The sequence below is a fragment of the Alnus glutinosa genome, chromosome 14 (assembly GCF_958979055.1).
Source record: "Alnus glutinosa chromosome 14, dhAlnGlut1.1, whole genome shotgun sequence".
Taxonomy (NCBI): domain Eukaryota; kingdom Viridiplantae; phylum Streptophyta; class Magnoliopsida; order Fagales; family Betulaceae; genus Alnus; species Alnus glutinosa.
The window spans coordinates 22,203,536-22,275,023 of NC_084899.1; the positions used below are offsets into that span (position 1 = coordinate 22,203,536).

General features: G+C 37.2%; 7 protein-coding genes across 7 annotated transcripts; 3 read left to right on the top strand and 4 right to left on the bottom strand.

The window, feature by feature from the left end:
* The first annotated feature begins 5,419 nt into the window (after positions 1-5,419).
* LOC133856524 (probable pectate lyase 8) lies at positions 5,420-10,498 on the top strand. The gene is made up of 7 exons (XM_062291575.1): positions 5,420-5,602; positions 5,729-5,782; positions 6,603-6,668; positions 8,726-9,368; positions 9,479-9,582; positions 9,676-9,814; positions 9,917-10,498. Exons 1-7 carry the CDS (start codon positions 5,496-5,498, stop codon positions 10,136-10,138), a joined length of 1,335 nt encoding a protein of 444 aa, XP_062147559.1. The 5' UTR covers positions 5,420-5,495; the 3' UTR covers positions 10,139-10,498.
* A 3,615-nt stretch (positions 10,499-14,113) lies between these two features.
* On the bottom strand, positions 14,114-17,578 carry LOC133858095 (putative kinase-like protein TMKL1). The gene is made up of 2 exons (XM_062293539.1): positions 16,021-17,578; positions 14,114-14,923 (listed from the first exon to the last, which is right to left on the bottom strand). Exons 1-2 carry the CDS (start codon positions 17,444-17,446, stop codon positions 14,283-14,285), a joined length of 2,067 nt encoding a protein of 688 aa, XP_062149523.1. The 5' UTR covers positions 17,447-17,578; the 3' UTR covers positions 14,114-14,282.
* A 4,569-nt stretch (positions 17,579-22,147) lies between these two features.
* LOC133857589 (pentatricopeptide repeat-containing protein At5g48910-like) lies at positions 22,148-24,259 on the bottom strand. The gene has a single exon (XM_062292856.1). It carries the CDS (start codon positions 24,191-24,193, stop codon positions 22,265-22,267), a length of 1,929 nt encoding a protein of 642 aa, XP_062148840.1. The 5' UTR covers positions 24,194-24,259; the 3' UTR covers positions 22,148-22,264.
* Positions 24,260-24,998: 739 nt separating this feature from the next.
* LOC133857975 (protein pleiotropic regulatory locus 1-like) lies at positions 24,999-26,220 on the top strand. Its single transcript, XM_062293373.1, is given in 2 exon segments — positions 24,999-26,091; positions 26,093-26,220. Coding segments are annotated over 2 exon segments (969 nt in total). The 5' UTR covers positions 24,999-25,144; the 3' UTR covers positions 26,115-26,220.
* A 213-nt stretch (positions 26,221-26,433) lies between these two features.
* Positions 26,434-30,423, bottom strand: LOC133857775 (uncharacterized). The gene is made up of 4 exons (XM_062293120.1): positions 29,857-30,423; positions 27,537-27,598; positions 27,301-27,405; positions 26,434-26,990 (listed from the first exon to the last, which is right to left on the bottom strand). Exons 1-4 carry the CDS (start codon positions 30,080-30,082, stop codon positions 26,853-26,855), a joined length of 531 nt encoding a protein of 176 aa, XP_062149104.1. The 5' UTR covers positions 30,083-30,423; the 3' UTR covers positions 26,434-26,852.
* Positions 30,424-33,321: 2,898 nt separating this feature from the next.
* On the top strand, positions 33,322-37,077 carry LOC133857723 (LRR receptor-like serine/threonine-protein kinase RGI2). Its single transcript, XM_062293051.1, has 2 exons — positions 33,322-36,241; positions 36,460-37,077. Exons 1-2 carry the CDS (start codon positions 33,358-33,360, stop codon positions 36,960-36,962), a joined length of 3,387 nt encoding a protein of 1,128 aa, XP_062149035.1. The 5' UTR covers positions 33,322-33,357; the 3' UTR covers positions 36,963-37,077.
* Positions 37,078-46,957: 9,880 nt separating this feature from the next.
* LOC133856820 (B3 domain-containing transcription factor ABI3) lies at positions 46,958-49,755 on the bottom strand. The gene is made up of 6 exons (XM_062291862.1): positions 48,058-49,755; positions 47,725-47,817; positions 47,548-47,648; positions 47,375-47,421; positions 47,203-47,279; positions 46,958-47,098 (listed from the first exon to the last, which is right to left on the bottom strand). The coding sequence occupies exons 1-6, from the start codon at positions 49,753-49,755 to the stop codon at positions 46,958-46,960; spliced, it is 2,157 nt and encodes a 718-aa protein (XP_062147846.1).
* Positions 49,756-71,488: the final 21,733 nt, after the last annotated feature.

The following is a 71,488-nucleotide window of genomic DNA, read 5'->3' on the forward strand; positions in this document are numbered from 1 at the left end:
TAACATTCCAAGAGTGAAAATGCTGCAGCTTCAAGTGAATATCAGAAATATGACTGGAGCAAAGGTCCAGTCGGTGAAAAGAGAGAGTTGGTTGGTAGCCAAAATATGAACCAAATAATATCACTTTCGATCAATCAGCAACTCTATACGGCCAAAAGAGAGCTGGTTGGCGTTGATGAAGCACTTTTCTAGAACTGTTGACTTTTAACTTTATTTATTTATTTTTTTAAGGTATTTGACAAACCTAAAGACACAAAGAATGTATAAAGTTTACCTCTGACTAGTGTCAGTTTCCAACTGCAGGAAGATAGTGGAGGTTGCTTACATACCAATTAGATGTTTTGAAGGGATGGCTAGTGTTGAACTTGGAACCATTTGGTTGGGGGAGATTTGACCAAATTAATTTGATCTCTTTGTCAAAGGTAAATTAACCAACAATTAGAAATAGAAAGGAAAGAGCCACCCACTTTACTCAAGTCCTTCTCAATGGGCTCCCCCATTCTTAACCAAGCAAACGGGTCTGTTTGTTGGCTTAATAAACAACTCTCACACCAAACACTTCCACTACTTTCAGACCATAATTTTGATTTGAATCTTCCCCTTGTTAAAATGGCTGCTTAAGACATTACTGCGTGCGTGGGTCTAGTTTGTCAAGAACATTAGATATGGCCCATATGGGACTTTCAATGTTTGTACTTCCTAAAGAATGTGAGAATTTCGAGATTTCCAATTATAAAATATTTTTTTTATTATAAAATAAACGTGTTGTATTATTATTAGTAACGAAGTGTTTCCGTCAAAATTTTAAACGCAAGTTCGGGGTAGGGGCTTATTTGCCATTTTCATGTATCTTGTTTAAATGCAAGTGTTATACGAGAAAGCAACGTACAATCAACCACGCTAATGTAATCATAACCTATACCTAATCCACAATGACATCGTTTTGGTATTAAACACCAAAACAATGTTTTTTTGGTGAATTTATTAAATATAAAATATATATCATATATAAAGAGTATGCGGATGCTGTTATGTTAACCGCATCTGCACACCTTAGCTAAAACCGTTATCCGCAAAGGCGGCTAGTGATTTTTGATAAGTACATTTGTATTCGCACGTGCGGATAGCGGAGATTAAGATTAAAAGCAAAATGAATTATTAGATAAAGAACACTGAAATTGAGATTAAGATTGGTAACCAAAAACTCAACAAGGTGATCATTAGAGTATATACGTACTGGATTAAGTAAAAGATTAAAGAGGAAGAAAAGGAAGGGAATCAACCAGCTCCCCTTGATTAGCGCTGGCAACCATGTGACGCTTTTTACGGTATGGAGATTGGAGAGAGAGAATTCATACCTAATTCCACACCGAATTTAATAAAGAAATTCAATCTGAAAATCTCAAGTACGTAAGAGAAGTTGGTCGGATCGAAGCCTAATCAAAGATAATTTGTAAAATAAGTTTACGGATAGAGATTGACCAAATTTAATAATAAATTAAACAAGAAAATAGTTTAATAATTTGACTATTATGGAGTTTTTTTTTTTTGGTGGAAAAATACCCATGCCCATGAACATTGATAATTATATTATAGCACGTAATTAATATTTCCTACAAAATTTTAGTCTATATTAAAAAATTCATGCATTTCTTAGCCAAATATTTCTACATAAAATGTAGTCTATATTATCTAATTTTTGGTAAATTGGCCTTTTTAGTTGATCTTATAATTTATAGGAAGAACTTCACTTAAGGGTATCGAACTTTCACCATTTTGAAAGAAGGTACCTGAACTTCAAAACGTTTCAATTTAGAGTATTCATTTTTCAAAAAGTCTCAATTAGGGGGAGGGGTCCTCCATTAAGATTTTCTATTAAATCATATCAAAATTTTCAAAAATTCAGGCATGAGTATTTTTACAGATTCCGTTAAATTCTAGCTAACACCTACTAGTAATTTTTTTTTCTTAAAAAAAAAAAGAATGGGTATTTTGAAAATTTTGATAGGATTTAACGGAAAATTCTAACAGATGACTCTTAATTGAGACTTTTTGAAAAATAAATACTCTAAATTGAGATGTATTGAAGTTCAGGTACATTTTTTAAAAAATGGTAAAAGTTCGTTTTGAAATTTAGGTACCTAAGTGAAGTTCTCCTTATATATATATATTAATCTAGCTATTCCAATGTTTTGCAAACTTCTTTTCTAAGTAACTGTAAGATAAATATAATTGCAGGAAAATAAAAATACATTAATTATTTATGAATTTTTGGAAGAAATAAAAAAATACACGCCAATTTGCTTGAATCGATTTTTTTATTTTTATTTTTGGTAACCTGAATCATTAGGTCAAGAACGGCCCAAAGGTTGAAAAGTGCCAACTGCCAAGGGACGGCTCAACAAAAATTGAGACTGTTAAATATTAATGGGGCCTTTTATTTTAAAAATATTAATATAATCAATTTTATATTAAATATTAAACAAATAATTTAAAATCATTATTCTAGCTTTGTGATATGTAAAATTACTAATCAAATTTTCATGTTCGAGTGTTGTTAATATATTATTCTCAATAGATAATATAATTAATTCATTTTTATCTTTATTGTAAGATAGTCAATTGTAATAAGCTAGCGTCACAAAATTCATGTATTACTTACTACGTACATCAGCAACTAAACAAGTAATTAAATTTATTTATCAAATTTTGTCACGTAATTTTTTCACATATATTCTGCATGGCATCAAGTGGCACTCACGTAGATTGCTACGTGAGTTTAGGGTAATACTTGGCTGAAGCATCCGGAAATTTTGCTTGAGCATGGCAATCTTGTAAATATTAGGGGGGCTAAATTGAAAAAAAGAAAATTGGGAGAGGGGGTGGGGAAACTAAAAAAAAATTAGGCGTAAAATTTTAATTTTTTTTTAAGGATTTATTTATATTTATTTTTGGAGAAACCCTGGCCCCGAAGCCCCTTGCAATCTCCGCTCCTGAACGTAGCGCTCATATGATTTTGTCATGTCAACAACTTAACAATTATTAGTTTTTTAAAATACCCATTAAATTTTTTAAATTGCTCATGTAGCAATTGCTAACTTGCCACGCAAGATGCCACAAGATCAGTTTGTTATAAAATTGGCAATATTTCTAGCAATTTTCTTTTGTAAAAACGGTAGTACTATACGTACCTTAAACAATATTCTCCAAGGTTTAATACGTACAACAATGCTTGCTTGCATGGCGAATACGTACGGATTAGATCTTGATCACATCAATAATTTGTTGAGAAGCATATTGACAGCACGCCAATGGCTTTATACAACGAAGCAGCATGCATGCATGTCAGACGTATATCCTGATCAAATTATTCGACAGCTCGGGAAAGAAGTTAAAATGATCAATGAATTATATATGCAGTTTTTCGTGTCAATGGCGACCGTATATAGTCCAAGACATGAACATGATCATGAAGAAAAAAAAGAAAAAGATATTCACGTAAAAGTTAGTAGAATATATGAGACGTCATATATAATCAATTGAAACCCTTAATGAAAGGAGGTAATGAAGGCAATTAAGAGTGCATAAAATGAGCAAAATCTGCCAGATTTCTGCTCACAAAACGTGGTCTGCGGGGTTACAATTGTGGTAGCTTGTTCAACACTTCATATCAAAACCTTTTTGGGAATGTCTCACCTAACTTGTTTTCCAAGAGATGGATTAACTATAAGGGATTAAAAAATTATTGAACATTAATTTCAGTCGATACTGTAAGATTTTATTTCCATATATGGCCTATATGCCATATAAAGAAGTATTTATTAATATTTTATAAATAAATAGTATATACGGTATTACGGTTAGGTAATTTAATTAATTAAATTACCGTAATGGAATATGGAATCGTTTTAATTGATTTAAAATCAATTAATAATATTGTTTCCTTGATGGGAGGAACAATACGGTATTTACCATATTTGAGGGTCCCTGACCTAGCCTATAAATTAATAGCCTGTGTACACCATCAGTACGGCAATACAGTCATAGGCATAGGTTAGAAGATCCCTCAAATAATCTTTTCCTGTTCTTCAGATGGATCGTGAAATGCTTGAGCAAATATGGCTAGAGGTAAGCCTAAATCCTGTTTTATTCGTTTTCCGCTGCGCATGTTAGTTTGATATAATATGTTGAATATTTCTAACAGATACTGCCTATGCATTTTAACGTACATATTAAACCGGATTGGGAAACCCCGGAATTTTTCTGTCCAAATATCGAGAAATTCGCATGGAATGAGATAGTGAGAGTGTAGGGGGCCAAGGTATTTGAATAGGTTTCTGAACAGTTTAAAGTGCGAGGTTCACTTGATTGGCACTTTGAGTCTGGCACCCCAATAATTCCAGGAAGAAAATTCTAGATAATCTGAATGCTTCTAATTCTAAACGATGTATGCTACTAAATAATTAAACTTGAATAATAATATATGTTTTGTAGATTGTTATACGATTATTATACAGTTGAGATAACATGACAGTGAAAATCAATGTTTGGATCAACAAAGACTTGCAAGAAAGAAAATAAAGGACTGACTTTTATTGCCACGTCATTTCAGTTGTATAACAGTTTATTAAATAATATTTCTCTTTTAACTTACTTGATAAATTTTGTTGTTTAATTTTTCACCTATGTTGTGTCACGTGAGTTTGGAAGGAGGTTGTAGTAGTTTAAACATTTTTCATAAATAAGAACACGCTCATTTATTTATTTTTTTGATTTCCAAATTATTTTTTTTTAAATTACACAAAATTCAAACCTAAGTAATTCTATTGACAGTTTTTCGAAATTTCAATTTGGGTCCTCAACGTGATCCAATTTTTTTTTAAATTAATTTATCCCTAAAATACTAGGCAAATCGGACACTCACCGAAAGAACCGGTGACATAAAATACGGACCTACCGACTACCGTACGTCTTAGAGAGACACCTGTCAATCATGATGAACAGAGTTAGTTAATTCTCACCCTGGTTGATTTCAAAATAAAAAATAAAAAATTCTCACCTTGGTCCATGTGAGCACGTGGCAACCAGATACAGCGAGTATTCTTTCGAGTGTATCAGCGAGTACCTAACTTCGGTACCCAAAAAAGAATCTGACGTGGACGAGGTGGTCCCAGGAGCACAACGAGAGGTGCGGAAGTTAAGCCGAGGTGTCAGTGGGTCTGGCACGTGATTGACCGACGTACGTGACGGGTGCGAGCGGAGAGAAAGAAAGAGAGAGAGAGAGAGGGGTGGGGGGGTGTTCGTTAGTGGCAGTTAGAGCGGTGGTGAGGTGGTTAATTAACTTAACCATGGTTAGTTCGAGGCTTAACCAAGTTGGAGCCTAAACATTTTTCCGCTATTAAATGAATGCTTCGTCTAAGCTCTTCCCTGAGTCCCTCCGTTTCTTTTTCTTCATTTTTCAGAGCGAGAGCGAGAGAGAGAGAGAGAGAGCAACAATGGCGGTATCTCTGAGATGGTTCAGCGTGGGCACATTGCTGGTAATAGCGCTGCTTTTTATAAGCGTGAAGGCCTCCAAGGAGAAGGACCAGCCTGTACAGTCAAGGTTTGCTTCAAAAGCTACCATTTTTTCTTTCTCTTCCCGCTTTGTCGAAAGCTTCAAAACGCAGTGTTTTGATACGAAGCGTTTCTTCCACTTTCTTTGTTTAATTCACTAATTTGGTGGTGACAGATTTGTCGAGGCAGAGGAGTTGAAGAGCTCCAAGAATTCGTCCATGGCGGACAGGTCAGTACTCAGTAATAGTAGTGATCAGAATTTCAGCTTCAGTTTTTAGATCCTCAGCTGCACTTTTTACGGTTTTACCACTAATCCCGACGAGTCCACGTGGCAAGCAGTTCAATGCTGGCCGTTAGATACATTCGGTCTAACATTTGGATAATCTGAGGCGTGTAGATTGGATCTGAAAAAATCTGCGTCGTTAATTCCGTTATTTTGGTTCCGCTTTACTGATCTATTTTACGTTCTCAAACCACGTGAAAAAAAGTTAGGGATATAATTTTCTGTCAACTTTTTATATAATTAAAAATATAATTATCTTAATAGAGAATTATAAGATAATTATTATTATTATTATTTTATTTTCAAAAAATTTATGATTCTCTGTCATATAAAACAGTTATGTTTTTAATTTTGTGAAAAGTTTACGGAAAATGATTTTATTAACTGCAAAATCACTGCTTTCTCTTTCTTTAACCCTCTGACCGTCGAGATTTTTTTTTTCGTACGAAAGCACCCTTGCACGTTGCTCTGTTCCCGCAGTCAATGCTAGAGAGTCGAGATTGACGCAACAAGAATATTTGAGGTCATTTAAGTTATTTCAAAAGATTTGTTTCAATACGTGTATAACGCAGATTTGCTGCACATGAGTGTTTCGGGCAATGTGTGCAGTAATTTTATTTTAACGAGAAAAGTGAATTTTAGATTGAGGCGTGCTTTATACATCGTCTCAATTAATTATCTACCAAATATGCGAGAGATATTTGATTTTATTTTATCATTGAAAATTAAAATGTTTGATTTTGTGGATATTGTGTTCAATTTTCAGGTCAGATGATGCTTGGAATGAGCACGCTGTCCATGACCCAGAGGAGGTAGCTTCAATGGTTGATATGTAAGTCCCTCCATCACTCTCTCTCTCTCTATTTCTCGCTTGTTATTTGATTGAGTCTTAGTGAAGAAAGTAACCAAAAAAAAAGAAAAAAAAACGTACCCACATGGCCCCCAAATATAATATTCAGTAGTTACCCTACTCGTCTGCTTTGAAATCACATGCAGTTTGTAAGGATGTCCTCTTTTGTGTGGGTTGACGTACGTCCCAGTCAAATGTGTCTGGTTAAGGGGTAAGAGAAAAGCTACTTGCTGGGTTATTTCTTTGTCGTCCATTTCCCACTATTTTTTTTGTCAAAAAAAGGGGGCTAGCTACTTAATTAGTCGCATTAAATCGTCTTAATTTGTTGATTGGAGCCACTCAAAATGTTCCATCAGTACTTCTTAGTGGTGTCCATTAAGACGTAATGGTAGTCAATGGGTCACTTTGGTGATCATGGATCTTGTGCAAGGTGGAAGTGGGGGAAAATGAACATTAACCATGAAATTGATCGAGGAATAAACCGCCATGTTCTCTGCTGCTGCAATCCCTTCAATCTAGCTCTTTTCTCTGATCTTCTCTCTTTTAATCTTGATGCCAGCTTTACCCACATGCCCATGTCCTGATCAGATCCGCCCGTCACTCGCTCATTATCTACTTCTTGTCTTTTTCTCTTCCTCTTATCTATATACTATTATATATTCCGGCAGGAGTTTTCTTCCTAACTGAGTTGGCATGTGAAAAGAATATGCTTTTTTTAATAACAATTTGAAAGAAAACCATGTCTCGTGGGAGATCCTGCATGGATTTTTGGTACTTTTGCTTTTACGTATCAGATCTTCTAAATGTACCAACAAACTGCGGCAGCATATTGTTTTGTTCTTGTTTTTACTTGGTAAAAACAGCCATAAATGATTTACTCGATCAATTCATACATTCATGTACGTGTACCAAATTGAATGGTTTTCAAGTGGGAATCCAATGCATTGAACTCTGTCACCCATCTTTCATGATTACTTTCTCCTTCCTAGAGTGAAACCAGTAAAGAAAATCACCCTATAATATCTGCCAAAATCCCCCCCTCCAATTTTACACATAATTGGTTGGGGTAGGAAACGTATAAATTTGCTCCCTCTCTCCAGCCTGTCAAGAGGCAAATACATATAAAAGCTCACCACAAATCACAGATCTGGTTTCATTTCTTGCTTTTGGCAAAGAGACAGATCGCAGCAGAATTCTGTTTTGTTGATCCAGCGTCTGACACAAGACCTCCATGACCTCATTAAATGACCCATTTTTATTTGTTTGAGTTCCCACCACCGACACATCGAATACTAGATAAGCGGATAGATCGTTCCGGCTTGCATTTATTTCTCATGCCAAAGTTTATCAGTAACATGTCCGTAGGACCGTACCCACCCCATTCCTAACATGTCCCACATTATTGTCACATGGCATATATATATATATATATATATATATATATATATATATATATATATATATATATATATATATATATATATATATATATATATATTGGGAAGTGATCCTTATACTCTTTGTGCACAACAATGGCACAATACCAAGGCACATTGGGTGGGATCCAATATGTGGACCCCACCCCAATGTGCCTTAGTGTTGTGTCATTGTTGTGCATTGAGAGTGTAACAATGACGCATTGAGAGTGTTTTGATCATTTCCCTATATATATATATATATAGAAAAATGATAGATTTACAACACCACCACAACAATTACACAACAACCCCTCACATGCACTCCATGTGAGGGGCTGTTGTACGATTGTTGTACTGGTGAAGTGTAGGAATCAAACCTCTATATATATATGGAAAATGACTCTTGCATAATAGTTATGCAACTGTTGTGCAAGGTCTTAGAGACATAAAGTGAGTCACATGTAATTGGTTCTACCTATATATATACCTCATAATAAGGATATTTGTTAATTCTTTGTTTGAATTGCACGTAATTTATGCAACCGATTATCTCATGAATCAAAGAGTCATCGCGCGTGATAGTAATGTAACAAATAATTATGATTTTCAAATTTTTCTCAGGAGCATTCGCAATAGCACTGAAAGGAGGAAGTTGGGATATTTTTCATGTGGAACTGGGAATCCAATTGATGACTGTTGGCGCTGTGACAGCCAGTGGTACCTCCACCGAAAGCGCCTAGCGGATTGTGCCATTGGGTTTGGACACACTGCAGTCGGTGGTCGTGATGGAAGATACTACGTTGTTAGCGACCCTAGCGACGATGACCCCGTCACTCCCAAACCCGGCACGCTCCGCCACGCCGTGATTCAGGATAGGCCACTGTGGATTGTGTTCAAGCGGGACATGGTGATCACGCTGAAGCAAGAGCTTATTATGAACAGCTTTAAGACCATTGACGGCCGTGGCGCTAATGTCCACATTGCTTATGGGGCATGTATCACGATCCAATACGTCACAAATGTCATTATCCATGGTCTAAACATCCATGATTGCAAGCCAACAGGCAATGCCATGGTTCGGAGCTCGCCAAGTCATTTTGGTTGGAGAACAATGGCTGATGGGGATGGCATCTCCCTATTCGGTGCAAGCCACGTTTGGCTCGACCACAATTCGCTCTCCAATTGTGCTGATGGCCTCATTGATGCTATAATGGGCTCGACTGCCATTACCATTTCTAACAACTACTTCACCCACCACAATGAGGTCATACATACATCACACCCCATTTCATCATTTTGATTTAAAATGATTTTAGTGAACCAAAAAAAATGAGAGATTAAATTTCTTTTTTCTTTTACGTAAATGAAAAACAGGTGATGTTATTAGGCCACAGTGACTCCTACACTAGAGATAAGCAGATGCAAGTGACCATTGCCTACAATCATTTTGGTGAGGGTCTTATCCAGAGGATGCCAAGGTAACATCATTTCCTACTCAATTCCCTTTAATTTGGACGGTTTTAGTTGATATTATTTTAGGTGCCTTAAATCTTACCAAAATAATCTTGCAGGTGTCGACATGGGTATTTCCATGTGGTGAACAATGACTACACACACTGGGAAATGTATGCCATTGGTGGAAGTGCTGAACCAACCATTAACAGCCAGGGCAATAGATATCTTGCCCCCACCAACCCTTTTGCCAAGGAGGTACTAACTACAGAGAAATACCAATGTTTATTACAGTAATAATGATGGTGAAGATCTGTTATATATTGACAATTAATATGATGGTTAAACTGATGTGGGCAGGTGACAAAGAGGGTTAATACAGGGGATGGTGTATGGAAGCAATGGAATTGGAGATCAGAAGGAGACCTTCTGCTGAATGGAGCCTACTTCACTTCCTCAGGAGCTGGTGCTGCAGCTAGCTATGCCAGAGCCTCTAGTTTAGGGGCCAAGTCCTCTTCCATGGTTGGCACCATGACTTCTGGTGCCGGTGTCCTTAATTGCCGCCGGGGCCTGCAGTGTTAACTACCCATTCCATCAACAGAGTAGAGAGTGGCAAAAGAAAAAACAAAACAAAAACAAAAACAAAAACAAACAAACAAACAAAAAAGAAAAGGAAAATTACCCATTTTCTTGCTTTATTATTGTTATCGCATGCTATTGAGTGAGTTTTATAGCGCTGTTTTTATCACATCGCTTCTTTGTATTTGTTCCAGTCAAAGATTTGAAAGGTGTACATTTTTTCACAAGTATCAAATTGTGGTCACTTGGGAAAGTGCCATGACAATGTCAGCCTGCTCAAGTGCCCAACCTATTCCTTCTTCGTTTTCGATATCTCAATTTCTCAGTCAATCTCTTTGCTCCTACATGCATCAAATATGCATTTTTTTCTTTCTTTCCCCCTTTGCTTTGCAAATAAATCAGAAATATATTTATGGCCATCGTAGTGTGATTCTAATCTATCAGAATAGGTAAATGGCTTATAATAGCCAAATTCTCCCTCTCACTCTCTCTATTTCTTTCACATTTTCTTCCAAATAAAATAATATTTAAAGAAAATAGAGAATAGGTAAATAAAAAATCTATTGGAGTGTATAGAAATATGAATAGATAAAGTAAAAATTTGTACTTTTTAAGTAGCTATTTTGGCTACACCTGCTAAATATGCTCAAAAAGCTAAATATACGGAAAAAAAAATAAAAAAAATAAAAAATTCCTAACTTAAGATAAAGTATAGCACAACAAAGCTTTAGTTGAATTGGATGAACAAAATGATAGGACGTAGAAATTTGTTGTTAAAATTATTTATGTGTGGCTTTGATTGCGGGTCAAGGTTTGGCAAAGAGCGAGCTTTGATTGCGGGTCAAGGTTTGAAAAAAGAGAGAAAAAAACAGAAGCAAGAAAAAGACGGGTCATAATCATATGCTGCTGGTGCACTAGTACCGTGGTCAACAAGGCCACTTTTTTTTTTTTTTTTTGGTGAAACAGTGTATTCTTCTTCATTTCTAAGAAATACTTCCCAAAGAGGTTATACAACTAGAGAAAACGATATAAGAACAAGAGCACGAAATACAATCACAACGCCTAAAGGCAAGAAACATAGCCCGAAGGCCATTGTAGTGAACTAAAGATAAAGAATCTCTACTTATAAAACCAGAAAAAACTTGGCTTAAAACAGCTATCAAACGGTAAATTGTGAACACAAGCAAGAATATACAAACAAAAAACAAATAGAAACCCAGCATACAGGCACCAGGAAAGAAATGACCACTGGAGTCGGCGCGTGCCTTCTCTGGGAACTCCCTTAGCGATGGACGACCTTCACGAGCTTAGATTGGCACCTTCTGAGACCGGAGAAAGTAGCTGTAGCCCACACACACATAAAACAGAAGATCTAAACCGCAGGCGCTTGCGGGTCACACACCGACCAGAAACGAACCGCACAGCCTCATTAAGTGACCATCCAGACCAGATAGGCCGGCTACCGCACCTGGACAGTTCTTGTTGGAGAAAAGCCAGCCGAGGATAAAAACATCTGACTTTGAACATATCTCCACCGGAAATCCACCAACATCTATCGTTTTTCACGGGCCAGCACTTGAAAATCACTGCTTACAACAAAAAAACTATAGAAAAATAAAAAAATAAAAAAAAAAACCCAACAACCTCCACCGGTCAAGTACCGAGAGGATAAAAAACTCTAACAATATAAAGGTTTGGAGATAAGACCACCAGTACCTCTGGAAAAACCAAGGGGGGAACAAAAACCACCATTGCCTTAAAGGGCAGGGGAAAACACCAGCACCATGAGGGGGAGACGTGAAGCCTCCCCCCTTGGCGAACGAAGTTCTCGGGTTTCTCTCTTTTAAACTTCAGACGTTATTTCTCTAAAAAAAAGAGAGACTGAGAGATCAACAAGGCCACGTTTTAGTGGAAGAAGAAGAAACAAAAAAAGTCGTCTGAAATTTTGTCCTTCAAAAAACCCATGAATTTAGGCTCTATCTTGGAATACAAACAAAGTGGTTTGGGTGCCTGGGGATGAGCCCCTCCTTTATTTATTTATTTATTTTTTAAAAAAGAAGATTTAGTTTATATATATATATATATATATATATATATATATATTTTCTTTTATTATTACGGCTGACATGTGTCATAATTTCATTGAATTTGATATAGCATACTAACAGAAATCGTCAAATTATTTGATGGAATTTGATAGTACGGACTAATTTGTTATTTTTGCATATTATAGGAAGCTCTCAGAACATTTTAAAACCACATTGAATTTATTGCAAATTAGTGAAACTACGAAGACTAATTTTACATTTTTGTATTTTCTTAAAACTGTTAATTTAGTTTATGGGGTTTGACTCTTTGACAAATAACTTCTTTTAAGGTTTAAAAAGAGACAAATCACTTTCTTTAATACCCCTATGTAACAAATAATTCTCTTTGCAAATTTCGCCATATATTATATTTTTTTTGTCGGAATTATTGTGAAATTACACATTTATCCCAAAAAATAAATTAAAAAGAAAAAAGAAAAAAAAGGTGGTTTAGCCATTCCCTTTGAACAATTTGAGCCACCCCCATCTCTCGTTTTGTTTTCTTGTTTTGATATTTGTCAGGGTAAATGTGCAATTTCATAGTTACCCCGACCAAAAATTGGCCAAAGATTTGTCCAAAGGAAGTTTTTTTGTTAAGCAGGGCTACCGCAAAGAGTGATTTTTTGTAAAAGCGCTTTTACATTAAGAAATAGCAAATGGGGATTTTGTTGTCCTCAGCTTGGAGGGTTGGATTCGGGCCCAATCACCACGATAATTGTTTTGGGTTATAGGCCCTGAAACTCACCCACACAGAGGGTCCCCCGGGCCATTGGTAGTTTACTAGTCTAATTTATCAAAGCAAACTCATTTGACATTTAGAGGTATGTGAAGATGACTAGCTAGCTTCTTGTTGGAGTGTTAAGGGTTACTCCTTTGAGTAGGAGGTCTGTTGATGTTTGGAGTATTACTTCCAGCACTTTTCATTTTTAAAGCTGTGTTTGGCTTCTTTGTATATGGGTACTCTTTATAACTAGGAGCGGCAATTCGTGTTGTGTCAGAATATAAATATAAAATTATATAGGTTAACTTTAACTCAATCAATTTAATTAAAGCAAGTTAGAGCATTAGAAGCAGATACCCAACCATTTTCCATAAATTTAGGGAACAAAACTACCTTTTGTTTCTCTATCCAAATACACTCCACAATAAATTTCCTTAATCTTCTCTATATCATTAAAATAATATTTTTTTACTTATATATATATGACAGAAATTTCCTACAAACCGAGACATGTGAGAATCACATATTTTTTTTATTAATGCTATTAATAAATGTTTGTTCTCTCAATATCTCATTCTCTCTTCTGTCTTCCTTTCTCATTTGTCTTTTGCATCGTCTCTCTCTGCTTCGTCTTCTTTCTCTCGTCTCTCGTCTCTCTCTCTCTCTCTCTCATCTATCTCTCGTCTTTCTCTCTCTAAATCTCTCTCTCTCTTGCTTTCGTTGATTTCTTGGTTTTGTTGTTTTATATTTGTTGATTTTGATTGGTTTTTTTTTTTGTTGGGGCCGAGGGGGGGGGGGGTTTCTGCAAGAGGAATAACAAATTGCGAGACTTCCTTTACTTTTTTGGATTATAATAATGCATTGGGTAACACTGTAGCTAGTAGCTACCCAAGGGTTTAATGAACTTTTGAGGAATTTGTTTTGGGTGTCTTTTGGTAATTTTATTTTTGAGATTTTCCCTATATTTAGGGAAATAAACTACTTATAGGGTATCTGCTGTTAATGCTCTTAAACCCCTCAACTCTAACCTGCTACTTTCGTGTTGGGTTCAGGACAAATTCACGAATCATGTAAAAAATTGTTAACCCTATTTGAACGGGCTTGATTGCTCTACAGCTCTGTGCTTGCATGATTTGGGAATATCTTATACTTCTTACATTCCAAGACAGCTGTTTTAAGATGCATTGTCATAAATTACACATTTCCAATTCCTAGAAATATATAAACTCCTTATCAAAAACATTAGCACCATACACTACAATTACATTCTTAATGAGGATCAGATAGACAATACCATAACGGGAACTGGTAATTAGATGAACACAAGCAAAAAGAAAGCTCAAAATGGTGTACCAATTTCACTCCTTGTTTCTGTAGGGCTGTACAAAGCAGACCTGTTCCTTGGTCGATTCTCCTCCAATTGCTTCACGACCTCATCCATTGTGGGTCTAACTGTAGCCACTGGAGCACAGCAACCCATTGCAAGCTTCAATGCATGAACCAACCCCTCTTCCATGGGACTCCTTATCCCCTTCAAGACCTCCACATCAAAAACCTCCATCGTTGTCTCCTCCAAAACTGCCACTTTCACCATTGAAGGCAAATCGACATATTCCCCACTTCTCCCATTTTTTCCAGGTTTCTTTCCTATCAAAATTTCCAATAGCAATATCCCAAATGCATAGACATCTGTCCTGGAGCTGCATTTCTTCATCTTTTGAAGCTCTGGTGCTTTGTAACCATCAGTCTTTGCAAGTGCCACTATTTCATCAGCTACGGCTGGGATCATCAGCTTGTCAAGCCCAAACTCAGTGAGCCTGGCTAGGAAAAACTCGTCTATGTGCACATTTTTGGATCTCACATTTCCATGAGTAATGGGTAACTCAAGACCAGTATGAAGATATGCTAGTCCTCTGGCTATACCCAAAGCAATCTTGTGTCTTCGAGCCCAGTTCAGCACTGGTTTTCCAGCTCTAGTCTCTGAGTCAACCAGAACAGAGAAAACCAGAGTATAATGAATTTGCATGAGCACTCATCATTTGCAAAAGAGACAGATATAGAGGCACTCATATAATTTGTAGATCATCTAAAATGGCTTTTATAGTAACTAGCTCATTTGCTCCAAAAAAAAAAATAAAAAAATCTTCCATTATTCGTTTAAACGAAGTAACAGAAAACTTTTTAAGTTAAGGTGTTTTTGAGGACTAGAGCTCGCAACTCCTTGCTCTATTGCAACCAAATCTGTGGCTCAGTTAAGTCTTATAGGCACATCACGGGAAGGACATGAATTTGACAGTGACTCTGGCATGAATAATGGGAAAGACTCCTGTGGATCCAAAAGTCTTACTTGACCCCACAGGTCTAATGAATCTCATGGATAAGGCTGAGAGCAGCTCATGTCCCAAGAATTCAAACTTCAAGAATATTACAAGGATGGAAGTTATTTTCGATCATTCATTTAGGAGGTTTTCTGACTCTAAAAGGCATGGGTTGAGGACAATCTATTGATCCCTAGTTGAGACAAAGAAACCTGGTAGGAACGTACTTGGAGTTGCTTAAAGTGAGCGAGTTATTGTTACAACTATTCTTGGTCTTGCTCTAAAGAGTGTCTCAGCTATTGATGGGGCTCTTCTAAGATTGGCTTTCATTGACTTGGAAAGGACTCTAATGGAATATTTTTTGTCAAGGGAGTCGAGGAGTTTTGGCAACCAAGTTTTTACTCTTTCGTTGTCATGTGATGTTGAGGGAAAATTCAACGTCACTGGAACTTGTCAAACTATCCTTTATGAAGCCACATTGCCAAGGACTCTAAAACATGTAACTTCTTGCGTTCTCATGTTACCTTTTTTAATTGTCAATCACTGATTTGAACTTACAACCTAATCCGGGGTAAGATTAGAATAGCATGAGAATTAAAGTGTTCTCAATACTATGAGGGCAACTATTTACTGATTTAATATTGTGATGCTAAATTTACTTCCTTATAATGATGAAAATTGAAGAGCTCCTACAATTCCATCTCTATATGAAATGCCAGATAAAATAAATGCAGAGGGAAGCACGTAAAATGAACATACCATGTAAAAGATCATAGAGGGTTCTGTGAGGAAGATATTCATAAATGAGAAGCTTTTCCCCTCTCTTCCCCTGATAAAAAGCTCTCAATGGAATCAAATTCTCATGGCGAATCTTTCCCAATTGCTTTATCACGGGTAAACATGAACTCCCATCCTTGCAACTACCTTCCCTCAACAACCTTAAAGCAATGGCCCCTCCATCAGCAAGCTTCGCCTTATAAACAGTCCCATAGTTTGTCTTCTCCATAACTTGTCCGGTCGCGTTCAACACATCCTCTAACGTCAAATGCTCACCGCCTTGAAACAAAATAAGCTTTCCTTCACCACCTCCACCACCACCACCAACACCAACACCAACACCAACACCAATATTTTCATCATCTTCCCCTTCCTCAAATTCATCTTCACTCTCCCCCCTACTCTTCTTCTTCTTATTTTGCACATACCCAATTAACAGGGAAGCCAAAACCACTGCTCCAGCCATTAAACCAATCACAATGCCGGCAATTGCACCCGGGCTCAATCCAGAACTTCCACTACAACTTTTCAAAGGTAACCCACAAAGCCCCGGATTGTTTCCCTCAAAAACCTCCACACCATACTTCGATTCTCCAAAAACAGGCAAAACCCCACTGAAGTTATTGTGTGAAAGATTCAATTTCTCAAGGGTCAGTCCAGATAAACTCTCCGGAATTGAACCCGAAAGCACATTATCCCCAAGATAAAGCTCTTTAAGCCCATGAAACTGGGTAACGAATTCCGGAAAATTCCCAGAAAGCTTGTTGCTACCCAAATCTAAAACCTGTAAATTCTTGCAAGTAGAGTTAGGCAGTGCAGGTTCTGGGACTGACCCAGACAGTGAATTACCATGAAGCCTAAGAGAAACAAGTCTATCACACAAGTTCCAGATAGATGGTGCTAAAGCGCCACTCAACAAGTTGTTACCCAAATCAATGTCAGAGAGTGAAGAGCTATAGCCTAGCTCAAGAGGGATAGTTCCACTCAGTGAATTGACGTTAAGGTAGAGACTTTGAAGCATAGAGAACTCACCCAGCTCTCTGGGGAGTGAGCCGGTGAGATTGGCAGAGGGAAGCTGAAGAGAGAGAAGGTGCAAAGACGGGTCTTTGAAGAGAGAGAGGTTGGTCCATTGTGGGGAAGAGACGTCACTGCAAAGCAAAGGGGAGCCATTGGAGAAGACCCATTTGAGGCCCCTCCATTGGCACAAAGGCACAGAAGCATTCCATGAAGATAGCAAAAGGTTGTCAGTGTTACCTTGCAGTGAAGCTCTGATTTTTCCCCAGAGAAGCTCAACATCTGAAGAAGCAGAAGACAAAGAAGCAGGCTCACCGAGAGTGGTGCCTTCGGTGAAGAAGAAGAGGAGCAAGAAGAAGACAATGTAGAGAGAGAAAAGGTTCAGAAGCGCCATGAACGAAGCAGAGGAGAGAGAGAGAGCGAGAGAGAGAGAGAGAGAGAGAAAGAGGAAGGTGGTGCTGGTGGGGAGCTCTAAGAGACTCTAGGTTCTCTTTTCTGGGAAAGCTGACAGAGTGTTGACTGTAAGTAATCTCCTAGTCTAATAATTTAACGGTCATGATTTGGGTATACATTTCAATATTTTCATACAATGTCACACAGTGTTGCAAGTATAAATATCCTCCTCCTTGATTCTGCGCCGTTGGATTTCCCTAAATTTTTTCCACGAGGACTTTAAGGATAATTAACGGTGCAGCATTAGGGAAGAGGTAGTGAGGTACACCTTGGAAGACAACAAAAAGGTTGTAAATAAATAAAATATTGGGGTTCCATTTTATATTATTTTTCTCTGCACGCTCACCTTTGGAATTGAAGATTTTTCTTTGATTCTTTTATTCAGTTTGCACTCTTTGAGAAAGATTAAAGAAACCCTTTTCCCTACTTGCCTTGCACTCTTGCAAGAAGCCACAAGGCTTATTAATGGGGTTTAAATCCTCTTAATTAGGCCTATTCCAATTACACAGAAATTCAGATAATTATAAGAAAGAAAAAAAGAATTTAATTTGGGTTTAACAGGATTCATCTAATTAAATTAGAGTCAGAATAGTTAATCTTAATATATTAATTTTGTGTTGCGTTTATCGTCGTATAAAAAATTGTCTGCTTTTATGTTACATGTTAACTGCAATTTGAAAACGCAATTCTAAACAATTTATATTATTTATTTACGAAATCGCAATTATAAAGGCACTATTAAATGGCTCAAATCATTGTGTTCGGACTTAATAATAGGGATTTTTTTTTTTTTAAAAAAAAAAAAAAAAAAATCCTTAATCCAGGCTCTTGAACAAGCTAGTGAGAACAGGGTGATAACAAGATCTTGATCCAATCTCTTTGATAAGTCACAGGTGTATTTGACATTTGGTGCTCCAACGTTCACTGCCATACACGTGTTGATGATCTTTGACTGTTGACGTGTGATCTGACAATGCTGGCGAGAGATGGTGATTGTGCGGTTGTCATGTTGCGATTATTGTATATTATCTGTGGGGTTGCAGTGGGGCCACTGTGTTTGTGGGACAGAGCAGATCGAAAAAGCAAAGCTAAATAAAGAAGAAAAGGAGAGGTGAATCTATGTTCCACAGCTCTCAGCCCCAGACGAGAAAGAAGATGGCCATTGAGTGTACCACTTTAAACCTCATGCTCACGTTCAGTGAGATCCACCTTGCAAATATCTTATTCACTAATATTTATGCAATTATTTCACCTTAAATTATTTTTTCTTTCTTTTTAGGGTTCTAACTAATCTTCATTCAATTTGGGGTGGCAATTTGGGTTGTGTCGAAACATTAATATAAGATATATAAATCAATTTTAATCTAACCCATTTAATCAAACGAGTCATGTAAAAAAATTGACAGTCCTACTACTTTCAATGACTGGATACGTACGGTCTGTTTTATATTCTAAATGATGTATATTTTATCACGTCATTTAAAAGTTAGGGTATTTTGCTATCGTGTTTGGAGAATGTGTGTTTTGTTTTTGGTTTAAAAATGTGTTCTGATGCGACATAAATATGAAACACGTTTTTATGTTTTGGATTGTTTCTCGGTCTCCATTTAGAGGACCCTAAACCCAAGTGGCAAAATTTGGCCCCTGAAATTTGTTTGTATTGTCTTTAATTCCATATCAACTTAAGAGACTTGAAAAAAAGAAAGAAAAAAGAAAGAAAAAAAAAAAGAAAAAAGGAAAAGAAAAAAGTAAAAAAGAAAAAGAAAGAAGGAACTTTTAAGAAGGGAATGTCCCTAGTACAAGAAAACCCCACATAAAAAAGAATGATCTTTATGAGGACATGCCATGAAAATAAAGGGTTGGAGAAAGGTGTTTGATATTTCATGAAATGATATCCAATTATTCAAAAAGGATATAAACATGTTTCTTTGCAGTTCACTGTTCAAACTCACGCCACTATAACGAATCATTCCTTTCCTTAAACCGCCTAAAATTTTTCATCACTGATCATCCTTTTATCATCATGTTTGACCTTTCTCATTTCTCTTCCCTGGTTTTAACCTGGTTAGAACTTTTAAATTTCTCCCAACTTTGCCTAATGATGTTGCCGGTACGTGTATCTCAATAATTTTGCTATTCGAATGGCTAACAATTGAGACAGAAAATGTAAAAGAGCTCTCATGAGATTTTTTTATCCGAGCAAGTCTCAAACAGTCCGCCTACTTGTTTAAACAGATCGATGAATTCTCCTATAGAGGTTTCCTTACATTAATTGCTTGAATTATTTGTAATTTAGATATATCAGCCTAAGAGTTGCTTCATATATCAAATATACGGGGTATTGTGTATATATGTACGGTCTGAGCAAATAGACAAAGAGAACAGCAACAAAACCTACAAACAAAAAGAAAAGACAAAAAAAAAAAAAAAAAAAACAAAGAAGAAGAAGAAGAAGATGAGAAAGACTTTTTACCCAAGGTGATATCAGTAATAGGAGGCAATGCCAAAATGAGAATGCTTTTACTTTGTCAGTAAAAGCGACTTATATAGTAAGGTTGTGTGCATGCCAATTAACATTACGCTAAACTTTTTAGAATGAAGTGCGGGATATTATACGAGAAATGTTAGAGTTACTAAATTTTTTATTAAGATATGCGTATCAAAATGACGTGAAGTTCATTAATTAGGGATGATTAAAACAATTAATCAAAAGAAATGCTACGAGTGCCAATGAATAAGCTCCACATTATTTTGGTACCGATCTCTTGGTCAAAATTTTGGTACTCATAGCATTTCTCGTATATAATATATAGCAAAATGTTGCTATTTTGACTATACTTACACAACATTCAAATATAAGTAGTTTTTTTTTTCCTATCTAAGCATAAAAACGCTAGAGTTCCCAATTTTTTATTCCAAAATTTGGTCTTCAAATGATGTGTTACAATCCCAAGTCAATTATTATTTTGAAAAATATGTTACCATCTCGTTCGATTGTACCGCATTATTTGGAGATCAAGTTTTGAAAAAAAAAGTTGGAAAATGTAGCATTTTTAACCTATATATCCCTCCTTTCCCCCAAAAGTAAGTGAAAAAAATAAAAGGTACACCGTTTCTACTGATATCAGTAAAACCCCTTCCATTACTTTATGGATAAACCAAGTCCTTGGCCAAAGAAGATCCCTAAAGGCTCTTTCAATTTTCTTTCGATCTAGATGTTGTAGATGGTCGCTGCAAAGCCACTTTCTGTACAGAGCAGATCATGTCAATGTCTCCAGCATGCTCTAGAGCCTAGCCATCCACTCAAAAGTCCTGTTTTCAGTGCCGTTTGCGTAGCTGCAGCAGCTCACAAGGACACAGGAAAAAAGAGAGATGCCTTGTTGAGTTGAGCCTCGTCTGTGCGTAGAGTGACAGAGGCAGGACACTCGGATTTGCACCACTATTCCTTTCACCAGAGCATGATATGTGTCTTTTATTTTGCATTGAACTTTTAAACTTTGTTCAGCATGGTGGAAACATACTGATTGCTTTTTCTTGGTTTTGGACCAACAAAATTATTTTCAAATGATGCCTTGTAAACTATTATAAAACTCATTACTCCAGAAATGTGGACCAACCTCTTGCTCTTATTAATCATTTATAAGATCACTCTCAACTTTTGCAATTTCTTTCCTATAAACTATGTAGACTTTGTAATTTAAGTTTCAAATATTTCAGTAGTTACCTGCTTCATGCCTTGTGTGTGTGTGTGTGTAAGTCCCATTTTTTACCCATCTTTGGATCCGGCATTTTGGAAGAGACTATCCCCCACATGAGTGAATTATTATTATGTGTTGCCTTTTTGAATTTTTAAAATTTATATCAAACTGTGATAGTGGGCTGAAAAAGTGGGAGGAAGATCTCGTGCAATAGAGTAGCCCATGTGAGAGCTTCTTTGAGTTCCATCTTTTCGGATAGGTGCTTAGGTAGCTCGAACAGCCTAAATAGGTAGGGTTCGGACAAGCTCTTACATGAGTTGTCCTATTGCAGTACAATAGGGCAGCCTGATGATACCACCTTTAATTGTCCACCTAACAAAACTCTTCATACACGCGACCATGCTAGAAAAATATGTTGGCAACTCCTATGGCCAGTTTGTCAACATTCCCTTCATTGATCAGATATCCATTAACTCTCCCTTGATAAAAATTTTCAATATTCTTTACAAAATTTTCAATAGGGCCAATTGAGGCCCATTTGGCCCGCTGGATCGACAATTCGTGTTTATTAAGCCTATCGATAAATCCTCCTAGTAGGTAATTATTATGTGCTGGGTATCACATTCTTTCCCCTTATCAAAATTATGTCCTCGAAATTTCATGTATATGTAAGTAATCTCTCCTTCAAGGGGTTTCGAGATGGATTCTGGATTGTAACTTTGGGATTAGCTTTCACCAATTTATGTCTAACCTTGAACCACCAGGAAAGAACTATATCATTTCTCAACAAAAATTGTGTTAGTTCAAGTCAAAGATTTCATATGAGATAAGGGGAAAAAATCTTTAAGGTGATATCCTCATATAAAGAGCTCCCAATTACAAAGCAATGCAAACTCTTTTGTAACTATTATACATCCATAGAATGAATACAAAACAAGGCTCAGTTATGAAGAAACAGGATAATGAATGCGATTGTATGACTCTGCCTGTTCTAAAATATTTTGATTCAATCATATCTACAGTTGTACCAGAAACAGCCTTATGTACCTATGATTGAGAAATTACCAATAATCCTTGCATGAACAAGACCCGTGCTCAAAATGGTGAAAGCGTTTCCGATCACGCACAATAATCTTTCGTTTATAAGTTTCTGAGATTAATTTCATTGAAGAGTGACAATCCTCACAGATGCGTAGGTTCTTAACAATCCGAAGGGGCGTATGAGGGCTTGTACTGATTAGGCCGAAGGCAACTGCAATCTTCTCACTGTGATAGTGTAAGGCACTTTCTTTTTCTTCTTCATCCATTTTGAGCAAGACTTTTGCAGTGTCTGGCCTATAGCCTATCAACCTCAATTGCTTGGAAATTTCTTCCAGCATTGAATGTATTTCTTTCGCTGTAGGATGGGACTCATCTTCCACCAAAAACTCATGAATTACTCCGTCAAGCTCAATCCAACTGCATCCAGGGTCTTTCCTTATGTCCATCTCCCTCATCATCAACCTCACCTCTGCGACTGCCTCCCAATTTTCTGAAGAGGCATACATATTTGAGAGAGCCACATAAGATCCACTATCATGAGGAGCCATATCCATCAAAGTCTCTGCCACTCGTTTGCCCATCTCTATGTTTCCATGCATCTTACAAGCACCGAGCAAGGCCTTCCATATCACATCATCTGGCTTAATTGGCATGTTTAATACAAGCTTTTCAGCTTCTTCTAAATGTCCTGCACGACCTAATAGATCAACCATACACCCATAATGTTCAATTCTAGGTTCTAAGCTCACTTCCTTAACCATGTGGTTGAAAAAGGATTGCCCCTCATCCACCAAGCCAGCATGGCTACATGCACTCAAAACACCAATATAAGTAACATCACTAGGTGTCACTCCAGCTCTTTCCATCCTTGCAAAATAATCAATTGCATCATTTGCTTGACCATGCATTGCAAGCCCACCGATTATTGCACTCCAAGTGATCGTGTTCTTTTTTGGCAACCTCTCAAAAACTTGAAGTGCCTTCTCGACGCTCCCACACTTGGAATACATATCAACCAAAGCAGAACCAAGCACATCATCAATCTCGATCCCATTCTTCTCTACATACAAATGTACCCATTTCCCCAATTCAAGCGCTCCAAGTCTTGAAATTGCCGGCAGAACACTAATCATTGTCACATAATTTGGGCTTACCTCTCCCATCTGCATCTCACGAAACATCTCTATTGCCTCCTTAAATAACCCATTCTGAGCGTACCCAGATATCATCACATTCCAAGAAACCACACTTCTTTGAGGCATTCTATCAAACAACTCCCTAGCAGCTTCAAACTTCCCAAGTCTCACGTAGCCATCGACCATCACATTCCACAAAACCACATTACCCTCTTCCCTCCTCTTATTCCTCACAACTTCACCCCCATTATCAAATTCAATCACGTTCCTAAGAAACAACACATGGGCATCCTCCAAAACCCCACACATCACATACATCCTAACAAGATTGCTAACTACAAACTCATCACTATCCAATCCATACTTCACAACAAGCCCATGTACTTGCTTCCCTTCTTCAAGCCTCGCCGTCCGAGCACACGCTTTCAACACAGAAGGAAAGGTAAATTGATTGGGTTCCACAAAACGATCCCAAGCCATTCGACAGAACAACAACAAGGCCTCCAATGGCTCATCATCATCATCATCATCATCGCTCTCAGCAAGAGCCCTGATCATAGTGTTCCAAGAAAAGCAATTGGGTTGGGGCATTTGGTCGAACACCTTGCGCGCGTATTCAACATCGCGTTGATTCGAGAGCGCGCAGAACCTGAGGACTTCGGCTGCGGCCAGAGGGTCGTGCATTTGGGCGGTTTTGATCATGTGGGCATGGACTTGCTTCAGGCCTTCGATGGTTTTGCAGAGTGTGATTTGTGGGAAGAGTGAGGATGGGTGAGATGGCGGAGTGGTGGGCTTGTAGATTGTGGAATTCATGGGTGACACTGAAGAAAAGGATGAGCAAGCTCTGTGGATGGGATTTTCTTTTACTTCGAAGCTGGGATAACGGTTACAACTGTATGGGAGATTAGCCCACCAATCAAAGCATGCCATGTCATCAGGTGGATCTTCATTATTTATTATTATTAAAATAAATGGATTTGATTTAAGTGCGGAAGTCCCGTTTTCTCTCTCTTAAACTTGAAATTAAATTAAAAAAAAAAAAGAAAAGAAAAAAAATACAATTTAACCCTTCAAATTACCACTATTTTTTCGGATGGCCCTTCAAACTATCAGAGCTTGTATTCTGACCAATCAAACTACCAAAACCTTTGAAAAATGCCAATTTTGGTGAAATATCCTCGTAATATCCCTGCTACATGCCATTTTGAATTAAAAAAATTTAAAAAAATAAAAGAAAATAAAAAAAAGTCATTGTTGGAAAATAACGTCACTCCAAACATCCATTTCGACATTTTTTTTAAAAAAATAAATAATTTTTTGTTTATTTAATTTTTTAATTTTTTTGAATTATTTTTTAATTGAAAAATGACATGTGGCAAGAGTATTATGTGAATATTTTGTCAAAATTGACATTTTTTAAAGGTTCTGGTAGTTTGGGAGGTCAAACTGCAATCCTTAATAGTTTGAGAGGCTAGATTGCAATCCTTGGTAATTTGAAGGCCATAAAAAAAAAAAAAAAAAAAAAAAAATGTATAACTGGGTTAGGGCTCTTAACTCCTTTCCTAACTGGGCTAGGAGTATTTTCCCTCTATTTAATCCTCCAGGCCCTTTTTCTTTCTCTAATACTCTCTTCTTCTTAAGCTCTGTTCTTTCTTTTGGGGTGTTTTTCTATACGGTGCAGGGAGCCATTGTTTGTGAGTGGGTTACCTGCGCAGAGGCCGTTCAAAAGCTGGGTTTTTATTGAAACTTATCCAGCCTACTATAATGGAAATAATCCCAAGCAAATTGCCACGCCCGGTTCATCCTCCATGGAAGATTCGTCGGGTCCTCCCTGGCCACTTGGGATGGGTGACATCCATTGCTTTTGATCCAAGCAATGCATGGTTTTGCACCGGCTCCGCAGATCGCACAATCAAGATATGGGATGCGGAAAGCGGAAGGCAAAAACTCACGCTGACAGGACACGTTGAACAAGTACGAGGCCTTGCTGTCAGCGCCAAACATCCATACATGTTTTCCGCCGGCGATGACAAACAAGTCAAATGTTGGGACCTTGAACAGAACAAGGTTATCCGGTCATATCACGGCCATTTGAGTGGTGTTTATTGCTTGGCTCTTCATCCCACCATCGACATTTTGCTGACTGGGGGGCGTGATTCTGTCTGCCGGGTCTGGGATATTCGTAGCAGGGCACAAATATTTGCTCTCTCCGGCCACGACAACACTGTTTGCTCTGTGTTTACTCGAGCTATGGATCCACAAGTTGTCACTGGCTCCCATGACTCCACCATCAAGCTCTGGGACCTCAGATTGGGAAAAGCAACGTCGACTCTCACCGACCATAAAAAGTCTGTGCGAGCAATGACGGTGCATCCCAAAGAGCAGTGTTTTGCATCTGCATCAGCTGACAACATCAAGAAATTCAGCCTTCCAAAAGGGGAATTCTGCCACAACATGCTCCCTCAGCAAAGAACTATAATCCATGCAATGGCTGTCAATGAGAAGGGTGTATTGGCTACAGGAGGTGACAACGGAAGTTTGTGGTTCTGGGACTGGAAGAGTGGTCACAATTTTCAGCAAGCCCAGACAGTTGTGCAGCCTGGCTCACTGGATAGTGAAGCTGGTATTTATGCACTTGCCTACAACCAAACTGGTTCAAGGCTTATTACTTGTGAAGCTGACAAGACAATCAAAATGTGGGAAGAAGATGAGAGAAACTCATCCCCTTGATTGATTACCATTCTTTGTATTCTCTTTACTTACCATAGTTTTCTTGTATTGTAAACACTTCTAGTTGAATAATAGAACAATATAGGCCCATCGGGTTTTTTGCCGAACCACCACAGAATTCTTGTTTCCCTTTTTCCTCTTGCTTCTGCTATTTCTCCACAATTCACATTAATCAAATGATTAAATTAACAATTTTAAAAGTGTACAATTTTAAAGGGGAACTGCGATTTTACCAATCACTTAACAACGTTTCTATAAATCAAGTTTTCAATTACCGTGTTTTGAAATCGCTATTTTATATCACCATGTGGATGGCAGAGGCATTCAACAAAAACTGCACAGGCCATTTCTTGTAAGCATTAAGTGCGCATTATTAAGTTCCCTATACAGCCACTCCAGCGCAAAAGAAGCAAAAAAGGCAATGTATTTGTGGAGAACTCCATCCAAACCAGACCCAGAACTTAAAAACACAGTAAGTTCTATAAAGCTACATGGAACTAAAGATGATTAAGGCAATCTAAAGAAGCAACTAGATAAAACTTAAGATATGATTTAATTAATTTAAAGGGGCATCTCGTGTTCATATATAACCAATTGGGAAAAAGAACCAAAAAAAAGAAAAGAAAGAAATACTTTTGTGTTCCTTTCTTTCCTCTTCTCAGTGCATATCCTCAACTTTACATGAGAAAACTGTAACCTTTTTAAATTCACCATTGAGAACCAGCACATACTCTCGCTGTTGTTACTTGTACTTTTCCATTATTCTTTTTGCCTCTTCTAGAGAATCTACTGTAGAGGTGGTGCCTCCACCCCCTCTTGGCCCTTCATCTTTATCTTTATTCAAGGCTATGAATGCAAAATATACGAGTCCCATCGTCGCCTGCAATCATACAATGCTCTATTAATTTTTTTTTCATTAACTTTAGAAACATTAACTAACTTGAACCAAATAAAAAAGAAAAGAAAAGAAACATTGACTATTACATAATGTCATTACTTTCAACTTTGAAGAATCAACCCACCCCCCCCCCCCCCCCCCCCCCCCCCCCCCCCCCCCCCTTTTCCTTTTTACCTTCTCTTTTCCATCACTCCCTTCTAGGATACTGAATATAGTTATTTAAGTATGAGATGGTTTTAAAAATTGTCATCGTAAAAGTGAACTATTGAGTACGAAGAAATAGGCAGGGTACCAGGGCAAAGAAAGCTGTAGACAGGAAAGACTTGAGCACAAAGAGCGAAACTGTCAGTGCAACTAACGTGACAGAAATCCTTGCCATTGGCCTTGGTACAGAATCCTGAACCAAAAAATGTAGAAAAAGTAAGTTAATTTAGTGGTGCCATTGAGAAAAATACAAGATGGATTAGATCATAAAACTGCCAATAAGTTTGATAGGGTAGACTTGGAAAAGAAACTAAATAAACTTACAGGCACCAAGTTGGTTCCTGCCTCAATTCCATCCCTGCCAACCTTCCACACTGTTTGAAGAGCTATTTGACAGAAATCAAAATGGAAGTTAGCACGATCAGATCATAAACTCAACAGTAGATTTTTGTTTATTTCAAAGAGCAGGACATCAGCAAAAGGAAGTCATGCAACGCATAAAGCTAGCTTAATTGTTGACCCTGATTTGGAGTTATCTACTAGGAATTCATTGTTGGCACTGAAATTAGTATAAATAAATGCATCACATTTGATTGTTTCATCGAAACCTACACCAAACAAACCCTGCCCAAGGATACAGGATAGGATTTCTGGATGAAAGCATGTTTAGTCAAGGTCTAAGATTAATTTAAAACTGGTTCTTACCCTGATGTCAACCCTCCACGAAGTTATGCCAAATTCCCATGATTCATGGAAGGAGAAGGGTCATTCATGGAACTTGGGTGACAATATGAGAGCAATATTATCTAGAATAGAGAAATTGAGGCCTTCTAATTATGGTGATATCTATGGAGAGGACTAAACCTAATTAAGGGCTATGATTAAAGCTTAATTGGATTTAGGGTTTATCTCTTTTATAAGTAGAGGTTATGACAGCTTTGTTGGGATGTCTGACCTTTTATCATAACTGAAAATTTCCTTTGGCTTCTAAGTTCTCATAAGAACTCTAGCGCCTGCTTGATTAATCACCAAAGAAGAGGTTTTTCCTTTGTTCTCCCCTAAGAAACTTTGGACTCTAAATATATTGAAGTATGCCATTGTTTCATCATGCTCCCAACTACGTCACAACAATTGAGGGGTAGGAAAATCTACCCGACTGGTTAAAAAGCTAAAACAACCATGACCCTCCCCGATTCCCTAGATTCTAGGAAGTGAAGAAGCAAAGAGGGCAGGAGTCATAATCATAAAACCATTTTAATAGAACTTATCATGCTTGAAAAAATGGGAATCCAATTCTTCTCACAGCATTCAGGTGGAATAAAATTGAAGATATAATTTTCTTTACCATGCAGTCTATGCAGATATAACTACATAGTATCCCCAACAACAAAATGTGAATAAACAAAAAAATTTCAGTAGCAAATCTGCTTGCAAATGATGTGAGAAACCGCATAATTGGGACATCTATTACTTGGTATGTGAATCAACAACCAGAGCTTCATATACAGGGGAGGGCAGTCTCCTTATCTAATATAGACGTACCTTTAACACTAGGTAGCATTCAAACTCTAAATACAAAGGTCTCTGGGGCGCTAGCTTATGTTATTCATATGCATATGCACAAAACCTTACAAGAAAAGGACCTAAAAGGCTAAAACTTCCTGACTTACGAGCTTAGTTGAGATAACAAGGGTGTAAATGAAAAGGCAAGCTAGAAGGATTAACGATTATTAGTCATTTAGCCAGTTTCTATCATTGAGACAGAAGAGAGGGGTTGGATACAGCTATTGGCAAGAAAGTTATGGTATTTGCAGATAGAAGTGACAAGACAGTTTTGTTCAGCTTATCAGGCAAGTATACTGTTCCTTGGAGAATAGATGGTTTTATTCAAAATTTTGAGAATATAATGCAGCCCATTAACTATGCAGGACCAAATTTCTCATAATTGTATGAAAGTAATCAAGTTGGTGATAATTTGGCCAAATTAGGACAGTCCTAATAGAATCTACCCTAGGGTTTTCCAACATTCCCTTGTATCTTCGCAAGGTTGTGTTATATAATTTTTCATATCATGCAAATCCGAGGTGGTATCATTGTTATTTTTATTTTTTTCTTTCTTAAAAAGGAACTTAATGCAAAGCCATTCATCTGTATATGAGGGACCAAACTACCAATATGGTCTTCTTTCATTTCAGCTTTGCCTCTTTAATAAGTAGAGTTTGATCTAATATTATTTCATTGTCTTCACCTTCATTTTTACAGACCAAAAACCATCAAAGATTCATGGGATTTTCTAACTCCACAAGTTCTAGGTTTCTCCACATTATTGAATATAGGAGACCCTTTAAAAAATGCCATAATCAAATGGTAAATTAGTACTCTTATTCATGAAAATTTGCACAGTTACTCATAGTTCTCACCAAATTATCCCTATTAACCAGTTCAATAAATCAATATTTTCAATTTTTCCTTTCTTTGCCAATACAAAATCAAACCAATTCACAATAACCAAAATTCCTCAAAACCAGATAAAATCTGTGTGATCAGTAAAGTTATACACAAGCATGGTACGAAATTGAAGCAAATTCAAAACTCAAACAAACCAAAAAAAAAAAAAAAAAAAAAAAAACCCAGTAATGCTTACCTTTCAAAAAGTTGGTCTGTGCAGCAAAGACAATGGATGCTGACCTAGACTTTTGGCTTGGGTTCCTAACATGGATGCTTGAGAGCAAAGATTGTTTCTTTAGCTTCAAAAAGGACTTGGAGGAAAGAAACTGGGAGTGGGTCAGAGCCAGGGTTTGGTTTTTGTAACATTTTGGGGAGTGCAGCGAAATGGAGCACAGCTTATGGAGAATAACTGAAGAAGCCATATTTGAACAACTGATTGAGATATATGACTTTTTTTTCTTTTTTCTTTTTTTGTGTGGTGGTGTATATAATCAAACAGCTACATAAATTGATTTGAATCGAGAGATTTGAGCGTAAACTTTGTGAGGTTTGAAAAGAACGAAAGGCCCTGTCAATTGCAGACCGTGTTTGGTTGCTCTGAACCTCACAAGCTTAGAGGGGAAGGCCCCACAAGAGGCTGATGTTACTCAGCCCAAAGTTTGATTCAGCCGAAGATTTCATGACCTGGGCAAGGAGCGAACTCTTTATTGGGCTTGAAGTTCCAAAAGATTGGATGGACTACAACTTTGCAAAAGCCTTGTATCTGTTTGCGATTTTGTTTTGTGGGCGATATAAGCGAGTGGGTATTCCCCGAGTTGCTCGAGGGAGATTGTGAGATTCACTTGTTTCAAGCAATAAACCCACACTCTGAGGACAAATAAGCCCTACAGTCCCCTTCCTAGGTGGAGAATCTTTATTCGAATATTAGCGGCTAAGATAGGGGGGAGAGAGAGAGAGAGACAACGTGATGTTTATTTGTATTTTTTTTTTGTTAGTTTATAGTTATTTCTTTTATATTTGTTGATGTAAGTTCAGTGACCTCAAGACCGCATTATAGGGAGGAGTTTTTGCAAGAGAGGAAACGAGTTAGAAGGGTTCACCGATGAGATCTAATTAAGCCACTCCGACACCCAAGTTAGCAAGTGTACGGTGAATGAGTATTTTGGCAGAGTTTGGTTAAGGATCAGATTGTAAACCTGTGATGTGAGGTTAACTTAGGTTCCTCATATAGGCTGATGTCCCCTTAGTGCTCAAGAGACTCCCGCCAAGAAGTTATTACTTGACGTGGAGATTCACAACCTTAGTATGTTAGGAGGGGCAACATGACGTGAACGTTTGATTAGCTGAGCTAATGAAGGGAGAATCGGCTGCTTGGCGACATCGTTTTGGTGAAGGTGCACTCGAATCTTGGTAGCTGGTTGGGTTGTGGGTCGTCGAGACGTTGGGCCATCGAGTCCTTAATGACCTGTGATGTTTCGTACCTTTGGAGGTAAGCTAGGCTTTTCTAATGAATGGACCCTCTAAAGACTCGTCGTTATCGAACCCTATAGTAGACCCCTCAATTTTCTTACTATCAATGGCAATTTGAAATGAGTGTATTGGGCTTGTTGGTCCCAGGCCCGTCAGCATCCATACTCTACAGTAGTCCTCCTCCAATTCTCTTAGATGATTAATATGTCAATCAATCAATGAGAATTTAAAGCCTTATGGCCCGTCGGTATCTAGGCCCTACAATATTCAAGTCAAAATGGGTCACTAGATTGGTATTGGAGACAAAGCATTGCATTCAGTCAATGATCCAGCAAAGTCTCTTTACTGTTCTCCCTCTATATTTGGTTCTTTGTTCCTATCCTGCTTATTTTTTTGTCAAACCTTTTTTAATTTTTTTTGGTACTTTTATTTGCAGTATCTTTTTTTTTCTTCTTCTTTTTCTTTTTCAAATACTTGTGGAGGTGGCCGGCAGATAACAGATAGAAAAGTATGGTGTTGGTATGGTGCTTGTAGTGTAGATGTTAAGGTCTTTGGTTGGATTTCAATAAGGGCCTTGCCATAAGAAAACGAAACGTGCTTAGATTCCATTGTGGGAGGTTCCCGAAGTCATGCCCTAGAGCTTTGGGCTTTGGGCAGCATATATTGTTTCTTTTGGTAAAATTTTCTCAGTAACTTGAATAAAATCATATGACCACATTTATTCCTTAGACACATAGCTCATAAAAAATAGCAAATGGGGTAGGTTTTTAGGTTTCATCCGCCACATGGTATTAGCCTTGAAATTAGGGCTATCTTTAGATTATGACACGATCAATAGGTTTCATCCAACTACAAGCAAGCTAAGACCAGCCAAGGTACCAAAGAAATACTTCCAATTGCAGTTTAAACTTTTGAAGAAGTTTTTATGGATTAAATGCTCTATTATATATATTTTTCCCACGCACAAAACTCATAACCTTTGAAGATTTTTGTTTTTTGTTTTTGTTTTTTTTTTTTTTAAAAAAAAGAAGAAGAATGAATTAACTTTTGATGATGAAGTTTGGAAGGGATCTATGATTATAAAGTGCAATAATATGCTTTGCATTCAGTGAAGCATTTGTCCCAAAGAAAAGATGATGCCAATCTTGTTATGTGTGTTAGTGCCATATGAATCACTTTCTTTTATATAACAATTCTTGCCATAGCTGCATGTCTGGTATATCGGAAATCCCAAGTGAGCAGCATGTATTTCAAGATTAATTTCTCTCTGTAAATATTGAATATTCCACAAATATATAACATATATATTTCCTTCCATAACTGATGTCATAAAAATGAAGCCTAAATTGCAGAAATACAAAAAAAGAAAAAAAAGAAAAGAAAAGAAAAAAAGAGAGAGCAAAGGTTCCATAGATGCATCTTGAGCAATTCTAATGATGGGAAACACTCTTTGGGAACAGCTTTAAATGAAAGTTTGAACTTGCTCTCACAGAAAAAGAGTTATAAGTAATGTGAATGACCTTCAAAATTCAAATGGGCTGGGGCGGTGGCTCAACTATCAAAAATAAGAATAGTCCATATCACTGTCTATATTGAGGAAAACAATGCAAGAACACATGGTGTATTGCTAATGAGTAATATAACAATACCCTATTCAATTTAGTGAGACTAAATTGTACAGCAAAAAACAGAACCCCGAGGTGAAAGTGATGGTGGTGGTGTGGCTCCAAATCTTTAAATCTAATTTTCCTCTTTCTTTATCTCTTCTTTTCTTGCTTGACTGCAAAGGAAGTATAATAACAAGACTACTATATTGCAGTAGGGAGACAAGCTAATAGAACCGCTTTGACAATTTACTTTCAATTTCAATTAAATATTTTTCGTGTTGAAACTTATTTATTAAGGTGGAGTATGAGCCTACACGTAAAGAAGAACATTAAATTTACCATTTCTTATCTGTTTAAGTTTTTAAGATAAGTGGTGATTTAGCATGGTATCATAGTTAGAGGTCTTGAGTTCAAACAGACTCTATGATTTACCTCCTATTTCAATTAAATATTCCACATTTTCACGTGTAAAGCCTCACTTATTAAGATGAGGTTTTATTTTCTATCTGCTTAAACTTTATAGACAAGTGATGATTTAACCGCAATAAGAAAGAGAACTTGGTGAGAAAGGAGAGACCCGATGAAAAACCAGAGTGGTTGGGGTTTTGAGGCAATTGACAATGCCAATGCCAATGCCGAGACAGTCCTTCAACACTCACAACCACCATCCAATGCCGAGGCAATCCATCACCGCCTTTCACCACCACCACCACTATCATCTCCTCTTCATCCTTACACTCTTGGTGTCATCTTTCTCTTCTTCTACTGCAAACAATGAAGTTGTTACACTATATTCATGGCTTCAGAGCTCTGCTTCACCTTCTCCAGCTTTTTCCAACTGGAACCCTTCAGACACCAACCCTTGTAACTGGTCTTACATAACTTGTTCTTCGGAAGAGTTTGTCACTGAGATAAATATCCAGTCTGTTGAGCAAGCTCTTCCCTTCCCTTCCAATCTTTCCTCTCTTCACTTCCTCCAAAAGCTCGTCATTTCCGGTGCTAACCTCACCGGAACAATCTCTCCTGATATTGGATATTGCACTCTACTTACAGTCATTGATGTTAGTTCCAACAATCTCGTGGGAAGTATTCCTTCAAGTATTGGGAAGCTCCAAAATCTCAAGAATCTTATTGTATTTGATAATTACCTAAGTGGGAAACTGCCGGTTGAACTGGGACAACTCTCAAAATTGGAATCTATACGTGCCGGAGGGAACAGAGACATTGCAGGAAATATTCCAGACGAGCTTGGAGACTGCAAGAACTTGCAGGTGCTTGGTCTGGCTGATACTAAAATTTCAGGCTCTATACCGGCTTCATTGGGTAAATTAAGCAGGCTTCAGACGCTCGCAGTGTATACTACTATGCTTTCCGGTGAGATTCCGCCAGATTTAGGGAACTGTACGGAGCTTGTCAACTTGTTCATGTACGAGAATGATCTCTCAGGCTCACTTCCAGCAGAGTTGGGTAAGCTTCAGAAGCTGGAGAAGTTGTTATTGTGGCAGAACAATTTTGATGGAACTATTCCTGAGGAAATTGGAAACTGTAAAAGCTTGAAGATCATTGACCTCTCCTTGAATTCTCTTTCTGGAAGCATACCTCGGTCCTTCGGAAACCTCTCAAATCTTGTAGAGCTTATGCTTAGTAACAATAACATCTCTGGTTCAATCCCATCAGTTCTTTCAAATGCTACAAGCCTCCTACAGTTACAGCTTGATACTAACCAGATATCAGGATCGATCCCTGCAGACCTTGGGATGTTGACAAAGCTAACAGTCTTCTTTGCTTGGCAGAACAAACTTGAAGGAAGCATTCCGCCGGCATTGGCCAGCTGCCGGAGCCTCGAAGCCTTAGATTTGTCGCACAATGTACTCACTGGTAGCTTACCACCTGGGATATTTCAGCTTCAAAATTTAACAAAGCTTCTTTTGATTTCCAATCACATTTCGGGTTCAATCCCTCCAGAGGTTGGTAACTGCATTTCTCTTATCCGGCTTCGGCTAGTGAATAATCGAATCGGAGGGGAGATCCCGAAAGAAATCGGGTTCCTCAATAGCCTTAGTTTCCTTGACCTGTCGGAAAATCGTCTTGTTGGATCAGTGCCAGATGAGATGGGAAATTGTACTGAACTGCAAATGCTGAACCTAAGTAATAACACTATTGGAGGCACCTTGCCTAGCTCTTTATCTGCTCTTACCAGGATTCAAGTATTGGACTTTTCTGTTAATCAGTTTGTAGGTCAAATTCCTGGGAGTTTTGGGAGACTTACTTCTTTGAACAGACTCCTCCTTAGTAGGAACTTCCTCTCTGGTTCAATCTCCTCTTCGCTTGGCCGCTGTTCAGGTCTTCAGTTGCTTGATTTTAGCAGCAATGCACTTTCTGGTACAATCCCAGCAGAATTATTTGAAATTGAAGCTCTTGATATTGCTCTGAATTTGAGTTTCAATGCACTGTCTGGTGTGATCCCACCTCAAATTTCTGCTCTCAACAAGCTCTCCTTGCTAGACCTTTCTCACAATAAGCTGGAAGGTGACTTGATGGCACTATCGGGGCTTGTGAATCTTGTTTCTCTGAACATTTCCTACAATAATTTCACAGGTTATCTTCCAGACAGCAAGCTGTTTAGACAGTTATCGGCAACAGAGTTGGCAGGGAACCAAGGATTGTGTGCTAAGGGTCACGATGCATGTTTCCTAAGCAATGCTACAACAATGAGCATGACAAGCAGCCGTGGTGGTTTCAGGAGGTCACAGACACTTAGACTAACCATTGGATTGTTAATTGCTCTGATAATTGCATTGGCAATTCTCGGGGCTGTCGCATTTTTTCGAGCACGGAAAATGATCAGAGATGACAATGATTCTGAGATGGGAGAGGATTCATGGCCTTGGCAGTTTACTCCATTCCAGAAGTTGAACTTGTCAGTTGAACAAGTTCTGAAGTGTCTAGTTGAGCCCAATGTTATTGGAAAGGGTTGTTCAGGAATTGTTTACAGGGCAGAAATCGAAAACGGGGAAGCGATTGCAGTAAAGAAGCTCTGGCCAACAACAATGGCTGCTGGATACAATTGCCAAATTGAAAGGTTAGAAATCAATAGAGGAATTCGTGATTCATTTTCAGCTGAAGTAAAAACTCTTGGATCTATTCGGCACAAGAACATTGTAAGGTTCTTGGGTTGCTGTTGGAATCGAAACACAAGATTGCTAATGTATGATTACATGCCCAATGGGAGCTTAGGTAGTCTTCTCCATGAAAGAAGTGGCAACTGCTTGGAATGGAACCTGAGATATCAGATTGTATTGGGGGCAGCTCAAGGTTTGGCTTATCTACACCATGACTGTGTTCCTCCCATTGTTCACAGGGACATTAAGGCCAACAACATTCTCATTGGTCCTGAATTTGAACCCTACATTGCTGATTTTGGGCTTGCCAAGCTTGTTGATGATGGAGATTTTGCACGGTCTTCCAACACTGTTGCTGGTTCCTTTGGTTACATTGCTCCCGGTTTGTACAGTTTTCTAATAATTCACAACTTTTTTAGCATCCCAAATTGATTTCAGGGTCTTAAGTACTAGTTTATAATTTTTAACATGAAATGAAAGAATTCATAACAAAACCAAATGTTCATTCATAAACCATACCAAAACTAACTGCATTGTGAATAACTATTTGTCATATATTATTTTCACATCTCTAAGTTTGCTTCTGCCTATGGTTTGCAGAGTATGGGTATATGATGAAGATAACAGAGAAGAGTGATGTGTATAGCTATGGTGTTGTTGTTTTAGAAGTGTTAACAGGGAAGCAACCAATTGATCCAACCATACCAGATGGGCTTCACATTGTAGATTGGGTAAGGCAGAAGAGAGGGGGAGTTGAAGTGATGGATGCAAGCTTACGCGCTCGGCCGGAATCGGAAATCGAGGAAATGTTGCAAACCTTAGGCGTGGCTTTGCTTTGTGTAAATCCTTCCCCAGACGATAGGCCAACCATGAAAGATGTAGCAGCAATGCTCAAAGAGATAAGGCATGAGAGAGAAGAGTGCATGAAATTTGATATGCTTCTTAATGGGTCTATTGCAAATGAAAGACAAGAGAACAATAGCTGCAATGGAGGTCCATCAGAAAAGATGGAACATTCATACCTTCACACCAACAACACAAGCTTTTCTGCATCATCATTGCTTTACTCTTCTTCCTCCAATGCTAAAACAACTTTCAAATAGTTCAGATCGAGTTCCTTGGATTTTGTTTCTAGACCAGTTTAGTTTTCACCAATCTGGTTTCCTTATGTTAGATAACAACGTTTTAATAATCAGAATAAGCAAATAGTTCAGATCGAGTTCCTTGGATTTTGTTTCTAGACCAGTTTAGTTTTCACCAATCTGGTTTCCTTATGTTAGATAAGAACGTTTTAATAATCAGAATCAGCAAAGTTCAGCTTTGGTCATATGATTCTTACATTTTATCAATTACATTTAATTGACAAGGGACATCGAAATCTGAGTATTTCAACATATATAACATTTCAACTGCATACTTTGCATCATATACTAATTAACCTTTACATGTTTAATGAAATCTATCTTATTACTAATAAAAGTTTTTTTAATTTTTTTTTTTTTAGAAAAACTTTGTTTACCACCACTGATATTTCATTACTTGTACAATCATACTCATAAACTTTAAAGAGCGTCAATTTAGTGTATTCATCTTTCAATTTTTTTCAATTTTATCCGTTCGTTAGACTTTTCTGTTAAATCTTAACGAAAGGGTGTCAAAATTCGTAAAATACCCCTCCATTTTTTAGGAAAAAAAATAAAATAAAAAGATTGCAAGGATTTAGATCAGGATTTAACGAAATTTGTAAAAATACACATGCCTGAATCTTTGATTTTTTTTTTTTTTTTTTTTAAATGAGTATTTTGAAAATTTTGACAGGATTTAACGAAAAATTCTAATGGATGGGTGAAATTGAAAAAAATTGAAAAATGAATACACTAAATTGACACTTTTTAAAGTGGGTATATATAACTGTATAATTGCAAAAATGATGAAAGATCGATCGATAATTAATGGCATAAGTAAAGTTTTCTCTTTATTTTATAATTAATTATTCATTGAAAAAATTTAACAAGAACATAAAGGATTCACCAGCAACCCTTTTAAAAACAAGACAACATAAAAGGCAGAGAAGGCCTTCACAAAGAAGTGCCTTTGGGTCATGTGATTAAGTCTCACATGCCAAACCTATAGGCATGTGGCTGGCCCACGACTCAATAATAGTCAAATTTGTGGATTGTAAAACATGCTTGGAATGGAAAACACAATATATAGTCAAACATGTGATAATAAGATAATTAGTCATGTCATGTATATATGTATAAAAATCTAAGAATTAGGTGACTTGTGGTAAGCATACATGCATGGAGAATTTTATTTTATTTATTGGGTTAAAGATTTTTTTGCTACTTGTGGTTTGAAAATTTTATTTTTTGGTATTTTAATTTTAATTCGCATCGCAGATAGTCCTTGAGTTTTGGAAAAAGACGGATATAGTATCTCCGTCCAAAATTTAACGGATTGCCATGTGTCTAGTCTCAGGTGTTGACATGTGACACAATATAAAAAAAATTAAAATATTTAAAAATTAATAAAAATAATTAAAAATAATTAAAAATAATAAAACTTGAAAAAAAATAATTAAAACTTTCAAAAAAAATTGAAGAAAAAGGAAGGGTAGCTCAGCCACCCCCTTCGCTGGTTTGGGGTGGCCGAATCAGGCCAAAGAGAAAAAAAAAATGAAAAAAAAAAATAAAAAATTAGAGGGTTTTGGCCCTTGGGGGTGGCCGATGGATGGAGGTACCATATCCGTTTTTTCCTAAAACCAGGTACCATTTGCGATGCGAATTGAAACTGAGGTTTCAAAAAATAAAGTTTCCAAACCATAGGTATCAAAAAGGTATTTAACCCATTTTTTTTTTTTTTTACTTTTTTTTTAAGAGTAAGACATTTGGCCTAAAATTAAAGTGACCAAGTGGAAGCCAAAGAAAGCTGATCGAACAGAAGATCTTCGTCTCTTCTATTCTTAGATTCAACAAGCAAGAGATAGAAGTTCTTAAGGGATAGCTCAATCGGCTGAGGACCATGCCTCATGAAGCGAATGTCACTAGTTCGAATCCCCTCTCCCTCCTTTTGTGTGAACATGTCAAAAAAAAAAGAAAAAAGAAAAAAAGCAAGAGATAGCTTGAGAGTTTAAATAGAAAAAAAACTCGAAATCTTATTAATTCTCTCAAAAAATGCCGACTTCAGTACATCCATTATGTACTAAAATAGGTTAAGCACAGTGAAATTCGTAGGCATTTAATAAATTAAAAAGAAAATCCTAAACTAAAGTTAAAAGTTTTCAAATTTGGGTAGTCATGTTCGAACGGAATTGGACCTCGTTTGAATGGGACGCAATCTCCATGTGCCACTAAGTTTAGTTGACTGGATTTAGAAATCACGTTTTTAAAACACACATTTTAAAATCGCAAACTCAAACGGACTCTAACCAGTGCGAATGAAACTCAATAAACGATATTTAAGTGAAAATAGACAACACAATATTGCAGTAGATATTCACTTAACTTCCAAGCAGGAGATCGAAATCCTGCAACCTTTCTTCCATTTTGGTTTTTTATCGATTAAAAAAAATGAGAACTTCAATTATAAGAACTTTTACCATTTTTTAAAAGGTACCTAAACTTTAAAACGCCTCAATTTAAGGTATTCATTTTTTAGAAAGTTTCATTCTTAGTCATCTGTTAGAATTTTCTATTAAATCCTATCACAATTTTCAAAATACCCGTGTTTATTTTTTATTTTTTAAAAAAATTATAAATTTTTTAAAGATTTAGCCATGGATATTGTTGCAAATTCCATTAAATTCTGACCAATACTTATATCTTAGCAATTTTTGTTTTCTTTTTTTCTTTTTCCTAAAAAAAGGAGGGGTATTTTAGGAATTTTGACTAGAATATTTAACGGAAGACCGAGATTCAAAATTTATGAAAAAATGAATATCTTAAATTGAAACGTTTTAAAATTTAGGTACTTTTTTTAAAAAGAGAAGAAAGATAAAAAATTATAAGTGAAATTCTAAAAAAAAAAATCTCCCCGTTCTGCAGGCCGGATAAGTACATGCAGTTTGTAAAAGTATTCCTTTAAATTGAACAAGCGTCCTCCGATCCAGTGCACAATCCAATGCAATTGAGTTTTTATTTTTATTAATTTTTTATTTTTTTTTTAAAGCAAAATTTTTTATACAACAAAGAATGCCCATGAAGACAATTAACAACATTAAAGAAGCATAGAAACACAAGTGTATATAATTCAAGTTCGAACTTAGGACCATAGTTCAGTACAATATATGTACCGTTCCAACATTTTTTTTTTTTTGAAGGTAATCTCGAATTTCATTGATCAAAGAGTTACAAATACTTGCTCTGCAGTAACACAATCTGCAATATATATATACATCGTGGATAAGAATTAAACCAAACTTTTCTTGCCGATTATAATACTGCCATACCTGCCCAAGATCTCCCCTTCTTGCGCTATACGGCCTGATACATAACTTGAGCATCCCCTTCAAGCAGGATGCATGTCATGAAACTCAAGCTCTCGACATAACTCGACCCACATCCTAGCAGCAAGTGCCTCGGCAACCGAGGGATCTGCAACAAAACGGATGGTGGTGCACTTTGTGTTGGGGTGAATGTCAATAACAAAATTGCAGCGAAAAATATTTACCCCTCTTTGTGCAAATTAAATAGTCAATCTAGCTAGCACCAAAATATCAACTCACACAAGAACAATGCAGAAAAATATATCCAACAACCACCACAAGCAAGACACTAAAATTTTTACGTGAAAAACCCTCCTGTGTGAAGGAAAAACCACGGGACCTAGTCCAGTTAAAACTTCCACTATCAACAATAATGGGCTTACAAATTGTATTCTCTAGAACAATATCTAGAGGTTATCACCACATCAAGAATACACACATTCTTGGATTAAAACATAAATTCATCACTATAAAATGGATTCCAACAACAACAAAGAAAGGTCTCACCAAGTGGGGATGAACAACCGAGCAACGACTGGAAGGAAGTCCAACGATCGACACCAGTCAATGCGTAGCCCTCGTCGTCAGGAACAACATACTGAAATTTCATCAAGATCGGACCATAGATGACCCTCCAATCTCTGATGGAAATGGCTATGTGAAAAACCACATTTTTCTCTCCTTCCTCTCTGTTTTTGGACGAAGCTCACTCCCTCCAAAACTCTTATTTCTTTTCTCCCTCACACGGCTGTAAAACCAGCCAGCCTTCCTTTCTTTTTTTTTTTTTTTTTTTTTTTTTTTTTTTTTTTCATTTGGACACAGGTCACGCATTGTGCGTGACCTGTTCTTGGCCAACAGAAATAGAGGCGCAGCCTCTGTTTCTTTTGGCTCAAGGGTTGGTCCCCCACGTAGGAGGGACCACCCAACACTTTGCCACCCGCACAGTACCAGTATGGTCACGTATCAGAAACCCCATTCCCATTTGTTTACTTCTTTGATCAACTGCCGCATCCCGATTGAGTTTCGATCAACTGCCCATGAGATGGTCGTTTCCACTGTAAGCAGAGGTTCACAGGTGCCCGACTAGCTGGGTTAGCCACCTCAATAGCCTGATGGAAAGCCTCAAGAGTATCGGGTGCACACTTCACTAAAGTTCTAGAATTCATAACGACCGTCCTATTAGATTACATTTTTACACATGTGATTAATTCTGTAAAGACACGTGATTTTTGTTTTGTTAGTTAGTTAGACTCTGTTAGATTATAACTTGCAAAGCAAGTCATGTAACTCAGTATATATATACTGCAAATCATGTACAGTTATTTTTTACGCTATTCAATACTAAATCAGAGAATCATTTTTTCTCTCAAACCTCTTGTTCAAGTTTCATATTCACAGCTTGTTCTTGCTTTACATAATCATTCAACATCAAATTCAATATGGTATCAGAGCAAAAAAAAAAAAATCAAAGAACGACCTTTGCCCTTTTGGGGTGAATGTGTTCTTTCCGCTGCCTATATCATTAACAAAATCCCCACACCTCTTTTGTTAAATATATCTCCGTTTGAAAAATTATTTCATATTCCTCCTTCTTTTTCTCATTTTCGGGTTTTTGGTTGTCTTTGTTTTGTTTCTACCCTTTTTCATCATCGTACCAAATTTGCTCCTCGAGCAAAACCTTGTATCTTCATTAGTTATCCATACGGCATCAAAGGTTACAAAGTATTTGATCTTCATACAAAATCAATACTTGTATCCCGAGATGTTGTTTTTCATGAAGATATCTTTCCATATAAGACATCCAATCATCCTACTGCTCATGATAATATTCATCTTCCTGTTTTACCTTATTCTGTTCCAGAATATAGTTGTGATTTTTTGGATTTTCCTTCATCTTCTGTTTCTCATAATATTACACATTCTATTGTTCCTACAGTAGCTCATAATCCTGATTCAGTTTCTGCACCTCATACTACCATTTGTTCTCCTTCAGTTTCTCCTCATTCTGAAGTTAGTCCTGTTTTAGATGTTAGTCCTATAACAGATGATGTTTCCTCCATCTCTGTTCCTCAATGTGATGTTTCTGTTCCTATTCGTCAATCCTCAAGAGTTAGACATAAACCGAGCTACTTACATCAATATCACTGTCAGATGGTGGATTCATCTTTTTCTTCTCCACTGCAGTCTTCTTCAAATGTTGCAGATCAGTTTTCCTCAGGTATACCTCATACTCTTTCCTCGGTTTTGTCTTATGATCGTTTATCACCTTCTCATAAACAGTTTGCCCTTTCTATCTCTACTGCCATTGAGCCACAATTTTTTCATCAAGCTGTTAAACACTCTTGTTGGCGTGAAGCAATGAAATCTGAAATCAATGCTTTAGAGTCTAATAATACATGGACTCTTACATCTCTACCTCCTGGAAAGACCCCCATTGGTTGCAAATGGATTTATAAAGTCAAGTATCGTGCTGATGGTTCCATTGAACGGTATAAAGCCCGTTTGGTCGCCAAAGGCTTCACACAATGTGAAGGCTTGGATTATTTTGAGACCTTTTCACCAGTTGTCAAGATGACTACTATTCGGTGTCTACTTGCTTTGGCTGCAATTCATAACTGGAAGCTTCACCAACTTGATGTGAATAATGCATTCTTGCATGGAGACTTGGATGAAGAAGTTTTTATGCAATTATCTCTTGGTTTTGCTAGCAAGGGGGAGACTCGGGTATGTAAGCTCAATAAATCCCTTTATGGCTTAAAACAAGCCTCACGGCAGTGGTTTTCCAAGTTTTCTACCACTTTGCTTCAACATGGTTTCTCTCAATCCAAGGCCGATTATTCTTTGTTTACTAAGAAACTTGGCTCTTCTTTCATTGCTTTATTGGTCTACGTTGATGATATTGTCTTGGCCAGCAATGATTCCAAGCTCATTGATCAATTTATTGTGTTTCTTGACACTCATTTTAAGCTCAAGGATTTAGGTTCTCTTAAATTCTTTCTTGGTCTTGAGATTGCACGCAGTAGCAGTGGTATTGCTCTTTGTCAGCGCAAGTTTGCCCTTGATATTCTTAATGATTCTGGTCAATTAGCAGCTAAGCCAGCCAAGTTTCCCATGGAACCAAATATCCATTTTTCTGCTACTGATGGTACTCTGCTTGAAGATCCTACTGCATATAGACGGTTAATTGGTCAACTTTTGTACCTTACAACCACTCGGCCAGATTTGACATACTCTGTTCACACTCTCAGCCAGTTTATGCAGTCCCCTAGACAACCCCATATGGCAGCAGCTCTTCGGGTTCTCAGATATGTTAAATCTGCCCCTGGCCAAGGTCTCTTCTTTCCTTCTTCCTCTACATGTCATCTTAAAGCTTTTTGTGACTACGATTGGGCTGGTTGTCCAGACACTAGAAGGTCGGTCACTGGATTTTGTGTCTTCTTAGGCTCTTCCTTAATCTCTTGGAAGTCTAAGAAACAACACACGGTATCTCGATCTTCAGCTGAGGCTGAATATCGATCAATGGCTGTTGTTTCTTGTGAAATCACATGGTTATCCAGACTTCTTGAAGATCTTCAAGTTACACATTCTTCTGCTGCTCTTCTATTTTGTGACAGCAAGGCTGCTCTTCATATAGCCGCCAATCCTGTCTATCACGAACGAACGAAGCACATCGAGATAGACTGTCACATTGTGCGTGAAAAGATTCAAATGGGACTGATTCGAACTCTCCATGTTTCCTCTGAAAATCAGCTTGCTAATCTTTTTACTAAGTCCCTTAGTTCTGCATCTTTTCACTCTCTTTTATTCAAGATGAACATTGTTGATCTCCACTGTCCATCTTGAGGGGGAGTATTAGATTACATTTTTACACATGTGATTAATTCTGTAAAGACACGTGATTTTTGTTTTGTTAGTTAGTTAGACTCTGTTAGATTATAACTTGCAAAGCAAGTCATGTAACTCAGTATATATATACTGCAAATCATGTACAGTTATTTTTTATGCTATTCAATACTAAATCAGAGAATCATTTTTTCTCTCAAACCTCTTGTTCAAGTTTCATATTCACAGCTTGTTCTTGCTTTACATAATCATTCAACAACAAATTCAATACGTCCCATCAAACAAAACCTTATTTCGAAGGAACCAAAGTTGCTGAGCTATGATCGACACCAGCTCCGATCCAGATCTTCCATACTCAACCGATCAAACAACAATTCCAAGTTGGCCAGGAACTCCCCTGCAGAGATCACTGATTTTTGGATACTCCCCCTGCAATTTGCCCAAACAGCTGAGGAGGCCGGGCAATGCCATATTTTGTGAGCACTCGTTTCCACTTCCACCCCACATATCGGACAAAGCGGGTCGTCCACCACTGTACGGGAGAAGAGTTTCTCTTAATTCGGTAGGAAGAATGTTGTGGCATGCTCTCCAAAGGAACATTTGAGCAGATCTTGGAATTTTCAGCCTCCATATCATTTTCCGCACCACACTTTGATCAGGAGGCGAGGAGCAGCTACTTAGTGTCCTAGCTCTGCGGACAAGCTCCAAGTGGTAGGCACTCCTCACCGAATACAGCCTATTCCTTGTCCCTGCCCATATCATCTGATCCTGCTGCATCCAAGGGCAAATATCCATTCCACATATTTTCTCAACAATGTCATCTGGGAACAAATTCTAAACTAGATGGACTTTCCACCAATTGGTGTCTCGATCAGTTAGCTCCATGACTCGTGCTTCAGGCCCCAACCGATCAGAGGGTGTAAACCAAATTAAAGTGTGGTGGTGGTAACCATCTATCATGCCATATCCGGATCTTTTCCCCAGTCCCTACCTTCCAAATGAGCCCCTCCTGAAGCAAAGGTTTGGCATTCCAAATGCTATGCCCTGCGTCAGATGGGTGCCTACTTAAACAGGACGTGAGAAACACACCATTAGGAAAATACTTCTCACACATGACACGAGCAACCAAAGTATTAGGCTGTTGGAGAATCCACCAACCTTGCTTAGCTAAAAGAGCTCTCCAATTCTCTATAACCAAGCCCTCCCCTACCTTTTTTCATCCCCATTTTATTCCACCACATCCGAGCTATGTTATTTACGATTTTCCTTGTGACCCCACTAGAACTTGGACATAAGAGAATTAATGTCTTTACTAAGAGCTTTTGGCAATTGGAATACGCTCATAGTATATGTGGGAGTGGCTTGGATGATTGTCTTCAAGAGAATCTCATTTCCAGCGTGTGACAAAAATTTCTCTTTCCACCCATTAATTTATCATGTTCCATATTCTGCCTTTGATCCCATTGAAGGCACTAATCTTCGAACGGCCAATGAGTGGTAGGAGCCTTAAATATTTCTCATACCTCTGTGTAGATGGAACTCTTGCAGCAGTAATAAAATGTTCTCAATCCCCCAACAGAGTATTCCTACTGAAAAAAATTGAGGTCTTCTCTTTATTTATCTTTTGTCTCGAGGCCCTCATAGAAGGCTGGTGCCCCCTCTAGACATTGGAACCCCTGTAACAGTTCCCATTATGTACTGTTCCAACATAGTACAAAGAAATTGAGTTTTTTTTTTTTTTTTTTTTTTTTTTTTTTTTTTTTTTAAATCAAAATAATTTGAGTTAAGCACACCAATGTTGTAAAATGTATATGCACTTCTCCAAAACAACTAGGCTTATAAGATTGATCTCTCTCGTTGAATTTCATCTTCCGTGAGAATGGAGTACTAAAAAGGAGCATATTCTCGATCGGTTGAGACATGAGAGAACCACCCTTAAAACTCATAGGCAAAATGAAAATCTGTAATATATATATATATATTCCACATTAGATTAATGAAAAGTTCGAACAATATTCAAACTATAGCACTTATATATGATTATCGTATCAGAACTAGGAAAAGTACCATTCGCAACTTAATTATAAAGTTTTTGCAACATCATCTCCTATATATCTCCCATCTCCAACTCCCCATCCCCATATATGGTAGGGTTAACTTCTAGCTGTATATACTAAATATATATATATTGTGAAGATTTTGCATGATTCATATCAACGTGATTAAACTGGTCCTAGTTACTCTTCGGGTCGGAGTACTGGAAGAAAAGAGGAGATTTTCCAACAAAGAAAGATCCAACAGCTTCAAAAGAATTAAACGAGAAGCCATACGAGATTGCAACATGGTCCATTAATCTTTTATATATATTCCGATGAAGTGATGCCAAGTATGAATGGCAACTTTAAACAACTGTAGTGTAATGTGAGAAATGAGAATGGACCCCAACACAAACAATTAACACACACGAACCTCTAAGCACAGTAGTACTATGGAAATCTTACACCAAATTAAGATCTAAAACCTAGAGCCGAGCACTGACCGAGCCAGCCAACAACAGTAAAAGCGTGCCCAGCTCCTCATTTCTCTCTCGGCAGCTGTGACCAGCATCAAGTGGGCTGTTGAATGAGAAAACCAAAAAATGGAATCAACGGCTGGCTACAATCCAACAACCCCAGAATATCCTGGCCATCCATTTGTCCATTTATCTTCTTGCATGAAAGAGAAGTGTCATGCTGATGTGGGTTTGCTTTTGTTTTCTTCTCTCATACTTCACAGCTTTTTGTGTGCGGCGGGTGAAGATGACGCACCAGCTGGAGTGGTTGAACTTGCATGCTGGTTTCTCTGCGATTTTCCAGGCCTTTTGCTCTCGGGTTTAGGCCCCTGTTGCCGTACCTTCACTCCTCGTATCATCTGTGAGATTTAGAAAAAGCAAAAAAACTTAAAGATAGATGTAAAATATATATATAAAAGTTAAAAATAAAGAAGTATTAGAGAGAAAATGAGATGGTGTATACATATTTGCCACACTTGACGTCTGAGTAGATGACGATGAAGTCTCCTTCTTGGAGTCCATTGGCCCTCACAAAATCTCCTGAAATAAACAACGAAAATAAGTTAAAAAAACCAATTTTTTTTTTTTTTTTGATTTTTAATAAAGCTTCAGATGGCAAAAATGCAAATACCCACCAGTGTTTTCAAGCAGATACATCCTGCTCTTATTGTTCGGCCAGTACCTGTAACTCCATGAGAGGGAAAAGGGAAAAAAAGAAGCAGTGATTATTTTGCTTGTGCATGCTAAAATGAAGATAGAATGAAGGGCAGGCAAATTAAGATGATGACTTAGTTCAACCACAGAATACCTGTAGCGCATGTTCCATACACGGGAAGTCCCTATGTCTTCCATGGCAATAGAAATGCCATCTCTTGCCTCCAATTCTGGAAGATGGGTCTCTGCTTCTTTCTGATTAAATTCCAAGTTATTTAAACCAAAAATTACTGGCCCTCCAATAAGAGAGAGAGAGGGAGAGAGAGATTACCTTTGGCAACACAATTCTTCCAAGATTACCCACATCGCTCTGCTTCAATACCTTCTGGAGAAGAAACCTCAAGTTCTTCTCAGGTTTCCATCCCTGTTCAATCAAAACCACAAAACAGATGCACCATTCATTATTTAGAGGACTGAAATATCAACAAGTACTGAAATTTTCAATGAGAAATTGATACAAAGATTGGTTTTCACGCCTATGCCAGTCCTATAGCAATTTACAAAATAAAATTACACATTTTCAATTGCTCTCTCTAAAAAAATTTGCTCGGTAATTGCAGTACTTATTCTAGCTAAGAAAATCAAACCAAGTAAAAGAACCCACCTGCCGTCTGTCTGGTGCAACCCTACCCTGCACATTCTGCGGTTGCATGGCCGTCCGATCTGCCAGATGTCCCATTGCCACCTCCATTGGCATCACCGGTGAGGCCGAAATAGCCCCAACGGCAGCAGAGGGCGGCCAATACACCCAGTTGCCAGGACTGGGCTGAGCTACTGCGGCGGTGGTGCAACTGTCGTTCCCAAGCCTTGCATGCTGATCTGTAATATTCTGGTTCTGGTGCTGATTTTGCTGGTTATGGTGATTGTGATGGTGCCTGTGGTGTGATAAGAACCGCCTTTGCCTCGCCATCCTCTTCTTCCTTGCTTCTTTAGTAGCTGAAGAGCCTAATCTCACAAGCCTATCTCCATGCCCATTAAAGTACTGTTGATACGGGTATTGATGATTCCCATAGCTGGCAAAAGCTTGTGGAGCCGGGTGAATATTATTGTCTGGAAATGTGTTGTAATGAGACACCAGAGTAAACTGTGACGAAGGCCATGACTGTGAGGAGTCCAGCTGCATGTGATACTCGGTTGGAGCTGGGTAAGGACTTTGGCCATTTGTGTAAGGATCATCCATATACCCAACCATCGAAGGATAAGCCGGCGGAGCTGCCGCCACTATCGCTGTCGGCTCCGACATATAAGGCGGCAGCGGCAGCTGAGGAATCCATGGGGGCTGGGTGGGGAAACAAGGGTTTGGGTTTGATTCAGAATTCAGATTAGGGTTAGGGTTAGGGTTTTGGAGGAGGTCTTGGTAATATTGGTTGGGAATATGAAAATTGGTGGTTAGTGCTAATTCTTTGGTGCGCCTTTTCTGAAGATGGTTAGTCTGAACCCATTCAAGTACAAGTTTCAACAACTGCTTCATGGCCTCCTTTCCTCCACCCAAGCGCTTTGCGGCACACTCTATGGTGGATTTCTTGATCCTCACGCTTCTCAAGTCTTCAGCAGAGACCGTCTCTTTGTTTGTTCTAAGCCACTCCAAGAACACCGTCGCCATGTCATCAGGCTGCCGATCATCCTTCTCTTCATGGATGATGATCTCTTCGTTGTTGTTGTTGTTACTCTGTAACTGAAGCTGCTCATGATGTTCTTGCTCTTGTTGAAAACCCTCTAGCGCGTTGTGTTCATGATTTTGAAAGATACACGATGGATCAAAGAAATCGTTGCTTTCAACCAGATCCATGTACCCAAAAGTCTCCATCAGATCCATACAATCCACGCCTTCAAGGCAGTCATAAGGTGGCTGAGAGATCTCCATGGAGGCGGTCGACGATAAGGCTGCTGACGCAGACGGCGGCGGCGGCGGTGCATCCACTGAATCATGGTTGTAATTGTTCTTCTTTTCCACATCTTCCTCTGCGTCTGACCTCAGAACGGCCCAAGAAGCCGCCGAAGAAGACGATGATGCCGAAGAAGACGACGAGGAGCACATAATAGCCTTCACTGGTGCCGGAATCGATGAGGATGATGAAGATGATGACATGCAAGGAAAATCTGGGAGAGGAGGGAAGTCATTGTAAAACATTGAACCATCACGAACCTCAGCAAGAAGTTGATGATCTTGATCATTTGAAAGCCAGATCTGTCTGTCATCAACACCCAATGCTTCTTCTTGCTCCTCTAAACCATTAAACCCACTAGGGTTTGGATCATTTCCAGGCCCTGCATGCAAATCTTCACCTTGCAGTTTCTCCATATTATCAAAAATGACCATAAAAAGGAGAAAAAAGAAAAAGAGAAAGGGAAGGATTGTGTTTTCTGTGTACGGATAAGTGCAAGAGAGTATTGTTTCCGATTAAGGAAGCAGGAGAGAAGGGCCCGCTTTTACTATCAAATACTCAACAGAGAGAATCAACATAAAGCATCTGGGTTGTCTATCAACAACAATACACGGATAACATAAACAATATAATGATACCCAGTTACCAACAAAGAAAGCGACCTCTCTTCTCTAATCCAAAACTTTATTGCTTTTTAATTGTATCGTTATCAGATCAAAGAATTAATCAAGAACACTATCCACAAATACAATATATATATATATATATATTTTAATTTTACAGTAGATTTACAGAAATGAAGGGACCGTGGGCTCAAATATGGCAAGCCAATGAACAGCATGACTGTTTTGGGGACACCCACATGCTTAAAACCTTTCTGAAACTCAACCCCCATGTGTGTCTTCTGGTTTGTTGCGAGAAGTTTCCTTGTCTCACTCGTTTGGTAGATAAGTTCAAAACGTTTTCTTTTTTCTTTTTATTGTGTTTTTTACTATTAAGGGGTTTTACACATTAACTGTGAGAGAGAGAGAGAGAGAGAGATTAATAAAGATCAGAAAGAAACAAGAAAACAAAACCTGGTGCCGATACTTTCTCAGCCTCACTCCGGATTCTGTGCCACCCGCCATGTGTTTCCACCTGAATGGTGACACCATCGGTGCATGTGCCTTTATGAGCAACAGGGGGGATTGAAAGAAAGTTGGCACATCCGAAATGGAATATGGTCCTATTTGAAATGGCAACGGAAACTATCTATTTTTTTTTTGAGTTTTTTTAATTTTTAAAAATAAATTAATGTGAAGAACTTCCTTATCACATAAGTAAAGTAATAAAAAGTTGTATGTTTTAGTAATGTTGAATCATTACTCATTTATATTTGGACGGTATTACTCTAACTCAAAAGTTTTAGTATATTCTCAATTTATTTTATTTGTTTTTCTTTAATGTGTAAGACTCACACATGCACTAACAATAAATTTTTCCTTAAAATAATTAAGTAATAATGTTTTAAAAAACTTAGCAAGAACAAAAAGGATCCACAACCAATCTTAAAAAACAAGACGACATAAAAGCCAAAGAGAACCATAATAACAAAGTAACAAACGCTTAGCTACATGAAAGCAAAAGGGCAAGTAAAGCTAACAGATGGCGTACATCAGAAAAACTAGATCCAAGACGATCCAATTATCACGAACACCTTTAAATTAAAGAAGTTGACTTTAGACGTAACCCAAAACAATTAATTAATTAAAATCTCTAAAAGAATACTCTTTTAAGTGAAAAATGAACTTTGTTAGAGAGAGATCGAACATATAAAGAGTCTATCAAGAACAAATATTGAACAAGATTCCAACTAAAACATTTAAGCTTATGTATATTAATTATTTACTTTTATTTATTTATTTGACACTCAACCCTTCACACGTGCTCACAACATAAGTTTGACTGTTCTCATTATCTCTCTCTCTGGAGAGAGAAAGAAAGGACCGACTCGATCACTTTCTATTGGTCTCACACAAGGTTGTCTAGCCGGATTCGTTGGTGAAGCGGCGGAGTTCGTAGTTTTCTGCTCTGTGTGGACCATGTACACGCAGTTCTGACGTAACCTACTTTAACCTTTCTCGTCCCTATCGATCCCCCACCACGTACCCATAACCGCGTTCTTCCGTTTCAATCCGTCTTTATCTGAACGGAGCAGCGGGACGGGGATTGATTCACATGAAGGGAGAAGCCTTCAAAGCTGACAGACATGTCGAATGTTGCCACGTTGTCAGTGTGTCATCGTGCTTCTTTCTCTGATTGGTGGGCTTTTAATTTATTTATTTATTTTCCGTACGTTGGAGTAAGCTTTGGATTTATTTCATCTGACTTTCGAGACGGTGGGGGCTATCTCTCACGTGGGTGCAGCAATGATGATGACATTGTGCCCACCCAATACCAATACCAATACCAATACCGGCCAATTCCATACGACATTTATATATATATATATATATATATATATATATATATATACGTCCAATCTTAAGCTGTCTTTAATTCTTATAAAAGTATAAAAATCACAGGGCGTATATACGCCAAAGAATTACTTGTTTTTATGTCTTGACGTGAGATTGGGGGAATTTTTTTTTGTTTTATATGGAATATGATGCGAAGATTATTATTCCCATGGCCCATGCAAGCCATGACTGGGCTTGGGGCCCATCCGGTCCATAAAGCCCAATCAAGGGTCATAAATGTTTTGGAATTGGCTCATAGGGACCTCGGATGCTCCTTACTCAGAAAATCTCATGAATAAATAATACTCAATCAATGACTTCTAAATACAAATATCTCTCGGTTGCCAGAACCAGTGATAAAAGTAGTCGATAAGTCTAGGGAGTTGACTATTTCGGGAACACAAAAAGAATCTATACGGAATGTCCATATCCAGATAATCCCGGGTCTAGATTTCTCAGTACTAACATGAGGTGATTGTGATGAAATATACAAGAATTCTTATCCCGATATTATAGCAGGAAATTACAAGGAAAATCTGACCCACAATCCCCGGAAAGGTGTTGGAAGGTCTCAATCCTGGATCCTCCGGATAACTTCGATCTTGTCCCGCACCTTACGAGATAGGATCGATATGTGATTTATTTGAATTATATATATATATATATATAATTTAAAATTGGAAGTTACGCTCTTTTAGATAATTAAAATCAACAGGTATCAAATCTAATTGAAAGTAAAAAACCGATAAGATTATGCCTTCTTAAATTCTCTTTTACCCTTTCATTATGATACGCTAGGGCTGATAATTTTGACACGACCCGACAACCCGACATGAAATTAGCGGGTTTGGGTATACCTTAAACGGGTTTGAGTCATAAACGGGTCGACCCGTTTAACTCGGTCTGGCGGGCCGCCAGACACAATTAACATTTTTTTTTTTTTTAGAAGGAGGAATGGGATATAAAATAAGATAGGGCAAAATTGTAATTTAAAAAAGAGTGAGGCTAATAATAAAATAAGACCATGGCTTAGTCTTATCCACAGCCACGTGTGTGGCTGTGGATTGTTTTGGGAGATATTTTCTCCCTTTTTTTTTAGAACATGACGCATCTCCCCTTTTCCTTTCATTTCTCTTTTCTTTATTTCTTCTTCTTATTTCCTTCACTGTTCTCCCATCGCGCGCCCACCAGATTGAGTGAGAGAGAACGGATTTGAGAGAGAGCTGATCCGTGAGAGAGACGCATAAATTAGAAGAAGAAGAGAAGAGTATGGGTTTTCAGCAGAGATCAAGAAAGAAGAGGCCGGAGTTGGCTAAAGCCCTCTTGTCTCCAATGGCCGATCTATGTAACCCTATTCCGTTTTTTTCTTTTTTCTTTTACAAGGGCAATATTTTCTTATTGATTTTCATTGTTGCAGATTTGATATTTTTGTTTTTAATTTAATAGTTTTTTGTAAAGAACACTTCATTTTTTTTTATCATTTCATCGAAGATTTTGTGTTTCCTTATTTTATTTTTTTTTCCCTCTCTATTGCAATATTGCTCTCATTTACAACCTTGTTCCTTGCAAAATGATAGTGTGGACTAAATTTTCTTTCTTTTTTTGCCATGAATGATAAAGTTACAATTCATTTGAGTCGTAGAAGTCTAAACGGGTAAACGGGTCGTGCCGACCCGATACAACCCGTTATATTAAATGGGTTTCACGGGTCGTGTTGGGTGACCCGTGAAATTGCCGTGTCGTGTCTGGAGTTTCGACCCGTTAAGATAAACAAGTCGTGTTTGGGTCTAGCTTAAACAGGTTGCGGGTCTCCATGGATCGTAAACGGGTCGTGTCAGGTACTTGTTTTGCCAACCCTAGATACGCTGCTCCCTTTCTCACTAGCATTCAAAGTTACCCCATCTCCAACTAATTGCATTACATTGTATCCTATGGCTTGTAAGAGCATCCTTAGTGAGTTCTCAATTTCAAAATTTTTACCAAAATTTGGTGAAAAATTCAAAAAAGCCAACTTCAACAAACTTTCTATAGTTTATCTATTTTAGCTCTGGTCAGAATTTCAGTCCAAATTTGACTCACAAATTTCACGAGCTATTAATATTTTATCATTTTTTATTTAGTTTCCCGCCTTTCTTTTTCACCAACCCCACCACACGTCCATCATCACCCCCTCAACCCCTTTCTTCCTTGCTCGTTTTCAACCCCTCCAAACCCAACTCCAAGCAGTCATTGTTATTCCTTGTCTCGTTGTTGAAATTCGCCACTAAGTTCCACGTCTCCATGCTCGGCCTCAAGAAATCGAAAGCAACTGCAAATGCAGCTGGCCAGAAAACAGAGCCAAATGGGTCTGTTGCCAGCACTACTTCCAAACCACAACAACAAAAACAACAACAATAAGAAATGCAATAAAAGCAAGAACAGCAGCAGAGCAAACCTTGAACTTCACAAGTTCAAGGTGGAGGAGGTTCCGATCGTGTCCCTGTTCACTAGAGATAGCTCGAGAAGCGCTTCTCAAAGGACATAATGCACAAGTACTTGAAGAAGGTTAAGGTTAAGCCTCTCTACGTGGTTGTTCTTAAAATCAATAAAAAATAATATCTGTTTAAAATAGAGAAATATTTAGAGAGTTTGATGTAGAAAGCTTTTTAAAAGTGATAAAAAAAAGAAAAAAAAAAAAAGTAGATCATTTAGCTAAAATTTGAAGAAAATTTAGATAACTCACTAGGGATGCTCTAACTAGCTTATAGGCATTTGACTAAAGACCCCATAGAGATAAGATTAAAGAGAAACCTTCCTTTTCACCTAACATAACGAGCCACTTGTACTCTTTAAACTCCACCTCAGCCACCTAAGCTCAACTCAACCATATATATATATATATCCCAATATTCCCATCTACATACCCTTTAAGTATACTCTTTTTTGGCAGCTAGATTGGCGATTTTTTTGGGTTTATCAAACTTTATCTTGGAGGATGACTCCTTTATGGTTACTCAAGCTCTACAATTACCTGACATCACTTAAGACAGGAGAATTGCTTCTACTATTTTCGTTATTCATTCCATCATCCCATCTTTTACGAGCTGGCCGGACAGCTTGTAAAATCAACTGAAGTGCAATCTTATGTGCCCATCATGTGGCAAATTAGGCCGCGACCAGATTGTTTTCTGGCTGCATTCCTGTAATACCCCGTATTTTAAGATATTAAATAAAATATCTTAAAATAAGATTTAAAACCTAATAATATAAATAGAATAAATATGAATATTTATTAGATAAATATTCATCAATCTTTTTATTCATCAATTTTAAGTATAAATGTTTATAAGATTGAATATTTACTAGAAGTATAATAATGGGTCTAATTTATTAAGAGATTTAAATAAAAGAAAATTTGGATGAACAGTATGTCAATCGATCCACCAAAACTATCAATCAATCCACTTACTATTCATGTCGATCGATCAACACAAATAGTCGATTGATCGAGGGTGAACAGTGTGTCGATCGATCCACCAAAAAAATCGATCGATCGACTTTCTGCAGAAACAAATTCTTGCATCGAATCATCTAGGATTTGATTTTTATTACAAAATCTCTCCAAATCTTCTCCCCAGCTGTTAGATGCGATCGTTTTGGAGCAATCTTGGCTGCCCATTTCACTATAAAAGGAACCCAATCATTTCCTCCAATTACACATCTCAATTTCTATCAATTCTCTCCAAAAACTCTCTCAGTTTCTCTCAGCTCTCTCTCTCTTTTGGTCTGTCCAGCAACAAGATAGGTAGAAGAAGGAAGATCAGAGACGCTCTTTCTCTCCCGTGGGTAATCTCTCTCAAACTCTCTTTCTCTCCCTCTCTATTTATCTATCTCTCTCTCGGCTCTACCTACTGTGAAGGAAGAAGAAGAAGAAGAAAAAGAAAAGAAAAAGAAGAAAATAAAAGAATAAAAGAAAGAAGAAAATATAAGGAAAATGATATTTAGTTTTAAATAACGTGTTATTTTAATATTTTAGTGATTTAATAGTTTTTATTATTTTAAGTATCTAATGTTTTTAAGATGTGTTTTAAACAAGGTATTTTAAGCGGAGTATTGAAATATAAAAATACACCGTTATGATGCCTGAGTGAAAATATATTATTTTACAAAAGCGCCGTCACGCTGCCCAAATACTTTTAAGTATTTTAGGTGCTATTGATACTAATGCCGTTATTTGGCCCAGATTTTAATAAGGTTACTATTCTAATCACTTGTTTTGAAACATAAAGCTCATTATTTATATTTGATAAGTTATTATGTTTATTTGATATAAAAATAAATATATATGATTTTTAATGTTAAAGCTTTTATAATGCTACTTTAACTAAAATTGGAATTTTGGTTATTATTTATAAATGCTATTATAATGTTCGCATGAAATATGTAGCATTATAATTAATCAATTTTATATGCCGTTATAATGTCAAAACAACATTATGTTATTTAGGGATCAAAAGCGATAAAAAAGAATATTATGAGAACTGTTTTAATAATAAAAAATGTTTACAGGCTTCAATAAATGTTGTGATAAAGTCCACATAAAATATTAATAATAAAATGTAATTTGATCAATTTTATATGCCGTGGTAATGTTCAAGCGAAAATAGGAGATAATATTTAAATAGGAAATTATATTAAGGATTAAAGGTTAGAAATTAGAATAGGATTAAAATGCATTTTTAGTGAATTATACTAATTCACTATTTGCTTGTATTATATATGTATATATTGCAGTGATTATATCTGTGAACGCTTTCCTGAAGCTAGAAGAATTACTGTGAGTATTTCTTACTCACTGAGGATGATACGCGTGGTTTGGTCTTTAATGACTAGTGATTGTTGTTTTATTTAATTGTATGCATATGGTTTGGCATTTGATATGTTTAACATGATTTGGTTGGAATTATGTATATGATGTTGTTTGCATGATTATATTGTGGTAAAGTTATGAGTTATGAATGGGTTAGTAAAAAGATTGGAGGTTTAGGTACCAAGGCGTCAGTGAATTGAGGAGACCAACGGATGAACTGAGGTTTACGTACCAAGGCGTCAAGCAATTGACTAGATTAACGGGTAAACCAAAAGTTTAGGTACCAATGCATCAATACACTGATAAGACCGACGGATAAAAACCAAAGGTTGAAGGAATAATGATAATAAGTTGGCGGGCACAAGGCCCACAGTGGGAGCATAATGCCCCATAGTAGACTGGCAAGCACAAGGCTCACAGTCGAGGCACAAGGCCTAAGAACCAATAAGCTTTACAGTTTAAGGAGCACAAGGCTCATAGAAAACCTCTTAGCTAAGCACAAGGCTTTAGCAAGAGTGAATGCAAATATATGACTTAAGTAAATAAAGAGTTAAAATAGATAAATGAATGTGATTAAATGTATGTGAATATAACTATCATCATTTGATTGCATTGTATATGGTTAAATAAATCAATGTGTTACTGTGGTTAATGACCGTTGACTCATTAGACCACAGCATGAGATAGTGTTAACCACAATCACATGCGAGTTTTTGCAGGAATAAATGAAGCAGCTTAAGGATGAGACTTTCAGCATATAATCATTATTTGGAGAAAACAGTAGTTATGTATTTATTAAGTGCCACATGTGACACATATTGTATTATTTTGGAATGTAATTATTATATCAGAACAAAAGGTTATTATTTTTATAATAAAGTTATTTAGTCAGCTCTGACGTGTCATTGTTAAAGAAAAATTATATTTCGCTGCCAATATTTAACTCTGATGATGTCCTAATGTCATGTGAAAATTGAAATTTTCGCTTACGTTTTTTTTGTAAAAAGCAGGGCATTACAATTCCCACCCTCTCCCATTTATCTAATTCTTTTTCTCCTTGTATAGGCCGAGATTCCCCTTCTTCCTACATGTTCCTTATTTTTTTTTTTCTTGTTATTCTCATTGTAATTACAAAAAGAAAAAAAAGAAAAAAAGAAAAAAGTATTCTCCTAATTATCTCGCTTCAGGTTTCTCTATCATCTTTCCTAATCAGAAAATAGTGAAACAAGTTCCCTTTCTTTCAATTTCAACATCGTATCATTATCAACACTTGTCAAAACTTCCTTTTCTGGACTAGTTAGCAAGAGAGAGAGAGATGGAGAGCAAAGGTCACAGTTAAAGAGAAATAACTTGTGCACAACCAAAGGCTGATTGTTGAGGCTATGGAATATTTTTGGAGTGGCCATTAGCCAAGCGCACATCAAAATATCTCCCATACAAAGATATACGACATATGTTTTATAAGCTTCAGTAGTGTGTTACGTGAATACGTAACGGATCTTGTAACACTCATTTCAACAGGAAAAGAAGCAGAATTTTGCTTCTTATTCTTGCATATAATTGCTAATTGCAATAATCAACGGTAGGAAATTAGAGATTCCTGGGTCTCGTATCAAACACAAGGTTTTAGAATTAAATTTGCATACCTTTTATTATAATGTTCATCTCTTTAAATAGAGAGAACTAAACGACTTTGAGATAAACTCTCATGCCACAACTAAAATACTTTGGAGATAACTCCCACAAACTCGATTGGATACTGGCCCTTATAATTAGAGCCTTACTCCTACTCAAACTAAATGACCAAAACAATTGAAAGACTACATCTTAGCACTACAGTGAAGTACTCAAACTAAAAGACCAATAACAGTTGAAAGACTACTACTCCCGTGCATGCAAACGTGACTTCATAACATTCCACCCCCCTTAGATTGGCCATTTCCCTCAAGGCCAATTTGTTTACTTTAGTCCATCGCCCCTGTTACGACCCTTTATTTTTTTTTGGTTACAAAAGGAAATCACCACAGTGGCATGACGATTAGTCATTAAGCCAACTCAATGTGCACATCCCATAATATGCACCTAACACATCAAAGATAATAAACAATGCAGTGAAAACTATTATCATAAAGTAATGAATGCTAACTAGCTAGGGGTGTACAAACGGTTATAACCGACGGTTATTGGCTAAAACCGCTAACCGCCTAGGCGGTTATTGTATTTTACCAACTGCCTCTGCTAACCACCTAGGCGGAGGCAGTTATTTATATAACCGCCGGTTAGCGGTTATTGACTACATAACCGGCGGTTATATAACCGCTTTTGAAGATGGGTTTTGGCCGGTTTTGGGTTAATTTTGTTTGATTTTGGGCCTGTTTCATCCACTTTTTGGGCTGTTTTAGTGCAGATTTTAAGATCAAAATCCAAAAGTTTTTGATTAGTAACAAATCAAAATCAAAATCCAAATAGAAATACAAATTCAAATCCAAAACATATGCTCGTTCATCGAATCATCGGCGGCGCTACCCACATGAGTTGCACTAGTACCAATTGTACCACTATGAGTGTCCTCCATCTATTATACACAACTCAGAAAAAATTAAACACAGCCCAGAACAAATTTAACACAACGAAAAAAAAAAAGAAAAAAAAAAGACCTAAACAACAACCGAAATCTCTAATCATTCACATTTCACAATACAATAACACAACCCAACAGAAAATTATTCTGACCTAAACAGTAAACAACAACCCAAAATGAAAAATAGAAAACCTAAAATGAAGAAATAATATCTTCCAACATCCAGTAAATAGAGAACAATTAGAACATTGTATAGTATTATACCAGTAGCCACACACAAACAGTAAAATCAACCCAAAATGAAAAACCGAAACCCTAAAACAAACAAAAATCGTACACAGTGGCACCCCTTAAAAAATTCGAGAGAACATCCCTAGACCAAGAAAAATTGCACGCAGTAGTAGTACACACCCTAGCCTAAAAAAACAGAGAAAAAAAACAAGAGAAACTGAGAAATACTGGAGAACCTTATAGTGTAGCAGCGGTGGCGGGGACGAGATGAGTGGAGATGTAATATCCCAATTTTTTTTATAATAATAATAATAATTATATATATATATATATATATATATAACTTATTAAGTAAGTTGTAAAAAAAAAAAAAAAAAAAAAAGAAGAAGAACTTGCACGGCAAGTTGTTCTTTTCCTTTAATAATCCTTCTCTTCTTTATTTTCGTCAACTTCTTCTTTCTTCATTATTTTTTTCTTTCTTCTTCTGTTCTTCGTTTCTTCTTTCTTCTTTGTGCTTCTCGAGCACAGAGACTCACAGAGAGAGAGACCAGAAAGACGAGAGAGAGGGACTCGGGAGATAGAGAAAGAGAGATCGGAGAGAGAACAGAGAGACCGAGAGATTGGAAGAGAAGGAGCCGAACCCAGGAGCTCGGACCGGTGGACCCGTGAACCCAGGGAGCTCCGAACCTCCATGACCGGCGGACCAGTGGCGGATTCCGACGAAACCGTGCTATGTCCGGCGCATTTTCCGGCGAGCTTAGACGATTTTTCCGGCCGATCCACGAAGACCCGAAGCCCTGATCCTAAACTCGACCCGCAACCCGCCAGACCCGAGAGCCTTGATGCCCGATCCTCCCAGTCCGGTGGCCTGAGACGCGATTTCCGACGTTTGGGGGCTGCTCTCCGGTGGTTTTTCGTCGGTAGTGGACTGCTCAGCAACCCGCACGACCCATGACCGTGCAACTGTGACCCTGTTACCCAGAACCCGACCCGTGACCGCTGAACCTGAGAGGAAGACCCGATTCTTCCTAAGCGTTTTCCGGGGGCCAGAGTGGAAGACCGGCGATTCCAGGAGTGGTTTCCGACGAGTTCGTGATCCGTAGGTGTGTAAAACCCGAGCAACCCGAACCTGTGAACCGTTGGACCCGAGAAGAGATTCGGTCTTCCAAGTGATTTTCCGGCGGAACTAGTGATGTTTTTTTTTCTCCGGTGGATTTTCTGGAAAAATCCTAAAGTGAGTGAATCTTATATTTAAGTTTAATTTAATTATTGATTTGGGTTGAGTTTTTAATGAATTGGTGTTTTGGGTTTTTACTCGGTTGTTTATGTTTGGGTATGTTGAGATTACTTAATCGGAGTAGAATTTGTGTATTGCGGTTGGGAAATTATTGATGGATACTATGATTTGGGGTTGAACCCGTGCGTTTTGGAGCTTTGGGTGTTTGAACTGATTATGGGTTGTAGAGTATTTTATTAATAATTTTGGCTATATGGTTCTTTGATTATGAATGGGTGTGCGTGATATGAGACATACTTTGGGTGTTCTAGTTTATAGATGGTGTTTAGCTGTTTGGTTAATTCAATATTGGACGTATTTTCTAATTCGGTTGAAACTAAGTGTAATAAGGATTATGTTTGCATCATGAACTCTTGGACCAAGGATATGGTTTTCAAGAGGGGATTGCCATTTTTGGAAGATATCCTGTGATTGGGACTGAGTGAGTCACGCTTGTTGGTAGTTTAGTCTCTAGGTAATAATGTGGATTTAAGGTTGTTGGCAGACTATGCAATTTGGAAAATCTCCGGTTGCGTGTTATGTTTATTTTTATTAAGTATTAGGTTACAAATTTTAGAATATTCTTCTAAGCTTATTCTTTCAATTTATTTAGGTAAAAGCTCGACTCCGAGGCTAACGGCTAGTGCAGGTAAGGGGATACAACACCGAAAAACCCCCAACAAGATTTTATTATAAATCTTTTGAAAAAGTGTTGGGGAATTTTACAAAGCGTTGATCATGTGATTTTTAATGCGAAGCTTTTATTGCTCATATGTTATTATTCAAGAATTTTGTGCATAAATTATAGTTATGAGTAAGAGCATTTTTTTAAAGATATGATTTATGCATAATTACAGATATGATTAAGAGCATTTTAAAGTTATGATTTATGCATAATTAAAGTTATGATTATGAGCATTTCAAAAATTATGAATTATGCCTACTCAGAGAAATGATAAAGAGCATTTGAAAGATATGATTACAGAGAATTCCAAAGTATATGATTCTATTCAAGGATACAGTTTTGAAAGAAAAGAGATTCTAAAGTTAAATTCTGCACATGACTACAGTTATGAAAACGGCTCTTACAGTTTTGAAATAAAGTATACAGTTAAAGCAGAGCCCACAGTATTACAGAAAACGTTCATGTGCAGTAACCGTTTAACCCTGAGGCACTATTACAGCTAGAATTGGTACCCATAGGGTAGCATGGCAAGCATACCATGTGTTGGTGTGTGCTACCAGCCGAGGTTGGCCTTCACCTAGGGAAGATCCCCAACTTGGAACCGGCTCTCCCCTGTGACGACAGGCTGAGTCCATAGGTCTGTGTGACAAAAGCCAACGTGCTCCGCTCACGGGTAACAGCGGTTTAGAGTCTGTAAAGGGTTAAACCACAGAGAAAAGATTAAAGAGAAAACTGATAAAAAGAATATACTGGATCATAATAAACTGTCATTCTCATTTATAAACTGTCATTCTTATATCATTATTTATATTCTACAAATTCTATTTAATTGTTCATATGCCATGCCACCTGTCCTAAAACAATACATTTCATTTTATGAATCATGCTTTAATATGTGTTTTCTTATAAAACATAAACAGCCTAGCATAACACTTCTCAGACAATTTTCATAACTTGAATCTCCAACTTATATTCAGTCTAAAATCACATATCATATTCATATTTCTAAACATCATCATAGATCTTAATCTATTTTTAAAAACACTTGAATCATCTAAAATAAATTAAGATCAACATACAATTGGTTTAGGTTATAGATCAATTTACATTATGCAAATCATCATAGGTGAAATTAATTCTTATCAGTGAGTAGAATAAATCTGTCATTATGCATGACTAAAGATTTTGGCATAAAGGTTTATAACATGTTTTATTCCCCTGGTGTTGTATTTTCCTTACTGAGTTGTCGAACTCACCCCTTTTCCTCCACCCCTTTCCAGATGACAGCAGTAAGACGAAGTCTTTTCCTTGTAAGGGCATAGACCTCGCTGAGAGCGATAGATCATGATGAACCGGCCAAACCCTAATATTGTATAGTATGTTTTGTTCTTTTTGGAGTTCATGACCTTGTAAAGAAGTAGTAATAGAAAGTTTTAATAAAATAGGAGTTTTAAATTTATATGTTGTAAATGCACGCTTCCATTTATATGATTTTAGTACTCAAACTCACGTTTCCCTTATTTTTCCAAAACGGGGGCGTGACAGGAGAGGTCCGAACGGCGCTGGAGAATGGAGGCCGGAGGGGAGACGAGACTCACGAGAGACTGGGCGAGCGGCGCAAGGTGAGGTGAGGAGAGGAAATGAAGAAAGTGATTCTAAAAAACCAAACACATAAAATATGGATTTATATATTGTCAAAAACGACGCCCCTCTCCCCTCCTAGGTTTTTTGAATTTATATATATATATATATATATATTAAAGCGGTTATAATAGCTCCGTTTGTACACCCCTAATGCTAATTACAACATCAGAGCCAAACGTCTGTCTATCTGATTAAGACTCAATGAAAACATTAATTATATTAAATGAATAACTATACAAAATAAGTGTCACATGCGACACAAGCCATATAAAAAATGTATATACAAAATACGGATTATCCTCAAGTCCAATACATACAACCGTTGCGATAGGCTTCAGTCGTAACACTCCAAATATAAAGCCATTGGGTCCTCGTCCACGTTAGTTGTACCTGCAACCAAAGTATCAATATCTACACGGTTGTGGTGATAGCCACGTTCGCATAAGTGGAAGTGTGAGTCTACAGACTCAACAATATAAAACTCACTAAGTTTTCACAATGAGCCAACTCTTTTATTTTCTACCTCACAATTACAATAATAGCTACCATTAGTGGGAATCATTCTTTAAACGTTTCGTAGTCAATATGGTAAACACAGGCACTTCATATCCATGAGGAATCTTACTATTTATAAGCTCATTTATACATATATTATATGACTAAGTCATACTTGTATAAAAGTTTTCCAAACCCCCGGAAATAACAAGCATACGGGTACATCTAGGCAGAAAATGAGCAGCATCATAACTCAGCTATGCAGAGATACGAGTATTTTTAAAACTTCGGGAAATACCATTATCTAAGCACAAATAAGCTCAATGCCATATAAAACATCATATGCACTCTAGCCGTAACTATATACATATGCTCTGTTCCATTCAAACTTATAGGCATATTAGTACGTTTAGTATGAAATTCCATTTAAATCATCTATGCAATCTAGCCGAGAGCTTTCCCACTCGGCTGAGTAACTGCCCGAATTGAAGTTGATAATCTCTCACCGCACTAGTTTGTTATAGTTTCGTGAGATCACCGAAGTGGTCATCGAAATTTGTCGGTCCATAGCGGATGTAGAGTGTCGCCTTCAAGGACTCCCATGTTATCACTTCCTCATTTTTTTTGAATAACTGGTACCACATCTGGGATTCACCATCTAGGCGATAAGCTGCTAGGGGCAATTTTTCCCTTTCCTCGATTTGTTTAAAAATGAAGTATTGCTCAACTCTACATATCCAACTCGTGGGATCATCCATTACGTTGTACTTTGGAAAGTCTAATTTAGCCACCTTCGAACCCATATTGTTTAAAGAACTAGAGGAAATTTTTTTATGTTTATTTTTGGCAGAATTCTCACCTGATCCACTATTCTCCTTATACAATAAACTGTTCACCTTGGCGGTGTTTTCATCCTTTTTTATTGTTCGTCTAATTTTTTAGCTAAGCCTTCAATCATTGTTTTGAGACTTGAGAACTGCTGCTCCAGAAGATCCACCCTTTTGGATCCGTCATTAAGGAAAAACTTAGCTCTGATACCAAATTGTTACGTAAATACATAACGGATCTTGTAATGCTCCTTTCAAAAGGAAAAGAAGCAGAATCTTGCTTCTTATTATTGTCTATGATTGCAATTATCTTGCTTATGATTGCTAATTGCAATAATCAGCGGTAGGAAATTATAGATTCTTGGGTCTCGTATCAAACACAAGGTTTGGGAATTAAATTTGCATATATACCTTTTACTATAATGTTCATCTCTTTAAATAGAGAAAACTAAACGACTTGGAGATAAACTTTCCTACCACAACTAAAATACTTTGGAGATAACTCCTACACACTCAATTACTTAGAGCCTTACTCCTACCACAACTAAAATACTTTGGAGATAACTTCGATACACTCGATTGCTTAGAGCTAGCCTTACTCCTACTCAAACTAGATGACCAAAACAATTGAAAGACTACGGGCTTGTTTGACAAACCATTCTCAACTCTCCTTCTTTTTCTTTTCACTTTTCTCAAAAAAATTAAATAAAAAAATTCTAACTTTTCTACACTTTTTATATCACATCAATCATATTTTATTACTATTCAAATAAAAAAATTCACTACAAAACAGAACTTTTTCACTTTTCTATAAAACATTCTCAAATTTTATATTACATCAATCACTTCTTACTATTCAATACACAAATATTCCACAACACAATTACTTACCAAATAGGCCCGTACAACTTAGCACTATGGTGCTGTACCCAAACTAAAAGACCAATAACAATTGAAAGAATACTACTCTCATACATGTGAACACGCGTGACTTGATCATAACATAGTGTCTTCATGTACGTGGCTCCGCCACTGTGTAAGAGGATTGCGGTAATAATTGCATAAACTAAGTCATTTACTAGCTGCCAATACAATTATTATTGGTACAATATAGTCTCGGTTCCCATTTTTGAGTGAACTCATCATGATTTTCTGGGACATTTCGCAAGTAAATTTCATCCTCTTTTGCAGTCCAAATGCAATTGTCCCAGTGGCATCTCTGAATAAGCCAAATATATTTATCATGATCATTCTCCGGGAAAACTGTGACTCCTGCATGAGCTCTGTTCTTGCAAATGTTGCACCAGAAAAGTGTTGTCCCCCACAGGTTCATGTTGAAATGCCAAGCGACTTTCTCCCCTGCCCGAGATGGTGCATGCCCAAATCATCATCTTTGGACCTGCAATGAACGAACAACAAATGTCCACCGGTCAATTCACTAACAACCTGCACATGGAATGTTTTCCCCAAACATATCAAAGACGCCAAAACAAGTAAGAAGACCATTAAGCTCGTGTGAGTTATCATTGTTTTAGCTGCTCTCCGTCGACTTCTTCTTCTTCTTCCTTTTTTTTTTTTTTTTGGTGTGTATCTATATATTGTGCATATATGCATCTATATATAAGGGGTATTTATGCAAGAAATTAAGTAAAAGAATACAATCTAGTGATTTTCTGATTTGTTGTTGTTTGGCAATCCCTTCTTGTTTTGGAGGCTACTAATATGTTTTCCTTTTTGCATTCCACCATATCAGCGCTTTCATTAATATATACTAACCTCAAGTTATGGGACATATAAACTTTAAATTAGTTTCAAATTGTGCGGATGGAAAAATAGTAATTTCAAAACTCATATAATAAAATCACGACTTTTAAAAATACAAATAAGCATCTGGTAAAATTAAGGTTTGACTTTTAAAATCGTATATTTTTAAAATGTACCATCACCCTGCTATTTGAAAACATGAAAAGAAACTGCATGCCATTTTTTTTTTTGAAACGTACTCCCAATTGCAGGACATTTTCCTCAATTTTGTTTCAAATTACAATTTTGACGCATGCGAAATAAAAGGGGCAGCAAACAAGGGATAATTTTAATAGAATTTACTTATATATATATAAACATAACTTATTTCTCCACGCCAAAACTCTATGATACACCTTCCATTAATTCCTTCCCCCACTCAAAATTACCCTCATAATTATGAATCTAATGAAGCTTTTGCTTCGTCTTTGTCCATGTTGCGCCTCGGCAACAATATCCCTTTTTCCAACTCTCAAGTTTTACAGTATCGGCATTGTGATCCTATGGTTGGGCACTCTGGTTATGAAAGGACTATGTAGAGGGCTTGTAGGGACTTTTACTGGAATGGCATGAAGATGGATTTAAAGACTTTCATCCGAGAATGTTCAATCTGTCAACAAAATAAGCATGATAATACTTCTCCCAAAGGTCTCCTTCAGCCTCTTCGTATACCAAACCGAGTTTGGGCTGACATCAGCTTATAAACTTTATGGAAGGTTTGCCATGTTCTCAAGGACACTCGGTAATCATAGTGGTAGTTGACAGGCTTTCAAAGTACAGCCACTTCACTTTCCTTGCTCATCCATATACAACAGCCAAGATAGCTCACTTGTTCATTGCTAACATTTTCAAGTTGCACGACATGCCAACCTCAATTGTGTCGGATAGGGATCCCACTTTTGCTAATGCCTTTTGGAAGGACCTCTTCAAGTTACAAGGTACTATGTTACAGATGAGTACCAGTTACCACTCTTAAACGAATGGCTAGACTGAAATTGTGAACAAGTGCTTGGAGAATTATTTGTGTTGTTTCACTCAAGACAGACCAAAGCAATGGACTTCTTGGCTTCCATGGGCGGAATATTGGCATACTTCTATTCAGATGACTCCGTTTGAAGCAGTCTATGGCGTACCTCCCTCTCGGTTGTTGTCATACATTTATGGAACTGCCAAAGTTAATGCCGTGGATGAACTACTTCGGAGCAGGGAGTAAATCCTTACTCTCCTCCAGCATAACATGCAACAAGCTCAGCAGCGGATGAAAAAATATCCTGATCTGAGGAGAACCGTAAGGACTTTGGAGGTTGGACAACTAGTTTATCTCCGCTTGCAACCTTGCAGACAAAATTTTGTGATTACAAGGCGCTCCCTGAAGCTTTCACCAAGGTTTTATGGACCCCTTACTGTTATTCGTAAGGTTGGCTTAGTTGCTTATGAGTTAGATTTACATCCTGCAGCTAAAATCCATCATGTTTTCCACGTTTCACAATTGAACCTAAGCAAGGTTCTCACACTGGGGCTGTCACTATCTTACCCCCGGTGGACTTAGATGGTGTCATTCAATTTGAATCGGTGGAAGTCTTTACTCGCCGTTCCCATCCCAAGAACAACGGGTCCTTTATTGAGCTCTTGGTTCGTTGGGCTGGGTAGTTAGTTGATGATGCTACATAGGAAGATTTTTACACATTGAAGCAAGCTTACTAACACCTCGTGAGCAAGGTGCTTTAAAGGGGTGATATTGTAAGGAGCTCCGTGGGGATGTCGACACGTGGCAGTTAATAAATAAATAGTCAGAGTATGATGACATTTGGCAATACACGTGGTAGCCTAGTATGCATTTTATGTAGTTTTATCTTGCGTTTCAATTGTATCTAAGTAAGTAACGATGTCATTTTACTATAGTTGAATGTATAGCAGTTTTTCTGTTATTTCGTGGGCCGGGAGTTTGGTAGTCTGTTAAAGAGGGGAAACAGAGGAGGAAAAAAAGCATAATTCTGCTTTTTATTCTTGTCTATGATTGCTAATTGCAATAATCAACTGTAGATTCTTGGGTCTCGTATCAAACACAAGGTTTGTTGATTAAATTTGCATAACTTTTATTATAATGTCCATCTCTTTAAATGGGGAGAACTAAACGGCTTGGATCCTACGACAACTAAAATACTTTGGAGATAACTCCTACAGACTCGATTGAATACTGGCCCTTAGAGTGTAGTGCCCCAGATTTTAACACATAAAATATAATGTCTTAAATTATATTTTAAGACCTAATAATAAGGCAAAAGAATATATATAAATATTTATGAAAATAAATATTCATTGATTACAAAGTGTTTATAGTTCTAATTTAATAAAAAGTTCAAACGGATCTTAAACTTTAGAATAATGAAAATAAGGTCAAATGAACTCCGTTTTGGTTGATTCAAAAGCCAAAACACTCGTCTCGTAATCTTCTAGCTACCCTCTAAATTTCATAATTTTTAGACTCTGCTAATAGTACGAAAACACCCGTGAAAAATAATACCCCGAATTTGGACGAAAATTAATATATAACATTGTGGGCCCATTTTATTCCCACATGATCTAGCCCAGCCCATGTAGATTCAGCCCACATGTTTAAAAAGTCATCCAGCTTGTGTAGAACCCAACCCATGTGCAGCCCCTCATCCACATTCTCCTATCCTTCATTCTTTACAAATATCTCAAGGCAACTCACCATCCACGTACAACCCTTCTTCCTCTTATCCTTCATTGATTTTTACCAAAGCTAATGATTTCTTCATGACTCATTGGACAGCACGACACACCCAGGTGAGCTGAACCTTCTCCCAACCATTAGATGTATCTGAGCCCAATTGGATCCAATCCGTTCATGGGTTTTATAAAAGGAAAGCTCCCCTCTTCATTCTTCACTCATTCTTCTCTTCTTCTCTCTGCAGAAATTCTGCAGAAACTCCTTCTCCCTCTGCTCATCTCTTTGGACAGCAACTTAATTAATATTGTTCTTGGAGAGATTACATAGCAGAATTTCCATCTCTCTCTCTCTCTTAATTCTCTTCCAAACCAGCAATGAGTCCAACAAGCCAAACCTCCATCTTCTTCCAACCCACAGCACTCGAAGCCAAAACAGAGCAGGAAAACCTCTCCTTTCCCCTCGGTTGTGTGTGTGTGTTTGGCCTGCCCATCTTGAGTGTGTGCGTGCTCTGCTAGTGTGATAATACTAGAACGAAGAAACAAGAAAAAGAAAAGAAAACAAGGAAGGATCCTCCCCCTTTCGGTAAGTCTCTTTCTCCCGTGCTCTCTCTCTCGGGTGCAACGGCAGTGAAGGAGAAAAGAAAAGACCAAAAAAATAAGAAAAGAAATAATGGATAAAAGGATAAGGAAATGATACTTGGTTTTAAAATAAAGTGTTGCTTTAATATTTGTGATTTTATGAGTTTTAATAAGTACTAATGTTTTAATGTTGTATTTTTAAACAGGGCTTTTCATGTGGCACAAATAATTTATAAAACACGCCATTGTGATGCCCGAGTGAAAAGTTAATATTTTATAAAAGCGCCGTTGCGCCGCCCAATTGTTTTAAAAGTAATATTATGCATTGTTAATATTAATGTTGTTATTCTGCTAAATTTTATAGAATATAAAATTGGAATTATTTTATAACTGTGATAATTAGTTATATTAATTGTTATGTTTATAAAGAGATATTATGTTATTATGATTTAAAAGTGAAAAATGGCAATTTTAATGTAAAAGGGTATTTTGGTCATTTAATAATAAATGTTATTATAATACCTACATGAAATATGTGGCATTATAATTAAACCATTTTATATGCTATTATTATGTTTAAATGATGTTAAAGATTATATTAAGGTTTAAGGGTTAAAAATGAAAATAGAGTTAATATGAGTTTATTAGTGGATTATACTAATTCACTGTTATTGGTATTAAATTATATTGCAGTTAATAGTTGTGTGAACACTTTTCTAAAGCAAATAAATAACTGTGAGTATTTCTTACTCACTGGGGATACGTGGTGGTCTTTGATGATGTTTTGAATTCTGGTTTATTTAATTGTATACAAGTTGTTTGGCATTTTGTTTGGAACCATGCCTATTTTATTGTCATGAATGATGAACATGATGATAAACTGTCATTGCATATTTACTGTGAGAAGATGTGAACTTGTTAATAAAAAGATCAAGGGTTGACGTCCTAAGGAACTAATGGATCATAGACTGCGGGCTAAAGTCCCAAGGCATCAATCAATCTTTGAAGACCGAAGGTTAATGTCCCATGGCAAAAGATCGACGGTTGGAGTCCCAAGGCAGTGCTGATTCAGACCATAGGTTCAAATAAGACCAAAGGCTGTTAGAGTCCTTAGGCACTGATCAGTAATCACCAATAATTGTAAGACCAAGGTTAAAGTCCTCTGGCACTAATTAGGATTAAGGCCGATGGCTTAAGTCCTGAGGCAATAAGTAATAAATAGAGTGTAGGTTAAAGTCCTAAGGTAAAGACTAAGATTATGCATACATATAACTGTCATCATAATATTGTGTGGTGTGCTTTTAAATGGTTCAGTATTTCATTATGTTATTGGAGACAGTTGACTCACTATTCCGACAGTATGAGATTGTGGTGTTAACCACAACCACATACGAGTTTTTGCAGGATGGAAGGAACGATGCAACTAATAGCATTTATGTTTAAGGCTAAGACTTTTAATATGTAATATTTGATATGTAGGATAAAACAATGGTTACTTATTAAGTGCAGCATGTGGCACATATGTTATTGCTTTGAGTATATTTATGGTATTAGAACTCATGGTTTATGTTTTAATATAATGAGGTAATTCAGTCAGCTCTGTCGTGTTATGTTTCCTAGTTGTTAAAGAAAAAATATATTCTGCTGCCAATTATTTAACTCTGATGACGTCGTAATGACACGTGAAAATTGAAATTTTCACTTACGCATTTTTGTAAAAATTAAGCGGGTCGTTACTTAGAGCCTTACTCTTACTCAAACTAAATTACCAAAATAATTGAAAGACTACAACTTAGCACTACATCGCTATAGTCAAACTAAAAGACCAATAACAATTGAAAGACTACTACTCCATGCATGCAAACGTGACTTCATAACATAGTGTCTTCATGTACGTGGCTCCACCACTATGTAAGCAGATTGCGGTAATAATTGCATAAACTAAGTCATTTGCTAGCTTCCATGGTACAATTGTAATCATTAATTA

Excerpts from the sequence above, each read along its gene's own strand:
- LOC133856524 (XM_062291575.1), top strand. The coding sequence starts at position 5,496 with ATGGCGGTATCTCTGAGATGGTTCAGCGTGGGCACATTGCTGGTAATA. Across the intron at positions 9,369-9,478 it reads ACTTCACCCACCACAATGAG|GTGATGTTATTAGGCCACAG; the intron begins GTCATACATACA and ends AATGAAAAACAG. Across the intron at positions 9,815-9,916 it reads CCAACCCTTTTGCCAAGGAG|GTGACAAAGAGGGTTAATAC; the intron begins GTACTAACTACA and ends TGATGTGGGCAG.
- LOC133858095 (XM_062293539.1), bottom strand. The coding sequence starts at position 17,446 with ATGGCGCTTCTGAACCTTTTCTCTCTCTACATTGTCTTCTTCTTGCTC. Across the intron at positions 14,924-16,020 it reads CCTCTATGATCTTTTACATG|AGACTAGAGCTGGAAAACCA; the intron begins GTATGTTCATTT and ends TGGTTGACTCAG.
- LOC133857589 (XM_062292856.1), bottom strand. The coding sequence starts at position 24,193 with ATGAATTCCACAATCTACAAGCCCACCACTCCGCCATCTCACCCATCC.
- LOC133857775 (XM_062293120.1), bottom strand. The coding sequence starts at position 30,082 with ATGGCTTCTTCAGTTATTCTCCATAAGCTGTGCTCCATTTCGCTGCAC. Across the intron at positions 27,406-27,536 it reads CAGGAACCAACTTGGTGCCT|GATTCTGTACCAAGGCCAAT; the intron begins GTAAGTTTATTT and ends TTTTTGGTTCAG. Across the intron at positions 26,991-27,300 it reads CTACAGCTTTCTTTGCCCTG|GCGACGATGGGACTCGTATA; the intron begins GTACCCTGCCTA and ends GTATGATTGCAG.
- LOC133857723 (XM_062293051.1), top strand. The coding sequence starts at position 33,358 with ATGCCAATGCCAATGCCGAGACAGTCCTTCAACACTCACAACCACCAT. Across the intron at positions 36,242-36,459 it reads CTTTGGTTACATTGCTCCCG|AGTATGGGTATATGATGAAG; the intron begins GTTTGTACAGTT and ends TATGGTTTGCAG.
- LOC133856820 (XM_062291862.1), bottom strand. The coding sequence starts at position 49,755 with ATGGAGAAACTGCAAGGTGAAGATTTGCATGCAGGGCCTGGAAATGAT. Across the intron at positions 47,818-48,057 it reads TTGCACCAGACAGACGGCAG|GGATGGAAACCTGAGAAGAA; the intron begins GTGGGTTCTTTT and ends TTGATTGAACAG. Across the intron at positions 47,422-47,547 it reads GTATGGAACATGCGCTACAG|GTACTGGCCGAACAATAAGA; the intron begins GTATTCTGTGGT and ends ATGGAGTTACAG.